At 36.0% G+C, this 61,640-nt stretch overlaps 5 protein-coding genes, 1 long non-coding RNA gene and 1 pseudogene across 6 annotated transcripts; 3 read left to right on the top strand and 4 right to left on the bottom strand.

The window, feature by feature from the left end:
• Positions 1-2,113: 2,113 nt before the first annotated feature.
• Positions 2,114-2,874, bottom strand: LOC130986051 (auxin-responsive protein SAUR76). The gene has a single exon (XM_057909322.1). The coding sequence runs from the start codon at positions 2,641-2,643 to the stop codon at positions 2,305-2,307; it is 339 nt and encodes a 112-aa protein (XP_057765305.1). The 5' UTR covers positions 2,644-2,874; the 3' UTR covers positions 2,114-2,304.
• Positions 2,875-13,520: 10,646 nt separating this feature from the next.
• Positions 13,521-14,879, bottom strand: LOC131025523 (uncharacterized). Its single transcript, XM_057955316.1, has one exon. It carries the CDS (start codon positions 14,877-14,879, stop codon positions 13,521-13,523), a length of 1,359 nt encoding a protein of 452 aa, XP_057811299.1.
• A 526-nt stretch (positions 14,880-15,405) lies between these two features.
• LOC131025522 (uncharacterized) lies at positions 15,406-16,840 on the bottom strand. The gene is made up of 2 exons (XM_057955315.1): positions 16,483-16,840; positions 15,406-15,605 (listed from the first exon to the last, which is right to left on the bottom strand). The coding sequence occupies exons 1-2, from the start codon at positions 16,838-16,840 to the stop codon at positions 15,406-15,408; spliced, it is 558 nt and encodes a 185-aa protein (XP_057811298.1).
• Positions 16,841-21,807: 4,967 nt separating this feature from the next.
• LOC130986049 (protein PAT1 homolog) lies at positions 21,808-29,928 on the top strand. Its single transcript, XM_057909321.1, has 5 exons — positions 21,808-22,497; positions 23,035-23,180; positions 24,792-24,848; positions 25,988-26,045; positions 27,339-29,928. Exons 1-5 carry the CDS (start codon positions 22,416-22,418, stop codon positions 29,456-29,458), a joined length of 2,463 nt encoding a protein of 820 aa, XP_057765304.1. The 5' UTR covers positions 21,808-22,415; the 3' UTR covers positions 29,459-29,928.
• A 476-nt stretch (positions 29,929-30,404) lies between these two features.
• LOC130986050 (uncharacterized) lies at positions 30,405-31,055 on the bottom strand. Its single transcript, XR_009089147.1, has 2 exons — positions 30,763-31,055; positions 30,405-30,626 (listed from the first exon to the last, which is right to left on the bottom strand). It is a non-coding gene; the product is annotated as an uncharacterized LOC130986050 (long non-coding RNA).
• Positions 31,056-38,947: 7,892 nt separating this feature from the next.
• On the top strand, positions 38,948-43,797 carry LOC130986048 (pre-rRNA-processing protein esf1-like). The gene is made up of 8 exons (XM_057909320.1): positions 38,948-39,301; positions 39,960-40,489; positions 40,570-40,644; positions 41,132-41,355; positions 41,901-42,063; positions 42,155-42,283; positions 42,790-43,448; positions 43,534-43,797. The coding sequence occupies exons 2-8, from the start codon at positions 39,968-39,970 to the stop codon at positions 43,586-43,588; spliced, it is 1,827 nt and encodes a 608-aa protein (XP_057765303.1). The 5' UTR covers positions 38,948-39,301; positions 39,960-39,967; the 3' UTR covers positions 43,589-43,797.
• Positions 43,798-46,555: 2,758 nt separating this feature from the next.
• Positions 46,556-47,706, top strand: LOC131025521 (protein DOG1-like 1; annotated as a pseudogene).
• Positions 47,707-61,640: the final 13,934 nt, after the last annotated feature.

The following is a 61,640-nucleotide window of genomic DNA, read 5'->3' as shown; positions in this document are numbered from 1 at the left end:
TATTATTATTATTATTATAATCAAATCTTAATAATTTTTAGAGTTATGAATCACACTTTATTTTGTATATTATTATTAATTTAATATAATATATGAAAATTTGAAATTAATTTTAGAATATTGAATTATTTAATTAACCTTAATAATGTACATTGTTGTAACTAAAAAATTGATTGGATAATTTTTGTATGCATGCTTATTACAATTTAATTCTTACATGTATTAATTAGTTATATATTTATTTAATGATATAAATTCATGATTCTAACCGTTGTTTTAAGTATTTGCAAACACAAGACACAGAATCTATGGAGTACGATTCATTGTCCACATAATTATTTTTCTATGAATAACATTATCATCTAACATTACTTTTTCGTCGAACAAACGTGCCCTTAATTCAAAGCTTTATTTCACTTTGTGGAATCTTTTTCAATTCACTTGACTATGTATTAATTCAAAATCAAAAAATTATTGACACTTAAGTGGTGACCACTGACCATTCTAGTGCTCAGTATTTTTAGTCGAGCCATTTATGGGGGGATCGTTTGAAATGGTTAGACTTTAAGCCTTTTTTATTTCCTATCCCAAATTATTTTGTACTCACCTTTTTTATATCTATTTAATTTGTTGGGTAGTCATTTATGGGGTGGATTTTTGGAATGGGCTTTGAGAAGCTCTATGTGAATTTAATATTCTTCTAACCCTATTGTGTGGCGTTGTTTAAAGTCTGGCTTCTTAGACTATATCTGTGAATGACCTTAACAATTCAATTTTTTAATAAAAAAATATTTCTTTTTCTTCCACATTTACAATCTAGTACTATAATTTATTTAAATTCTACTACTCTTATACTTTATCAACTCTTATACTTTATCAATATAACTCACTACAACTTACATACTTTTTCTTTTTTTATTATCTATTATCATACTAATTTTTAATTATAAAATGCCAAATGACACTTTTTTATTTGATTGAAAAAGTTGTGTCATATAGATTGGTGACTTCCTGCACCAATCGGTCATTACAAAAGTTAATATTTTATCTTTTTTTTTTGTAGTTAATTTTTTTGTCTTATTCTACAAGTAGGGATGTAAACGAATCGAATCGAATCGAATATCATTGGATTCGATTCATATTCGTAAAAATAATTGCATATTCGAATTGGTATTCGAATATCTTTCGAATCATATTTTACTATTCGTATTCGATTCGTATACTGATTCGCGAATACTCAAATCGAATTGAATATTCGTTTCATTTTTGTACAAGTGTTATACAATTTAAATTGAATATTTTATTAAAAAATTCCTACTATTTAGTTTAATTCGAATATATCCCATTCGCGATTTTAATAAAGAAAAATTTTAAAATAATATTTTAAATAATATAGAGATCACGTACATTACATTAACTTAAAAATTCAATAGTATATGCTAAAAATATATTATTCTGTTTCAAAATCAAACACGCAAATTATAATACAAACCTAATATTCAAAAGTTTTGATAACATAAGTAAGCATTTGAATAAAGCAAGCATCAATAAGAACTTTTATATAATACTCCACTTCAATAAATAGAAGTAAGTCATATCACTTCAATTAACTAGAATTATTTGAATAAATAAAGCAAGCATGTGAATGCTATCAACCTTGCTATTATTGTAATTCACTTTTATTTTAATAAATATTAGTATTTTTTTTATTTATTTTACTTTAAATCTATTTTATTATTTATTTATCGAATATTTTCGAATGCCAAATCAAATATCGTGATTCTCGAATCGTATTCGATAACTAAACGAATCACAAAAAATATTTGTATTCGTATTCGAATCATAAAATTTTGTATTTGAATATCAAAAATTCGAATCGAATATTGAATCGAACCAAAACTATTTGATTCATTTACATGCCTATCTACAACCGACTGTATTAGATTGTAATTAAACATATATAGCCTTAGAACAACGTCTTTTTCTGTTGTTCTTGTCCACTTTCTTTGGGATTATATAATCTATTCAAATTTTTCGTTATGCGTAACGCAAGTACACCTTAATTAACGAGAAAACAAAAAGAGTTGCATAAAAAAAGAATAAAAATAAAATCTGAAAAGCAAAGAGCACATATTAATTCCAAGATCACAATATAACAGCCATCGAAATCCAACTTAACTTGTACATAATCTTATTCTATATGTTTAGAAGAAGAAAAAGAAAAAAAGAATCGCACGTAGCTAAGAATATGCAACAAGACGCGACTGTTTGGCCATATCTTGAGAGGAATCGACAAAATATTAATTAATAAATGTAGAGTTGGGCCAGCTCTTGGAGAGAATCGGAGCCGATATTCGGATCTGCATTTTCAAGCATCCACAAGAGGTGATCAAAGAGCACCACCTCACACTTGACGACGGCCCGACCCGGCCCCGACTCCCTCTCGATGAGCGCGCTCAGCACCGGATGGTTCAAGTGGTCGGAGCTGATGACGTACCGCCGCTGCGAGCTGCCCACGAAGATCTCCTCCCCGTAGTAATCCCGGGCGGATTTGGATCTCAGGCTGGTGTAGGAGGAGCTCCGGCTCAGCTGCCGCGACAGGGTCTTGCATTTCCGGAGCAAGCACTTGATTTGCTTCTTCATCCTTCAACTCACTTTATGCTTTTACTTTATCACCATTGTTGTATCTGCCAAAGCTTCATATATACTCTTCAATGCGGGTGGCGGGTCGTTGTTCGTGGGAAACGGGTACGGGTATTTGTGACCCACTCGCAACCGAAATATTTCCTCTGATTTAAACATGCCATCTTCTTTGCACGTGCGCAAGGAAACATGTGGATCCACGGATCTTGGTTCTACTGCCAAAATGTGTCCACACTCAACTAAAAAAAATGTTGTTTGACTGAAATTATAAGTTTTTAAAAATTATTTGTGAAAATAAATTTTAAAATTCAATGGTTTATAAACTTTCAAAAGTTAACTTATATACTTTCGTAATTTTATAAGGAATAATCACTTTACAAAAATAATCCTATTTGATTTGTTATTTTCTCTATATATTTTTTTAATTTGATCTCTCTTTAATTTTATGTCCTTAATTTCAGAATTGACTCTCTAACTTAAAAGCTTAATTTTTCAAATATTTTACAAATTATAAGCTATGGAGACATTAAATTTTATAAACTTTTAAAATATCTTATAAGTTATTATACATTTAGCTAAAACCCTCTTAATCTTTCATTTCACCACTTAAACAATTATTCTAATTTTATGGGTCCAATTTTAAACAATTGCCAAACACCCTCGTACTTATAAATGCTTAAAGATGAAGAAGAAAAACTCATAGTGGTACATAATTAATAATCAGTTCTATACTTATATATGTTGCATTTGTGTCTTGAAACATTCATTTATTCGATGCAAATTGATCCACCGAAAATTTGTTTTTTGTTTCATCGAGCTATTAACCATTTATTTTACAACATTTTAATCAAAGACGTATGTGTAAAAATCCATTGCTAGCATGGATGATTCATGAATTGATACAGTAATAAATGTGAATACAAAAAGACAAAGCTCATGAAAAGTGATAACACTGCGAAGTGCATGCACTAAACAGTTGCCCATTCAAGGGCTCCACTCCCACACGACGATGCAAATACAATCACGTCCTATATTTAGAGCTTTACTTTTTTGGTAAAAAAAATTAATGTACACAATTATTTTAAGGCGACGGTTTGACGGTGGGCGGGCTATTGCCTATTGCCCAAGTTATATGACCTATAAAAATAATTTGAAGGGTTAATGATTGAAATTATCTCGATTTTTAGTAATTTTAATATAATTTTAAAAATTAAATTAAAATTAATAAAATCACTAAATGTAGGAACATATTCGATCATTGCCCGTAATTTGAAAGGGAAAAAAATAGATAGAGATAATCTTAGCAGTTAAGTGACAAAAATTTGCACGTGTAAAGTTTTTTGTGGGTAACCCTACCCACATGCCACATTCCTTTTCAATTATATGTGTTGTGTATCTAGCAATGATCAGTATTTTTCAATTCTGATTCCACCACAAAATTGATTGCTTCTTCGGTGCTAAAACTTTATTGTTGTGGTCGGACTCTATTCAATTGAATTAAAATCGCAAAGAAAAAGTGAGATATATTAGTGTTTATGTTTATTTTTATTTTTATTTTGACAAGAAGAGAGATATCTTTATTAAGGACATGAACATGGTACATAGAGATGACCCTTCACAAAGGACGAGGTTCATTTCAAACCGTGGGACATTTTACGCGCTTGATCTTAAACCGTGGGAGAGTCGCCAACTCGTTTCGACAATAGAAGGCAAGGACGCCCATCTCTGTGATTTTTCTATCGCGGGATTTGATCGCTTCACACGCCCTCTTACTATCTGAGTTCACCCAGCCACTCGAAAAACCTCTTTCTTTGATCCACGAGAGAGCCTCCTTGATGCCAAACAATTCACCTACATCAACTCTCAACAAGCCAACAACTTTAATTGATTTTCCCACAATGAAACCACCTAGATTGTATCGAATAACCATCCCAAAACCTGTCGAGTTTTCACTATTACAATACATATATTTTCTCCAAGTATCTATATCTATATAAATATAAAATGGGAGTTTTTTACCTACGATTTTTCTCTTTCTTCTTCCATCAATTTTTTCATAAATCTTCATTTCTTTTAAACATCTTCAAATTCGATCTATAAAAAATATTCAATAGACATCTTAAATTTAAGTTCGTGACAATATCTTTGATATGGTATAAAAATCATCAAAAATGAATTTAAAAGAAATAAATCATGAAAAAGTTAAAATTTAAAATATTTTATTTTATTCTCTTAAAAAAATATATTTTATTTTCTCTCTTTGCAGTAAAATTTTATGATTTTTTATTTATATTCGTGTACGAAAATATTTATTTATTTATTCTGACGCGTAATACTCTATAATAATGTGTAATTTTCATCATCAAATAATTTAATTTTTTTAGTAACTATAATTATAATTACATTGGATACAAAGTTAAATATATACGTTTTCAAATTCTGAGTTTTATTGAGTATTGTTGATTATTTTATTTTATTCTTAAAACATATTTTGTATTTGTTTATATTTTGATTATGCTTAATATTTATATTTATTTGTTCAAATATGTCGTTTAGTTTTGATCTTCGTCGTGCATCGCATAAATGGACGTACTAGTAATTTTGGGTAACCAATATTGGAAAACTGATAAATTAAAAATAAAACGTTAGTTTTCACTTTTAAATCTTCACATATAGTAACACAACAATAATTAATTATTTATTTTATTGGGAAAATTGCACCTAAATACACAAACTTTGCCAAAAATCCATATTTGACGCGAAGTTATGATTTTACATTTTAATACATCAACTTTCGTTGTTGTCCAAATTTGACACGACGTAATTCTTAAAAATTCAAAAAACAACCCATTTTTGTAAATAATTATACAAAGACCCACTTATGTTATAATTTGGAAAATTTAAACCAAAACAAGATATTTCCTTATGATCGATGTTTTCTTTTAAACCATTTTAGGCGCGGATCAAAGATTAAAAGAAAACATCATAAGGAAATATCTTGTTTTGGTTTAAATGTCCCAAATAAGAATATAAGTGGGTCTTTGTATAATTATTTACAAAGAGGGGCTGTTTTTTGAATTTTTAAGAATTAAGTCGTGTCAAATTTGGACAACAACGAAAGTTGGTGTATTAAAATGTAAAATCCTAACTTTGCGTCAAATATGGATTTTTGGCAAAGTTTGTGTATTTTCACGCAATTATCCCTATTTTATTTGATAAAACATTTATAAAAAAAGACGGTTGCATCTTGAATTATTAACTAAAACTTATCGCTTACGTAACAAATCTTAGTTAGTATAAGTTTGGTGTCACAATCATATAACACGTCGCTCTCGATGACTGATAACTAATTATGAGAAGTAATTACAAGTAAACGGGACGTAATGAATAAGGCGAAACAATTCAAATTTTCCATTAAAGTTTTCTAATAAGAGTTAATGGGCTCAACTAGCTTTTCTTGTATAAGAAAAGGAAAAAATGTCCACTCAAATAAAAATATGGAAAAACTAGCATTTTTTAACGTAAATGTACAATTATACCCTTAATACTGTTACACACTTTTTCGCAAAAGTGTGTAATAACATAAAGTGTGTAACTGCGAAAAGTGTGTAACAATGTATTTTACACTGTTACACACTTTTTCACAAAAGTGTGTAATAATGTAAAAGTGTGTGGTTGCGAAAAAGTGTGTAACAGTGTAAAATACACTATTACACACTTTTTTTCATTTCTAAAAAGCGTGTAATAGTATATTTTATACTGTTACACACTAAAAGGGTATTTTAGTCAGAAATGCTATTATTTCCATATTTTTATTTGTATGGCTAGAATTTCCTATGACTAAAAGGTTTTGGCTAGACTAGGGTGTTGCCTCTTCTAATAATGTTATTAATGTGCATTTGCGCTGTTAGATTCCGTTACGTTCCAGCAGTGTTTGGTGTTGCCATAAAAGTATGGGTTAATTATAGTTTATAGAATTTTAATAAATTTTAATTTATAATTTCAACTTTAATTTTTTTTTTTTTGTATAATCTGATCTTTGAAAAATTATTTGATTATAACAACAATTACACTAAAATTATGTTGAATATTGAATATCCTATTTTCTTGCGGATATCTACACACAATCAGGACTCACCTCTCCAACATCATCCATTTAAGGTAGACTCAACTTCTTTTATTCTTTTATTCATATGCATAAACAACCACAGCAAGAACTAGAGGACTTCCAGAACTTAGTACTCACAGTGGACAATTCTCATAAAACTGTAAAATCTTAGCCTAAAATCTTCTTGGCATAATCTGACCCTTCTTAATTCGATAGACATAAACAAACCATGAGAACAGATATACACCCAAAGACTCACGTTTAAATAAATCAGAAAAACAACTCAAAGATCCAATTTTTATTTCAAATCTGTAAAACTCTTTTACTTATCTTGGTTTGGGGTTTGGGGAGGCTTTTCTTTCCTTTCCTGGGGCTGCATGTGCGCCGCCATGACTGGGAAAAGCGGCGCGACTGGGCGACGGCGGAGGCGAGGCAATCCGAGCACCGATGCTGGCGCGAGACGACTCCAACGCCGGAGGAGCGAAGGCAACGACCTCTCCTTGGCCGCTGCTACCGAAACCGTGAGGAAGAGGGGAGGGCGAGCGAGACACTGTTCGGCCGCGCCGCCGGTCACAGCCAACGGCAAAACGGCGGCGATGGCGGTCCTCCATGGCCGTCTGTTGTCTGGTGTGCACCAGAAAAGGGAACACAGGGCGGAGGGCGTCCGGGTCGACGGCCAGAGATGGTTCCCGGCGATACCTTCGCCGGAAAGAGGGGCGGCGGTTGCTGCATGTGAGAGATTGAGAGGTGGGCGGTGATTGAGTAAGAGAGAGCGAGAGGAGGCATCGTATGTGTTGTGGAATTGCTTGAATGATCAACGCAGCAAGAACAGAAAAGAAATGAACACAAACAAGATTTACGTGGTTCGGATTTTTCAATCCTACATCCACTGAGAAGAAACGATCCACTCTATTTCACTATGAACACTCAAGAACTTTACAATTACAATTGAGAACTCTCAACACTAGAAGAAGTGTATAGCCTACAAATCTATCAAGATTGCTATGTATCCTCACTCTCAACTAGTTTACAGTAATGGAAAATCTTAAGCAACAACTCAACAACTAATCTAGGTATTTAAACAAGAGAAATAGCAGTTGAGAAGATTTGAGCTGCGCGCCAACTTCTGGAATGAAGGAACAGATCCGTTGGATCTGTTTTAACTAACCTAAAACTGAACTTCTTGCATATTTGCTAACTGATCCCTCAGCTATAGACTAACCACCCTTGCATATTCTACCAGTCAGAGAAATCGAATGCCATAGCAGAGAAATCAAGACGCCATAGGAATCAGAGTCAGAGCAGTGAAATGCATCACCAGAGAAATCAGGTCCAAAGAAATCAAGTCCAGAGCCGCGAAAAGCATCACCAGAGAAATCAGAGTCAGAGCAGCGAAATCACCATTCCGCTGGCGACCCATTTCTCTGGCGAGGTCAGAGAAAACGTATAGACTAATTGTATGTAGATATTTTACTCACAATTCTCCACCTTATCTAATACAATTAGAATACACTGAGCTACCTGCATGGATTAGACAAACAACTTGCTCTCCTCAAGAGAGCTCATACCAATCAAAGAACAACACTTTTGGAACTTAACAGTTGGTAAAGATTTGGTAAGCATATCTGAAGCATTATCATCAGTTGACACTTTCTCTATTATAACTTCACCTTTGTCAACTAAATCCCTAACAAAATGAAATCTAACACCTATATGTTTAGACCTCTCATGAAAAGATTGATGTTTAACAAGATGAATTGCACTTTGATTATCACAAAGAATAGAGACTACTTGTTGATTAATACCTAACTCAGATAGCATACCTCTTAGCCATATACCTTCTTTCACTGCTTCTGTGACAGCCATGAATTTGGCTTCTGTAGTGGAAAGAGCTATTACATATTGTAATGTAGATTTCCAGCTCACTGCTGTTCCATAAAGTGTAAATACATATCCAGATTGGGACTTCCTTGTATCTATACTTCCTGCATAATCAGAATCAGTAAAGCCAACTAGAGCTTGATTTATATCAGTGGCTCCACCTTGAAACATAATTCCTTTATTAACAGTTGTTTTCAAGTATCTTAATACTCCTTTTAATGCAAGCCAATGTGGTTTTCCTGGATTTTCCATAAATCTACTTACAAGACTAACAGCATGAGCCAAATCAGGCCGAGTACAAAGCATAGAATACATGATGCTTCCAACCACATTTGCATAAGGAATAATACTGATGTCTTTAAGCTCTTCACTAGTAACAGGACATTGACTACTAGACAGCTTAACATGTTGAGCTATAGGAACCTGAGCAACTTTTGCTTCATTCATATTGAATTTTAACAAAACTTTCTTCAAGTAATCAGATTGAACAAGCATAAGTTTCATATTTTTCCTATCTCTCTTGATATCCATACCAAGAATTCTTCTAGCAGTCCCTAGATCTTTCATATCAAATTCAGCACTCAATGATTGCTTTAATTTATCAATTTCAGTACTAGAACTACTAGCAATAAGCATATCATCAACATACAAGAGTAAGTAAACAACCACAGACTTAGCAACTTCTTTCAAGTATACACATCTATCATGCAATGTTCTCTTGAAACCTATACTTATCATGAATTCATCAAACCTTTTATTCCACTGTCTTGGACTTTGCTTCAGTCCATACAAAGACTTTTTCAAGAGACATACCTGACCTTCACAGCCAGCTACTTCAAATCCCTCTGGTTGATTCATGTATATAGTTTTCTCTAACTCACCATTTAGAAAAGCTGTTTTAACATCCATCTGTTGCAATTCTAAATCTAGGTGTGCAGTTAGAGCAAGTATAAGTCTAATAGAACAGTGTTTAACAACAGGAGAAAAGATTTTATTAAAATCTATACATTCTTGCTGAGAGAAACCTCTAGCAACTAACCTGGCTTTATACCTGATTACCTCAATGCCTTTGTGAACCTCCACCTTTTTCTTGTATAACCATCTACATGTTACACATTTCTGGTTCTTAGGTCTGTCCACCAGGATCCAAGTCTTATTTTTCAATAAAGACTCTATTTCCTCCTCCATAGCTTTGATCCATTGCTTGCTTTCAGAGCACTGAATTGCTTCTTTATAGGACTTAGGCTCTCTGTAATTTACCTCTTCAGCTACTGAGAAAGCAAAGCTAACTAGATCTGCTTCAGAGTATCTGGCTGGAGGTCTGGTAATTCTCCTAGCTCTGTCACGAGCTAGATGATAATCACTGAGATCCTCAGTGTTATCCTTTTGTTGATCATCTTCCTCCTGTTTTATACCTGTCACTTCTGATACTCTAGACATTTCATCATTAATAGGTGTGTTATCACTAGTTTTATCAGTGTTTACTTCAACTCCTTTACTAGTATACTCAGTAGTAGATTGCTCTTTTAGAGGCATTATGTTTTCTTTAAACACTACATCTCTACTGACTAGAAGTTTTCCCTTTCCAGATTCTATGCACCAGAGCCTATACCCCTGTTGGATATCCCACCATAACACATTTCAATGCTCGGGGTTCCAACTTATCCTGCCTAACATGCATATATGCTAAGCATCCAAATTTCCTCAAGTTTGAGTAATCAGCAGCCCTACCAGTCCACAGTTCTTCAGGAGTTTTAAACTCAATAGCACTAGAAGGGCATCTATTTATAAGATAAGCAGCAGTGGTGACTGCTTCTCCCCAAAATTTTGGTGGCAAACCTGAGCTAGAGAGCATACACCTAACTCTCTCAAGGAGAGTTCTATTCATTCTCTCTACAACCCCATTCTGTTGGGGATTTCCAGGTACTGATTTATGTCTTTTAATTCCCCTATCTTTACAATATTCTTGAAATTTTTCAGAGGTGAATTCTAAGCCATTGTCAGTCCTTAAGCATTTCAACTTACATCCCTTTTCATTCTCAGCAGCATTACACCACTCAACAAATTTATCAAAGGCATCAGACTTGTGTTTTAAAATGTAAACCTAGACTTTCCTAGAGAAATCATCTATTAGAGACATGAAATATACTCCTCCACCTATAGTGATGGTTTTGGATGGACCCCACAGATCACAATGAACATATTGAAGTGGTGCGGATGAGACATGTTTGCCAACATGATATGGAAGTTTCTTGCTTTTACTTAATTCACATGCATCACAAGTGTTCAGTTTTTCATCAGCAGATAAACTCAGTATACCCTGTTTCTTTAGTTCAATTAATCCTTTTTCACTAACATGCCCAAGTCTCTCATGCCACAATTCAATATCACAAGTAGAGGCAATTTCAGACTCACCAACAATAGTTTCAGCAACTAAATGATACAAAGTCTGTTTTCTGGTTCCTTTCAACACAACTTTATCTTCTTTTAAGACATATATATCATTAACACATGATTTAAACTCATAGCCTTTCATTTGTAGAGATCCAAGGGATATCAAATTCCTTTTTAGACTAGGAATATATCTAACTTCAGTTAGGAGCCTTACAGAATTATCATGTAGCTTTAACTTGATTGCACCAATGCCTTTGACAGGGCAGACTTGGTTGTTCCCCAAAACTACAGATCCCAGGTCCTTCATCTGCAAATCAACAAACCAATTCAAGTTAGGACACATATGGAAAGAACACCCTGAATCTAATATCCAATTATTCTGAGTTTTAGAAGATGTGATGTTTAAAGCTTCAGCTTCTTGGAAATTTTCAACAAGGTCTGCAGTGTCTGAGCCTTTTTGAGCTTGTTTTCTTTTCCAGCTATAGCAGTCTTTCTTGATATGCCCTGGCTTCTTGCAGTAGTGGCATTTCTTGTTTTCCTTCTCATCATCCTCCTTCTTTCCTGATCCTCCCTTCTTTTCTTTGAAAGGCTTCTTGAATTTTCCTTTGTTGGACTTTGCTTTGACATTGAGGCTTTCACTTGCGGTTTCTTGCCTGCCATCATATGCCTTTTGCAACTCCCTAGATTTTAAGGCATTCATGACTTCATCCAGGGAGATAGCAGTCTCCCTCCCATACAGCATGGCATCCCTCATGTTGTCATAGGATTTGGGCAGGGCACTAAGGAGCTGGATTGCCTTGTCTTCGTCTTCTAGCTTTACATCAATATCAGCCAAATCATCAACGGCTTTATTGAATTCATCCAGTTGATCAGATAGATTCTTCTCCTCTGAAACTCTAAAGGAATACAGCCTCTTCTTCAAGAAGAGCCGATTTGCCAGAGACTTAGTCATGTAGAGGCTCTCCAGTTTAGCCCATACTGCAGCTGCAGTGTCTTCTTTTGACACCTCTCTCAGCACTTTATCTCCCAGATGCAGGATGATAGTGCTATGAGCCTTCTTTTGCATTTCAGCGAACTTCACCTTCCCATCTCCTTCTTTAGGTGCCTTCTCTGTGGTAAGAACATCATAAAGGCCCTGTTGAATAAGAACGGCCCTCATCTTCATTCTCCACAGGGAGAAATCATTCTTCCCTGTGAATTTCTCGGTGTCGAATTTAGCAATCGACATTTGGTACATCTCCAGTCTTGAGATTCAGCACGTCGTAGTAGTGAAAAGAATGGCGATTCCTCCACCGATCAAGAACTCCTCCGATTCAGATTTCCTCCGATTCAAATCTCAAACAGTTGGTATGCGTCGATCTTCCGTTTTCCACAGACGGCGCCACTTGTTGTGGAATTGCTTGAATGATCAACGCAGCAAGAACAGAAAAGAAATGAACACAAACAAGATTTACGTGGTTCGGATTTTTCAATCCTACATCCACTGAGAAGAAACGATCCACTCTATTTCACTATGAACACTCAAGAACTTTACAATTACAATTGAGAACTCTCAACACTAGAAGAAGTGTATAGCCTACAAATCTATCAAGATTGATATGTATCCTCACTCTCAACTAGTTTACAGTAATGGAAAATCTTAAGCAACAACTCAACAACTAATCTAGGTATTTAAACAAGAGAAATAGCAGTTGAGAAGATTTGAGCTGCGCGCCGACTTCTGGAATGAAGGAACAGATCCGTTGGATCTGTTTTAACTAACCTAAAACTGAACTTCTTGCATATTTGCTAACTGATCCCTCAGCTATAGACTAACCACCCTTGCATATTCTACTAGTCAGAGAAATCGAATGCCATAGCAGAGAAATCAAGACGCCATAGGAATCAGAGTCAGAGCAGTGAAATGCATCACCAGAGAAATCAGGTCCAGAGAAATCAAGTCCAGAGCCGCGAAAAGCATCACCAGAGAAATCAGAGTCAGAGCAGCGAAATCACCATTCCGCTGGCGACCCATTTCTCTGGCGAGGTCAGAGAAAACATATACACTAATTATGTAGATACTTTACTCACAGTATGAGACTACCCACAGTGGTGACACTCACCCAACCCAACCTTACTTCACTTTTTAATAAAATATTCATTTCTCTCTCATCCACCTACACAATTCACAACCTAACATAATTTTTACTCCCAATGGTGACACCAACCCAACCTACATATTTTTTCTTTTCACTTTATTTTTAAATTATCTTAATATCTAAAATAAAATATAAATTAAAATTAAATATTTATTTATTATATTTAATAAATAAAATAAATATTTGTTTAAAAAAATTGTAATTATATTATAATTAAACATTGTCATACATTATAATTGATATTTAACTCAATCACAAAGGAAGATTACAAGAATTAAACACATAACTGAAATTAAATATATCAAAGTACAATACGTGAAATTTAAAAATACAATTAGAAAATACAAATTACATATTTAATTGTCAGTGCCAAATTTTTCCCATATGTGCTCAATCAAATCACCTTGAAGAGTCCTATGAGCTTCTCTATTGCGAAGTTGATATCTATTAGTCATATAAGTAGACAAGCTCGCAATACATTCAGTAGAATAGCGAAAATGTTCGTCATCTTCTGTTCGTACTCTTGTAGGTGTATCCATAAATAATTCTGTTGGATCATAATAATTTTGGTAGGTATCTCGTTCATCATCGACTATCATATTATGCATGATGATACAAGCCATCATAATTTTTTCCATCAAAACTTTGTCCCAAACAAGACATGGGCGTCGTAGAAATGCAAATCGAGCTTGTAGAACTCCAAATGCTCGCTCAACATCTTTTCGGACAGACTCTTGGTATTGAGCGAACAACTTGTGTTTGCGGATCTGTGGGGAAGTAATTGACTTAACAAATACAGCCCATGAAGGGTATATACCATCAATTAAATAATATGCCATATCATAATGACGACCATTCACTACGTAATTAACCTTTGGTGCTCGACCTTCTAAGACATCATTAAAAATAGGAGATCGATGGAGTACATTAATATCATTACACGAACATGGTGTTCCAAAGACCGCATGCCATATCCACAAGTCGTATGAAGCAACAGCTTCCAAAATGATCGTTGGTTTTTCACTTCTCCCAGTATATTGGCCGGCCCATGTATTAGGACAATTTTTCCACTCCCAATGCATGCAATCAATACTACCAATCATACTTGGGAAACCACGTTGTTCTCCAACATAGAGCAGCCTTGCCAAATTTTGTTCATTAGGCCTTTTGAGATACATACCACCGAAGCAGGACATAACACCTTCCACAAAATGGACTAAAGCATCTCTTGTAGAAGATGAACTCATTCGTAGATACTCATCGACAACATCGGAAGATGTCCCATACGCCAACACCCTCATGGCTCCAGTACATTTCTGCAATGATGAAAGATCTACTCTGCCGGTGGCATCTCGTCTCTGTTGAAAAAACTCATCATTAGCAGTAACAGCTTCCATTATTCGAATGAATAGCGATTTCTGCATGCGAAATCTCCGCCGGAAGATTTCTGGAGTATACGTTGGGCTGTCGCTGAAGTAGTCGTTGATCAAACGCTCTGCACCAAACTCGCGTTCCCTATCACAATATCTCCTGCTGGCTGTTGGAATTTGATTTCCTACAATCAGATTATGATTGTTTATGATCATATTTTGGATGATGCTATCACGTTGACGATTTTGTTGATAAACTCGTTCTTCCCATTCATCAAATTCATTGGAATGGGAAACATCAGAACTTGAGTCTGAATCAACTGAAGAGTTTTCATTCATAGACATATTTGTATGAGAAATGGAAAAATAATAGGGTAAAGGTATACTTGAGCAAATAGTGAGATGTGTTTGTGTTTTATTGAGATGTGTTTCATCTGACATTTATAGAATAATATTGAAAAGTGGGATAAGATAGCTAGATTTGAATTGATACGGTTGCATTGATTTAAGCTGGCAAAAATGACATACGCATGTGTTTGGAAATAATGTTGTGTCAGAATGACAAATGCATGTGAATTGGAAAAAATGACAAGTGCATGGGAATTGGAAGAAATGACAAGTGCATGTGAATAGGAAAAAATGACAAGTGCATGTGACCGCACTTAAAGCTTTGTCAGAATTGGTCAAATGCTTTGGGAAGCTAAACGGATCCAATGCTATTCAATTTTACATGAAATATATTTTTTCATTAATTAAACATAAAACAAGTGCATAACACAATTTGCGAAAACTAAAATCAGACAAATAGAAAGCACATAAATAAAAAGTACATAAACTAAAATTACATAGAAAGCACATGATTAAAATACATTCACTCTCCAAACACAATTTTAGTTAGTTGACGTTTCATTTCTTCGTCTTCTTGAGATAAGTACTCTTTCGCCAACAATTCAAGCAACATTTTTTCTTTTATCTTCATTGCGTTTCTTTGCAACTTCTCGCGCTTCAGTTCGATTCGAGTCTTTATTAACTCAGCTTCGGCATCTCTAGTGAGTCTCATTGCACGAAGTTCTGCAGCAACAACAGATTCATGAGTAGATTCAGATTGTGAGACCTTACCTTTTCCTTACTTTTTTGCCTTATCTCTTCCAATGGGACGAGTCGCAGTTGACTGTTCAGATGTTGGAGTTTCTAGATTAGAAGGGATAGAAAATCCCCCATCTTCCGAAGTCTTTGATCTTTTCGAACTGTCACCACTTTCCTGGTCATCAACATCTTCACTTTGACGACGAAAAACATGGGTGGTATCATGAACATTCCACTTGGGATGTTTGCTCATAACTTCATTAAATACAACCAAGTCTAGAAACTTATTTCTAGGGGTGAGCAAACCCGAACCGGACCCGCCGAACCCGCTCGGACCGACAGGTTCGGTCCGGACCGGACCGACCCATTGTATATGTATGGTCCGGGTCGGGTCTAATTCTTAGGACCGATTTTTTTTTGGGTCGGTTCGGGTCGAGACCCGGTCGAACCCGCCGAACCCGGACCGACCCATATCATTAAAAATTAATTATTTATTTTATATATTAATATTTATAATAATATTAAATTTAAAAAATTTCTAAAACCTAAAGGATGATTGATTTTGATTTATGTTTTTTATTGTAATTGTAGATTGTGAATGGTGGAACTATGATATTGATATGTGTTTGTATCGTATTTATTATGTTTTATGTATGAAAATTAAGTGCGAAATAGGAAAAAAAAAAATTTGGCCTCGGCGGGTCGGACTCGGACCGAACCGGACCCGTTGCTCGGGTTCGGTCCGGGTCGGCCCGCACACATTTTTCGGTCCGGATCGGTCCTTTCTTTCAAAATTTTCGGTCCAACAGACCCGGCGGGTCGGTCCGGGTCCGACCCGCTGCACACCCCTACTTATTTCCACCTGCTTCGTAAATGGAATGAACTTCTTTCTCAACATCGTTGTTGCTCATGCCACTCCTTCTTCGAGCATTTGCTTCCCTGCAAGCAGCAACCCATTTGTTTCCATTTTCGTTAAGACGTTTCCAACGACCTTTCATCGATTCAATGTTTCGTTCGTTGAGCTCATTTGGATTTTCTGCTTGAGTGTTGTGATACAATTTATGAACACGTGTCCAAAGCGATTCCCCTCTTTGATTTTTTCCTCGAACGTTATCTTCGCTAGCATAGATCCAAGATGACATAAGGGCAACATCTTCCTTCACACACCAAGCTACATTTTTTGCCCCTTTCTGATTTTTGTTTGGGTGTTGAACACCCATAAACAAATTACAAGAGACATTTTCTGGTGTGGAAATTCTTTGAGAGGTAGGAATTTGACATAAATTTGGAGAAAATTGAGATTCATAAAATTGAGAATTTGGTTGATTTTCAAAATTCGGAAAAAAGGGAGGAGTCGGATAAGATGAAAAATTTGCATAATCTTGAGGTTTAGGATAATCTTGGGAGTTTTGGTGATTTTGAGAATTTGGATAATAATAATTGGGATAATTTGGATCCATAATAGAAATATAGTGAAATGAAGAAAGAGAGAGTTTTTGTTTGGGTGTGAAAATATAGTGAAATTAGGCTATATTTATAGAGCTAAAAATAAGAAAAATTTTAATATAATTTTAATATATTTTTTATAAAGATAAAACATTATAAAATTTTATTTATCCAAATATTTAATCCACAGTTAAAATATTTAATCCACAGTTAAAATTTGACATGTGGCATGGAAAGAGATAAAATGGAAATGCGTGACTTGGGGCGGCAGATCCCCCAGGTCGAGCAATTTTGGTGACCTTCCAATTTTTTTTTATCAACTTGTTTTGTCTTATTAGCATGACTCTCCCCAAATGTCACGATTGGGGATAGTCTGAGAGAGAGAGAGAGAGAGGGGCGATGAGTTTGAGGGAGAGAGAGAAAGTGCATTTCTTTCAAGGGTTAATATGCAAAAACACCCCTAATGTTATCACCCTAACTACACTTAAGCTCTTAACCTAACGTTGATAACAACTAACATCCCAAAGTTCATTAAGTACTACAATTAAACCCATAAACAAACAATTTCTTTCACAAAATTAAGAAATTCATTTTTTTTAATCTATATAATATATAAAAGATGAGTTTTCTCCCTCCATTTTTCCCATCATTTTTTCTCTCTCTTCTCCCATCAATTTTTTCATTATTTTTCATCTCTTTTTTCTTTTACAATTTTAATACTTTTCTAAATAATATCAAATTTAATTTATGAAGAAATATTTAATAAGCATCTTATGTTTAAGTTTGTAACAAAATACTAGTATTTAATATGGTATAAAAATTATTAAAAATAAATTTAAAACAAATGAGTTATTAAAATTTTAAAATATTCTGTTTTCTTTCTCTTTGTTAAAATTTTACAATTATTTTATTTATGTCTGTGTATGAAAATATTTATTTATATGAAAAAATTGATGGGAGAAGAGAGAGAAAAAATAGTGGGAAAAAATGGAGGGAGAAAACTCTCTTTTTATATACTATATAAATTAAAAAAAATGAATTTCTTAATTTTGTGAAATAAATTTTGTTTATGGGTTTAATTGTAGTACTTAATGAACTTTGGGGTGTTAGTTGCTATCAACGTTAGGTTAAGGGCTTAAGTGTAGTTGGGGTGGTAAGTTGGTAACGTCGGGGGTATTTTTGCATATTAACCCTTCTTTTAAATATCTTAACTTATGTTTAATTTGTTTTTAGGGTTTCTTTAAAATTCAATTGGGTTTGCATTAAATCTAATCAGTTGAGCTATTTTTTTTTATTTAAACTGATGGGCCAAAAATTTTTAATCCAACAGATGGGCTCCATTTATTTATACTATCTGGGCCCCTTTTAATTAACAAGTCTATTAATTATATTTTTCTTGGGCTCTATTATTATCAAGGGTGATTCAATTAGTGTAATAAATTCTTTGGATTAATCTAAATTTTAATTAAATTCATATTATATATAATTGCTAATTATTTTATATGTTTTGGATTTATTATTAAGTTATTAATTATTATATTTATTTCTTCAATACAGGCAAAGTGTATTAATAGTTAGAAATTCCATATTCTTTAGAGCTTAGAACAATACCTCGAGACCTATTTAAGAATAGATTTCTTGTAGGTTCGAGTAACCGAAGGCAGCGAAGCTTCAAGTGAGCCAAGTATCGAATCTCTGCTTTTGAGGTGGGCTTTATTTTACATAAAATGTATCTTGAGTTATATAAGCTCTGATATTTCATGAAAGTTACTTGTTTATCCAATATAAATATTTTTATGTGCGTTCTGTACTGTTTAATGCTCGCATAAGCATCGATCGAGATTCTCATTTTGCCTAACACGTTAGATGAGGATTGTGTACACAAGGTTAGTAGCTCGGTGGGTTGATCACCATCGTACACTAACAAAGCTAAGCAGACGTTATAAGGGTGCTCCTGGACACGTTCCAAAGCACAAATGATGATGTGTTCCGTCTAGGTAACATCCCTGGTTCACTTAAGCGGCTGTAAGCGATCCGACGGTGGTTAAAGGCCCGGGATCATAAGCAGCGAGTAACAATCGAACATTACATGGGGCCCTCAACGTGAAAAATATTTTGTCATGCTTAGAAGTGGATTTCTATTTTTAAAAACTTCTAAGTTATGATTGTGATATTGGATAAACTGCTCTATTTATTTCATAAAATATTTTGAGAACTCATGCCCACTGAGTACATTAGTACTCAGCCCAAATTCTTTTCAAATGTTTTCAGGGTAGGCGGTTGGAGTACACGAAGCTAAGCTGGGGAGTGATCCTTGTTCAATCTCTATCTACTTTTCAGATGATTATCCAATATTCTTGATTAATAATTTATCTAGCTATGATGAGCCTAGACTCACTCAACATTATTCCGCTGCATTTGTTTAATGTTATGTATTGGAGCCGCGAAACAAAACCTTATCGAATCCTTGGAGTTTTTCGAATGCAAACTCATTATTAAATCGTAAATCTCTTTATTCTAGAAGCCCTTTTATTAGTTATTACTATATTTTTAAATTTTCCCAAGTCGGGCTGTTACATCTACATTTTTCAATTTGGGATTCAATACAATATCAATTTATTGTAGCTTTCAAATTAGGGCTGCCACCGGTTTAGGAACCACCGGTTCGGGGCCCGAACCGGCGGTTCGGGTTCAAAATTTTCATGAACCTGAACCGGCCCGCCTAAAATTTGAAGGGCCGATTTTTGAACCCTGAACCGGCGGTTCCCGGACTTTTGTCCTTTTTTTTTTTAATTTTTTTTTGGTATTCTTTTTTATGAAATTAAATGATTTGTGATGAAATTTCAAAATTTTTATTCAACTTAAAATATAAAATATAAACATGTGTTGAAATTGAAAATATAAACATGTAATATTTTTTATGTCATATTTTTAAATTAAATTAAGTAATACTTGTGTCATCTTAATTAATATCATGTCATTTTTTTAAATTTATAACAAGTTATAAACTTATAAAGTTGACAATCAAAATATTTTTTTTAAATGAAATGACTTGTGTTGAAAATTGAAATACAATAAAAGAAAAATAATTCTAACACATTGACAATCAAAATAATGCATAAAAATTGATATTTTTATTGAATTTATTCTATGTACAAAAAAAATATTACAAGGATACAAATTACAATCTTCAAAATTGATTAAGTAAACTAACTAATACTAATAACTAATTCACTATAATAATTCCGAAAGAGAGTTGTCTAAAAGGGGGAAAAAATAATAATAATTAAGGGCTTGAACTCAATTTTAATACCGAACCGGTGGTTCAGGGTCGAACCACAGGTTCCGGTTGGCCCTTGGCAGCCCTATTTCAAATAGTTTTAATTCTAATTTTCCATTTGACTTTTAATTATTATTTTTAATCTATGAATACATTTAAAATAATGATAAAATAGAAATAAAAATTATTATAATAATTTTTAAATTATTTCATTTTTTAATTAAGATAATATTAAATTTTAATTTCAATGGAGTTTTAATTATTAAGTTAGATGTCAAATTTAATTGTAAACAACATTAGAATTAAATATAAAATAAATAACTAAATTCAAGTACCAAAGTGGAGGCTCTCCCACTATGGAGGGTGAGCTCTTAAATGGTGGGGACCACTTTTAAGAGCCAAACTTGGCTTTCTACTACAGACGCTCTAAGAGTGTAAAGTGAATAGAGACCACTTATTTGATATGTGTAGAGTGTATATGAACCACATACTATTTTTAGAAAGTATCATTATAAATGAAACAAACAAAAAAGAAAAGTGTGCAAATATAAGTGAGACGGAGAGAGTATACAATACTTCATCCGTCCCATTACAAATGTCCCTTTACTTTTGGGCACAAATTAAGAAATACTATGTAATTAGTATATAAAGTGAGTTCGTGAAAATTGTTTAAATATTAGGTATAGAGAGATAATATGTTGTAAAAAAAAGGAATGAAACATTTGTAATGAAACATCTCATTATGAGAAGTAGGACATTTGTAATGGGATGGAGGGAGTATGTATTTAAGGTTACAAACATATTATCTTATGAATCTACAACAAAATAAAAAGAAAACCAATTCCTAAAGAAAAACAAAGTATAATCCTCGAGTAGGGATTTAATGAATCGAATCGAATCGAATATCATTGGATTTGATTCATATTCTAATAGTTAGCGTCTTAGCAAGTTAAAAAATAATTAAACTCGGATTTATTCACATTTTAAAATAAATTTCTATAAGATCTAAAATATTACTGTCGCAATTTTTATTTTTTCAATGGGTGAAATTTAATTGGAGGTGGATATTGATTAAAGATTTAGAAAAGAAAATAAGAATGATAATTGAAAAAAATTAGAATAAAGTGATTATACGACGCTACGTAAGATAAGATACATTTTTTCGTATTATATGTATATATAGATAGATTATTCTTAAAATTTGTGAGTTAGTGGCGCAAACAATGTTTCCATTGGTGGTTTGCATGGTATTTATTGTATTGTAGACGGTTTATATTTTTTGTTTGTACAAATTTTTATTAATTTATTTTATATGGACAATTTTACTCCTCTAATCAAATTTAATTATACAATTTTATTGATATGTATAAAGACTATTAATACCTTAATTAGTAAATTATATAATTAACTTATTGTTTACTTGAACAAACGATTTTATTTTATTATTTATTTTGATTGAGAACTTAATTGATATTAGTCCATGAACCAACAACGAATTGTATCTGCTTGCATTATAGTTCACACATATAAATCTAGGGTTCCAAAATCTAATCGCCTCCATCGGCGACCCATACAGATTCCATTTCTAGCTCTATACACCTCACTATTGCACCGATTCAGCGTCGAGGTCCTCTCTCTGCCACATCAAGCACCTTCTCGAAACCAACTTCATTGAAATTCACCTTTTCTTTTTCACTATTTGATCTTGGTTCAACTCCGACACCAGAATTCCCACCGCCACCCACATCTCCGTCATACTCCCCCGACACATCACAAATCGCAAGGCAGTTGCTCAACTTCCACGGCTTCTAGTTTTCTTCCCCTTTTCCAGAAACCCTAGAATTATTTGCCGAGAATTTAGTTGCCCACTCCACCATCTCTTAGGTTTAGCTTTTGACAGTTTGACCTCCATAATTTTTGCTTTTAGGGTTTTGTAGTTTATTGCACCTATTTTTCCAGTTCGAGAAATTTGGAAGATATTTGGGGGGTTTTTTGCTAGTTGTTCGAATAGATTTTATTTTGTGCGTCATGACAATCTTTTTTAATTGATTGGAGTATATAATTTTTAAATGGATGGATACGAAGGCAGGGGCAGTGTTAGCGAGTCCTCCAAGCTTCACGATCTTAAACCTTTTGGCTCAGCCCCAACAGGTTAGTTAGCTTATCTTTGTTGGTGATTTTGTTATTTAAAGCTTGTATTTGTCTGTATATAGATCTACTTATTCTCTAAGCATTGGCAGATTGATTTCAATGTTTGGATATGTCTTATTACGTGTTCAGTCGATGTGAAAGTGTTGTGAGCCTCTGCTGGATTCACTAAGATGCATTGGGATAGTTTGGATTTTAATATTCCATTTATCACGCACATTTTTATCAGTCATGCCTTAAATTTTACTAAGCTTGGATTTACTGTTATACCTGACTTTGGGGTAGATTAGTTTGCTAGTGTTGTTTTTGATAGATTTACTGTGTTTTACTATTAGATTAGGGTTTGTTATTTGTGTTTGCTACTAAACTTATTTATGTGTTGACTTTTTTTGATAATTTCTTTCAAGTTTTGTCTGGCTGTTTGTACCCTGACTAATGCACTTGAAGAGTTTTTATTGTTAATGTTGAAGTACGAAGGTTCCTCAAATGTGGCTCTGGAGTTCACTCTTTTTAAATTTGTTCTTCTGTTTGGTATTGCAGGGGGCGCAGTATTTGATGCATCACAATATGCATTTTTTGGCAATGATGCTGTGGAGGAAGTTGAATTAGGGGGACTAGATGATGAAGAAGATGATGTTGCTCCAGTTGGGTTTGAGGAAGAGGAGTTTATATTTGAGGGGGAACAGGTTGCTTTTTAAGTGTTGAACCATGTGTATTATATTATATTTCTCTTGGCAGCCTCTCTGTTGTTTGGTGTGGATGGGGTGAATTTAGTGCATGTATCTTTTCCACTTTACATTATTAGAAGCCCCAGCATTAGGCTTCCAAAATTTTGACAATTTCATATGGAGCTTGCTTGGTTCTAAATTGGTTGGGTATACTTGTTATAAGAAATTTTACTATGCATGTTGCTTGAGTTGATACTTTCCATGTATGAGCAAAGAGCTTGAAATTTAGTTACACATTTGTCTGCATTCTCTGTTATTTTTTCATGTATTATTTTAGAAATATATTTCTGTGTCTGTAGTCCTTTGTTGTCTTTTACACTTCTTGATGGTTAAAGCATCCGTTAATATGTATGCACATGGCTTTGGCATCTAGCTTACATGATCTTTACCTAGTCAGCACCATTTTATTGTGATGTTTAGAGGCTTTTCATATGTAGGCTTTTTGCATATTCTGTTCTTATCATGTGCCACGCTACTGATTAGCACACTTGCTTAGTTGTTACTGCTAAGGCCTGTGGTTGCTACAATAGCTGCCTTTCTGCATGCTGTAAACACTTCTTTCCTTCTAGTGGGCTGAAGTTTATGTGCTTTGAGGTGGAGAGGTTGGTTTGCTTGTCTCAGAAATTCTACAAACCAATTTTCTTTTTGGATTGCAAAATGTTTGGGGTTGGATGCACAATCATGGGGTAGTCAAGAATCAAGTTCATGAAGAAACTCATTGATATGCTCATTTTGCTTGACAGCCTTGATTTAAAGAGATTCCATGTTTATAGGATGGCAGCAGCTTGCATCAAGTATTTAATTGTTTCTTGGCTTTTTTTTACACATCTGTGTGAAAGCTGATATGTTTTAGAAGCACATACCTGATGACAATTTTGCTACCATGGAAGGTTGTCTGATTTTGAAATTCTCTCCTTTTTTTAATTTTTTTTCTTCGGGTTTTGAAATTTACACATCATGGAGATTTCTAATTTCTCACTCTTGTATCTTTTAAGGTATTCTTAACAGACTTGAATTTTGAAATTCTCTCTCTCTCTCTTTCAAAACTTTTTTCTTGGATATCTTTTAAGGTATTCTTGACAGACCTGATTTTTGAAATTCTCTCTTTCTTTTCACTTTTTCTTGGGGGTGGTGGTTGGAAATTTTCAATTTATGACTCTTCTATATTTTAAGGTACTCTTTTGCTGCTCTCTTTCTTTTTAATGTATTGATGTCCGATATCATTGTGTTTGCTGGGATGGGCTTTTACTTGTGAGTTTTTATAAATACTATTCATCCCTCTAGTGATTTTTCCAGCCTGAAAACTTTGTTGAAAAAATTGCATTAGTCTCGCTGGCATATCAGATAATTGTTAACAATGTTAGAAGTTGGTTTTTTATATGCTATCTTGCTTGTTCTTCTCACATGCATACAGGGAAGTTCTAGATGCTAAGTTGTGCATGCCAAGTTTGGTGTTATCCTTTTGATGTTAAAGTAATGTAGTGACATTTCATCACCATTCAGTAACATGACTTACATTTTGGGATTGTACTTGATTCTCTCTCTCTCTCTCTGTTATGTTTTTTGCAGGGAGATGGATTGGGATCTCTGGCTGAAATTGATGATCTTTCAAAAACATTTTCTAAGGTGAGGTATCAAATTTGTGGAGAATTTTCCTCAAAATGCTTATCAAGTTCAGATCATTTTCAGTTGTTCTCGGATATGCTACTAGTATTCAATATCATACCCTTTCACACTCTCTCTCCACCTCCTCCCTTTCTCCCCACAAAAGCGTTGTCCTTAGAGGGCTAATGTCATGACTCTAATACTCACTTTGATAATAGCCAATAAAGGCGTATTTTTATTTATTTTTCTTAATTTTCTTTAGGTTTTGTAAATACGTATTAAAAATGTTTTGATTGCCTTTTGCCCTAATTTGTTGAAAAAAAACAAAATTACAGAAATTCTTCAAAACTTTCTCAATTTCTTCCACTACTTAGCCTTCTTCCTGTACATGTCGCATCCTAACTCCATGCTGCCGCCACTCGCTGGGTCTGCGCCTCTCGCTGCTGCCGCTAAGTGGCGTGAGTTTAGGGAGCTCCAAACTGATTAAATTGTGGGCTTATTGTGCCTTATTATGGGCTTACAGTTTTTTGTGGCCTTCATATATTTATTGTAGGCTTTATGTAATTATATATTTATAGGATTTAGTAATTAACTAGTTATTTGCTTTATTTATGTAATTTACATTAATATTATTAATAATAAAAATATTAAAATACTCTAAAAAAGATATATACGCATTTTCAACATATTCTGTCTTTATTTTTTGGAAATAGATGTATTTAGTTCCCATATCGTATCGGATTTGTATTTTGTTCCCGTCCCTGTGCTTCTTAGATAAGCACTATCAAGTTCGTTCAGTATTTTGAGGCCTGTCTTAATTTAACAAGAAGCATGCGAGAAGTTCAAACTAATTGTACCAGTTGTTTGTGCCCTGTTCCATTTTTGCTTATGATTGAGTTGCTGTATTAATCATGTCTTCTAATTTCCCTTTCCTTTACCAGCAATTTCTTCTGATAACTCTCTTGGATATTTTGGATAGTATTAATACTATCTATTTGTTTGATTGTCTTTACAAGTATATCCTTTTCATATTATTATTTGATGAATGCTCTGTGGTATTCTATTGGTCCTACATTTACATGTTTCATGCTTGTTTTGACCTACAATTGCCTCTTGTACCTTATGCACTTATTATGTACTACTACTGTTTCTATGTATAGTTGAACAATGTTGGGCCATCAAGTGCAGGAGTTCGTCCAGACTGGGATTCCCGAGAAAGTAAGTGCATCTAACTAGCTTAAGGTCGCTGTTTGTGATCTCACTGTATCCATAGCATTTTATTCTGCCTAACATGAGTTTTTGAAAATTGGTTGAGTTTAATAGTATGATAGCATTTTTTTTCTGCCTAACATCAGTTCCTGAACATTGTGTTTCTATGGTTCAATTTTGAAATTGTCTTGGAAACATTCACGCTAAAGCATAATTGAATTTAATGCATATTCTATATGTAGTTGGACAAGATTAGTAATTCTTAAAACACCAACTTTTACCACTAATTTCAAGCAATAAGTTGGAATACATGAACTTACATGTTTTCAACATAAAGAGTTTTGAGACATGTAGTTATGATGAATAATGAACTGAAAAATTAATGTTTCAGCTATCTAAAATACTAGCCAAACTGCATTCATGTAAAAATATGACTCAATCAAACATATTTCAATGTGTATGTTTTACTTTTCATTTGTTAAGGAGGCGTTTGGTTTGGTGGATGGGATAGATAAGATTGATAGGATCGGAGGGGTGACTAAATAATCCAACTTTGGGTGATTAGATGCGGACCGAATTATCAATCACGGGCCCAATCATGCAAACGAACACTTGATTAAGGTGGATTCTTTTATCAATCATGCCTTATCACTCAAAACAAACGCCTTCTAATCGTACAAAACCATTAAGATGATCATTAAAAAAATTAATGTAAATCCCAACAACTTTTTACTTATTTCATGAATATATTGATAAATTTTACCCTTAAATTAATGAAAGTATATACAAGGGAGAATAGGCAAAGTCAATTTTGTAAGAAGTAAATCTCTTTCGTGGTAGTAGTAGATTGGTTAAAACCAAGGAGGGTTCCACTTTAACTTAAGGTGTCAACTGGCACATGTAAAGTCTTAATTTTTTGGATGGACGTCGGATCATGCTAAGGTTCGTGAGCTGTGTTGAGCTCTTGGAAACATATCATTTATGAAAACAATTTAGTTTCTTCTACATTGAAGTATTATTTTTGATGAGGGCATACAAATGGCTTGTTTAGTATAATGAGGTATGTAGTACCAATTGTAACTTTAATTGGTGTTATGGCCACTTATTATGTTGTAGATGTGGTACATTATAGTCATGTGTTCATATTTACACTGTCTTGAGAATGTTCACCTGAGGTTCCTGATAATTGTATATTCCTATAGGAATTTCTGCCTAGGCTAAAACAACAGCATACAGCATTAGTATGGATTATTTTTCAGAAGCAGTTACTCAATATTGTCCTTTCTCATGTGTTGTCTACAGGTGCGTCTGGTGTTGAGTGGGTACAAGGGGCAGATAACACTAACTGGCTCGATCGACGGAATTTTAATGTTGAAACCACTCATGAAACGGATCAATTGTCCTCACAACCATATTCCGCTTTCCGGATCATGGATTCCAAGTCATTGCACAGAACATCATCATACCCTGAACAGCAGCAACAACAACAGCAGCAGCACCCGTATGAACCACAAAATCTACATCATAACTATTCCAGCGAACCAATTCTTATTCCAAAAACACCATTTACTTCATATCCACCCCCTGGTGGCAGATCTGAACAAGCCTCACCTAATAGCCAGTCCAACCATCCTAATCTTACACACCTCCCTGGTGGTCACCAATTCTCAATTTCTTCATCCAATCTCTCACCATACAATAATACTCAGCTTCAATTGTCTGCCTTGCCTCATGGGCCCCAATTTGGTGGGAATTTGTCCCAGTTACCTCATGGTTTGCCAGTCAATGGTCGACTTCAGAACCAATGGGCGAATCAGAATAGTTATCCTGGTGATCGTTCTGGCCTCCCGGGCAATGTAGCTCCTCAACAGTTATCCCATCCGAATGGCTTAATGCGTCCACAATTGATGCCTCCCCAGCATGCTCAGCAAACCAGAACTCAGCATCCATTTCCGCCATCATATGGTCATCCATCAGGGTTGCAGTCTCAGCTATTCAATCCCCGCCTGTCTCCTTCGCCACCTATGTTGAACAACTTCGACGTACTTGGGCTCCCTGATTTGAGAGATCAAAGAGCTATGCCGATGCCAAGAGGTAGACAAGGAATGCGCTATCCTCATCACGGCCCTGATTTTGGTAACCAGAAGGGTGATACGGGTTGGCCGAGGTTTAAATCAAAGTACATGAGCGCAGATGAAATTGAGAATATTCTCAGAGTGCAGCTTGCTGCTACCCATAGCAATGATCCTTATGTTGATGATTACTATTATCAAGCTTGTCTAGCTAGAAAATCTGCCGGTGCTAAATTGAGACACCACTTTTGCCCAGCTAATTTGGTGGATGGGTCTTCGAGGACCCGTGCAAGCGATGAGCCACATGCTTTTCTCCAGGTTGATGCTCTTGGAAGGGTTTCTTTCTCCTCAGTACGGAGGCCTCGACCACTTCTAGAAGTTGACACCCAATTATCAAGTGGGGCTGGTGGTGAAACAAAAATTGGTGAGAAGCCTTTGGAACAGGAGCCTATGCTTGCAGCCAGGGTGACTATTGAGGATGGCATTTGCCTTCTACTCGATATTGATGATATTGACAGGTTTTTGCAGTTTAATCAATTACCAGATGGTGGGGTGCAGCTGAAACAGAGGAAACAAATGCTACTTGAAGAAATAGCATCATCCTTTCATCTAGTTGACCCACTAGGGAATAATGGCGATGCAGTGGATTTATCATCCAAAGATGACCTTGTTTTCTTGAGATTAGTTTCACTTCCAAAGGGTAGGAAGCTTCTTTTAAAGTATCTTCAACTTCTTTTTCCTGGTGAACTTGCTCGAGTTGTCTGTATGGCCATCTTCCGAAATTTGAGGTTCTTCTTTGGAAATCTTTCCCCTGATCATAGCACATCCATGACAACTGCAAATCTTGCTAAGACTATATCTTCTTGTATCCATGGTATGGAACTCAAAGCTCTTGCAGCCTGTCTTGCATCAGTGGTCTGTTCAGCTGAGCATCCTCCTTTGCGTCCAGTTGGGAGTCCTGCTGGAGATGGAGCTTCCGTTGTTCTTAAATCGGTTCTTGAGAGGGCAACTGTGCTTCTGACAGACCCCCATGCTGCTGATAGTTGCAGCATTTCTAACAGGGCTTTCTGGCAGGCCTCGTTTGATGCGTTCTTCAGCCTTCTTACAAAGTACTGTTTCAGTAAATATGACTCTACTGTGCAATCGTTCCTCAGCCAGGGTTCACCAGACACAGTCGCCATTGGGGCTGATGTAGCCAAAGCAATTAGTAGAGAAATGCCTGTTGAACTCTTACGTGCGAGCCTTCCTCACACAAGCGATCAGCAAAGAAAACTGCTGCTGGAATTTGTGAAGCGGTCTATGCCTGTAGCTGGTCTTAGTGGTCCGAGTGGAGGAAGTGGGAGCTCATGATTACCTGTGCGCCTTTTGGCAGATATCTATTAAATGACCCATAAGCGTCACAAACCACTTGCTGCACCCTTGAAATGATTTTCTTGGCATCTTTGAATGTGTTGGGAAAGCAAGTCACCTTCAGCTTTCAGCTGGACAGATGCTTGTCACCCAAGTTGGTTCATTTTGCAATGAGTTTCACCATCTCTCATTGTACCGGTGCATGGTGGGATAAAATTTTAAGTTGGCTCTCTGTGGACTGTATTTGTCGTCCCCTTTTTTCCTTTTTACGTGAGAGCTTACATTTGTTGCTCTGTTGTGCAATCGTGAATGGCTTTTAGAGTTAGATTTGTAAAGTTCCAAAGAAATATGCTGTTCCTTACTCCTGAGCTTTTGCATCTTAATCTAGGGGTGGGAAAGTATTTGCTGTACTTCACCTATGTTTCTGCATCTCCTCATTGAATATGACCAGGCTATTAATTCTTCTTCTAGACTTTTTGAGATCCCATCCTCTGTATTTCACATAATTGCATGGCCTGTTTTCACCATTGAGGCTAATGTGAAGCCAGAAACATTGTTAAAAGGTGCTCTGAAATAGTGTTTTGGTCATTTTTTATTTTGGGTTCTTCTGCTTGATGTTTTTGTCGTAGCAAGTATTTGTCTTTCCCCTTGCTGCATATACTATCGAATTGCTCTCTTATCATTACCTGAGAGCCTTTGTTTCTTTTGCTTTGCTCCCATTATTTTCACCTAAGCTCAATGTTTCTGTTTCTTGCGTGATGGCCCATGAAAATTGTTATGTTTTAAGCTCGCCGTGGTTTGATCATATATCGTTGAGTCATACAGACTTGACAACTGTTTTCTATGTTTGTATGGATCTCATTTTTGATAGAGTGGCTTGGGAGAAATTGTTAAATGTTTGTTTTAATTTGTGCTTCTTCCAACATGATTAATTTGTATGTATAAGTTTCGTCCGAGAATTGATCAACAGGGAATAATTAGGATATTGGTAAATACAATACATTTAAAATCTGTGTTGCACAAAGCAGCAGTAGCATAGGTTGCATATCAATCAAATAATCCAATAAACATAAACTCTAAAATAAAAATAAAAAATGAATGAATAAGTATGTATGTGATTGATCAGAAACAGCAATCGAGGCACCAGCAACAACAGAGTCCGGCCATACTGCAAAACATCAAGTATCCATGTTAGTCTATCAATCCTCAATTTGTACATAACATTCTAGTTAAGTGGAGATGTTTACCATCCTGCAAAACATCAAGTATCCATGTTAGTCTATCAATCCTCAATTTGTACATACCATTCTAGTTAAGTGGAGATGATTACCATCCTTTCAAGAAGCCGTCGCCTCTACTTGTTGTCTCGGCAGTGGCTGTGAAGGGGTCTTTGGGGTTGGTGTCCCTTGTCGGATAGCCCATTGGTGGAGGTACCATTACATATGCTGTCGAAGGAGCCACAACTCCTCCGGCAGGAAATGTATGTTGTTGATCATATTGGGCCATGGCTCATCAAAGCTCCTTCCGCGTTTGTGTGAGTAATGAGATTGATGAGTGGGATTTGTGAATGGCAATGCTATCGAGTGTAATTATATGCGGTATGTGAAGAACGGATATATATATATATATATAGGTGCGCGCGCGCACATGGACTACGTATGAATGAATTAATATGAAGATTCCAAAAGTCGTCATAACTGAAAAACACATAGAAGAAAATTTAGTTTGCTATTACTTAGCAAAGCGCGTCTATCTAGAATCATGCAGTTCGCCCTTTTCTGTTGAGTTTCCCTTATCCCTCGTACCGCATTCAACTTATAATGTTTCACACACTGACACACATATACAATAAAGATTTTTAAATATTTTAAAGTATTGAAATAGGCGTAGTTAAGTTAGTAGGGAAATCGTGTTATTTTTCTCAAAGTAAGTGCCTAATCCTTTTTCATAAGTGTTGCAATGTGAGTGGAAGTCAGAAAGGGTACATTTCTTGGAAATGGCTAGTCTTTTAACTTAGTTTCTTTCATTCTTTCTAGAGAGCGCTCGTGATATAGCCATTTTGAAGAACAAAACACAATATTTGACCACTAATTGAAAAAACACAAATTCTGGCCATTTTTTACGTGTAAAGACAATTTTACCCTTAATTAGGTCGAACCGAATTCAGGTTGAATTCGGGTTTACGCGCGGGTTAGGCATAGTGCCGTATGTGCCAACCAAAAAAAAAAACTTAGTATATGTCACTAATGGCACTAATATGGCCATAAGTATCATTCGTGCAACACTACATAACAGAGTATATGACACTAATGACACTAATATGGCCATAAGTACCATTCGTGCAACACTACTGACTCAACCTAAACACTATGCTAGATTGACTCGCAATAGGACGAGATCTATTATAACATGTAAGCTAACCCAAGTTGTCTCTCAAGGAAGATTCAACAGGGCTTCTAATTGTATCACAACGAAAGTAGTAAAGGTTGTCGTTTGAAAACTGTAAAATTAAACTGACACTTGTAAATTAAACTTAACGTGAAATTAAACTCGGAATAAACTAGGCGAAACACAAATACTTAATCATAAATAAATTACTAACCCTAGGCAGAATTAAACGGTAAAGTAAAGGCTACTCGAACTTAAACACTATTACGCTAAGAATTTAAACAACTGTAATTAAAAGCTTCTAATCTAAACTGACATAAACGAAATTGCATCATTGAAAGCAAAACATAATTCAAGTAGAAGCAAAGAATTAACGTAAATAATAAATACCAAAATCGTCGCGAGATGCGAATCACTGTCACTTGATTACAACTCGAAACAGTAAACTAAACCAAACTGAATTGAACGCTAACTTAGAACAAAAACTTGGAAATCTTAAGAACTATGAAAACGAGAAAACTGTAAAGTGTTTTGATGCCTAAGGTAGAAGATTATCTTGGTCCGAAGGCTCAAGAATAATTCTCATGATGAACATTAAGCCCTTTATATAGACTACCTTTCATCAACCCTAAAAATCATCAAGAACGGCCCAGCCAAACTAGGCCTAAGAGATAGAATCGTGACAACAAAGGAAAGTTCGGGTTGGAAAGAGTGCTCGGCAAGTTACAACAGCGCTGGCGAGTGTTTGCCAGCTCTGGAGCTGTGCTGGCAGCCTTGCACGTGATTGCCAGCGCTGGCGACTGTGCGCGCAGCTGTCAGCTCTGGAATATTCAGCTCTGTAGAATTGTAGTCTGCTCTGGAGATGTAGTATGCTCTGGAGCGTTGGGTCAGCTCTGGCATTGGAAATCTACTCTGGCTGAATGGTCAGCTCTGGCTATGATTAGCTCTGGATATGATCAGCTCTGGATGCGGTGAGCTCTGGATATGGATTGTCAGCTCTGGCTCTGGCACGAGATTTTCAGCACTGTGCACCACTTTGCGCCTAAACAAGCGTTTCTGATCCAAAAGCTCCAAACTACGATTCTTTCTCCTATTTTATCAAAATCTTCTGCAACACATCAAACAGATTCATAAACGCACCAAATTCCAGAATATTTAACTCAAATTTAGCACAATCAAACCCCCAAATTAAGAACAATTAGACATAAATCAACTACATAACAGAGTATATGCACTAATGACACTAATATGGCTATAAGTACCATTCATGCAACACATTAAATAGAGAATCTAAATCGAAATGGATAATCTAAACCCTACACGGAAGTGTTCAAAATGGCACTAATGTCACTAATATGGGCATAAGTGCCATTCGTATGGCACTAATGACACTAATATGACCATAAGTACCATTCGTGCAACACTGAATATATATGTGCCTAACTCGCGCGCAAACTCGAATTCGACCCGAATTCGATCCGCCCTATTTAAGGGCAAAACAGTTCGAAAAAGTAAAAATTGCCAGAATTTGTGTTTTTTCAATTAGTGGCCAAATATTGTGTTTGCCCTAAAAATATTTGGCCATTTGGGAAATGGGTTCTTTGAGAAGCGTACGTGCAGGGGCCGACCCAACATATTTTAGAGGGTCTAAGTCAAAAGGAAAAGAAGCCCCCCTTCCTCCTAAACAAAGTAATTTCAAAACATTTGTAGCAAATTTGAGATAACTGCACAATTGTAACATTAATTACAAATTGGAGCAATAAAATAATTTATCCTAAAAAACTCCTCAGCAGATATTGGAATCTCTTTCGGTGAATATTACGTTGTGGAGAAAAAATAGAATCAACTTTCATCTTAGGTGCAAGCTCCTTAGCTAATGTAAAGGCAGACTAAAAACCTTCATCCCTATACTTTTCAAAATATGAAATCAAATCTTTCAAGATAACTATTGCCACATCAACTAGCATATCTTTAAATTATACTCCCTCCGTCCCACTCCAAATGTCTCATTTTCTTTTTTGGCAATACACACTCTTTCTATACTTAATATTCATACAATTTCCACTAACCCACTTTAAAATGCTTTCGAAGATTTGATGTGAGTTCCACTGGTCCATAACTTAATCAATCTTCTTCCTCTCAAGCTCTTTTCACTCATGTTGATTCCTCATCTCTCACACACAACACTCAAAATCCTAACACCACTTCCAACTCACCATCTGCCTACACTATCTCCCCTGTCACTAATCATGCTGCAGGAACTGATTGGTACCTTGACTCAGGAGCATATGCTCATGTCACCTCTGAATTTGGAAATATGCAAATCTAAGCTCCATACTCCAGATCAGAAACTCTAACTGTAGGTAATGGCTCTCAACTCTCCATGACTCATATAGGTTCTGCTTTTCTACCATCTAATCAATCTTCAAAGCTTTTACATTTTAAAAACATTCAGCTGCTCCTAAGATCACTAAGAGCTTACGTAGCATCTCTAAGTTCAGAAATGACAATGATGTATATCTTGAATTTCATCCTAATTCCTGTTTTGTCAAGGACATCAACACCAACAGAATCCTACTGGAGGGCACTCTTAAAGAAGGCCTATATCATCTACCTACATCTCATCAAATAAAGCCTCAAGTCCCATCAAATAAAACTCCAGTAGCTGATTGTTTTTTTAGCTTAAAACAACACTGTAAATCTTTGGCATTCTATCAAGCTCAAAACAACCCTTGTAGTAATACTCTCTATCAAGCCTTAAAGGCTATGAATGTACCACACTCCAAACCTGTTTTCTGTGAAGCTTGTGCAATGGGAAAAATACATAGCATTTCATTTTCTTATGTTCCTGTTAAAACCACTGCTCCATTTCAATTGATTCACACTGACATTTGGGGACCAAGTTCCACTCCATCTATTCAAGGTTTCAAATACTACCTGCATTTTATAGATGACTACACTCGGTATACCTGGATCTTTCCTCTTCACTTAAAATCTGAAGTCATTACTCACTTCACTCAGTTTAATGCTTTTGTAGAAAGACACACCAAAATTCAAGCTATTAAGTCTGATTGGGGGGGGGGGGGAGGGGGGAATATAGGTCACTTAAACCGATATTAGCTCAATTGGGGATCACCTTTAGACACCCTTGCCTACACACTCACCAACAAAACGGTAGAGCTGAGCGCAAGCACGGGCATATCACAGAGCTAGGCCTCACATTACTAGCTACTGCATCCTTACCTCATAAGTTTTGGTGGGACTCTTTCACTACGACAGTTCATCTCATCAATAGGCTGCCCTCACCCTCTCTTCAAAACACTTCTCCCTACCAGAAACTGTACCAAAATACTCCAGACTACTCAATGCTCCGCACCTTTGGATATCAAAGTTGGAGTTTAGGTCATCAAAATGCTTGTTCCTTGGTTATAATCCAGACCACAAGAGATACAAATGCCTTCATTCCTCGGGTAGACTCTACATAGCTAGGACTGTCATCTTCAATGAGTTAGAATCTCCTTACTCAACTCTCTTTCCCACCCTAACACCATCTCCAGCAGATATCTCTTCTCCATCTTGCACTCCTCCAGTCCCCATTCCTCAGCCTGTACCTCTGACCCCACAACATACTCCATCACCCCATCATAATCCTTAACATACTCCTCAAAATACTCCTCCAATTCACACTCCTCAAAATACTTCATCTCCTTCTCATTCCACTGCCACCTCCTCTCAATCATCTCACTCTCCATCTCTTCCACCTCAAATACTCAATCAACATGACATGAGAACCAAAGCTAAGAGTGGCATCTACAAGCCTAAATTTTTTACAGCTTGCACTACTGACACAGGTAAAACAGTTGTTATTGCTATAATCCATGTCTCTACTTCTGATGATATTGCTCATCCAGGCTGGCTTGAGGCCATGAACAAAGAAATGGCTGCTATCGCTGAAAAGCTTACATGAGAACTAATTCCTTATTATTCTGATATGAATTTGATACAGTGCAAATGGGTATTTCGAGTTAAACAAAATGCAGATGGGACAGTGGATAGACTCAAAGCTAGACTAGAAGCCAAAGATTTTCAACAGAGAGCAGGTATTATTTCATGGAGACATTCAAATGGGATATACATCTGTTGGACATTAACAATGCCTTTCTAAATGGCACATTGGATAGACCAGTTTACATGCAGCAACCAGAAGGTTTTATTGATCCCACTAAACCTCATCATATCTGCAAACTTAATAAATCTCTTTATGGATTGAAACAGACTCCTAGGGCTTTGTATCATGAAAAACTAAAACTTCATTTACTCAGCTGTGGATTCAGGTGCTCAACCTCTTATCACTCTCTTTTTAACATGAGAAAGAATGGGAAGCTTATTGTCTTGCTAGTGTATGTGGATGATATACTTATCACTGGAGAATATTCTAATCTCATCTCTCAGTTTATTACAGCTCTCTCTAAAAAATTTACCCTCAAACCCTTGGTACAATCAATTTTTTTGTTGGTATACATGTCTTCAAAATCGCCTCTCATTCATATCTTCTAAATCAATCAAAATATATTCATGACCTACTATCCAAAACAAATTTAGCCGACTGCAAGCCTCAACCATCCCCATATGACATCAGTGCAAAACTTTCTCAAAATGACACCCCTTCTTTCTCCAATCCAACACTCTGCAGCACTATAGGTGCTCTTCAATACCTCACCTTAACTCAGCTGGATATATCCTTTATAGTCAACAAGCTAACCCAATTTTTTCAACAACCTACTGAAAACCATTGGAAAGCCTGCAAAAGATTGCTTCGATATCTCAAAGGAACTATAAATCAGACATTTGCCTTCACGCCATCCTCCTATCTTCCTCTTGCTATGTTTTCTGATGCTGACTGGGCAAGTTCTCTTGATGACAGGAAATCCACATGAGGGTATTGTGTTTTTCTTGGATCTAATCTCCTCTCATGGAGCTATAAAAAGTAGAAAATGGTGTCTCGCAGTTCAACTGAGTCAGAATATAGATCTATAGCAGATTCTGCAGCCGATGTTATGTGGATAAAATCTCTTCTTGTCGAGCTCGGGCTATCTATTCATCATGTTCCTATCATATGGTGTGATAACAAAAGCGTCGCCGCTATTGCCTCTAATCCCGTGCTACACGCCAGAACTAAGCACATTGAAATAAACACGCATTTCGTTTGTAATAAAGTCTTGAAACAGGAGCTAGACGTTCGCTATGTGCCTTCACAAGATCAGTTGACTGATATACTCACAAAACCTTTGTCTATCTCCAGATTACAATATCTTGTCACCAAATATCCATTAGAAAAAGGATAGTTCTGGTTAAGTCGGGGTTGTATTAGAATATAAAGCAGTTAGCTTAAATTCTGTTAGAGGTAGTTAGCAGTAAACAATATTAGATTAGTTAGTTAAGCTTTTGGTTAAGAGTAAGTTATACTCTGTATTTGCGGTGCATGAACACCAGTTGTAAACACTTCCTATAAGGGTGTGTTTACTTTGATAGAAAAGGTTAGAAAAAGTATATTTTCCATCATTTTCACATGTTTCCTATGATGGATAATTTTCTCCTGTCAGGCTGAAAAATTTATTCTGGCAGCCCCTTCTCACTCATTTTCTCACAAATGTTTGATAATATTATCCTATTGGAAGGGTGTGAAAATATTTTCCAACATTTCAATTTGTTTATCCATCTATTTCTAACAAAGTAAACACATGATAAAAAAAAATGAGAAAAAGATAATATTATCTCACCTTTTATTATCCATCATTTTCAAATGAAAATTTTACTACCAAAGTAAACACACCCTTAAAGGAGAAATGCAGATGAAATAAAGATGAGTTTCAGTTTATTTATTTTATCTTGCTATGAAGTTTTTATCTCATGTTTCAACTTAGGGGAACTTATTTTTGGGGAGCTTATAAGCTCTTAGATCTTATTTTGCCAAACACTTTGAAGGAACTTATAAGCTCCTAAACAACTTATAAGCTGTTTTGAGGAGCTTATAAGCTCAGCCAAACACCCTCTAAGATAGAGAATTGATAGTAGAATTTGATATTTGAGTTTGAGGTATGAGAGCGACGATGAGAACAATTACAGACAGTGAGGGAGAATGAGACGGAGAGAATGATAAGAAGTATGAGGGAGAGAGCTGTTAGATCAATTAGCACAAGAGTGCGTTATCTTCACTTGTAAATTTATTATGAGAAATGGAAGGATAAATAAAATTTCACCATTTAATATATTTTTTTTTACCTTATTTCATACAAAATAGTATTTGATACTTATTCATTCTTTTCACAACAAAGGAGGGATAATATTATTCCTCCATTTTGGTTGTAATAATATTATCCCTCATTTGTAGTGAAAAGGAGAAATGAGTAATGGTCAAATTTTATTTTGTAGGAAATGAGGGAAAATAATGGAGAAATATTGTTTATCCCTCATTTTCCATGATAAATTTATAACAAAAAAGAAGACACTTTAAGAGAAATGATTTTGTCGTAGGATTAATATTAATAAGAAGTCAAATTTAGTTGAAATTACAATAAAAATATAAATTCATGTAAATTTAGGTGAAAATTAAAAAATTATGGTAAATATCACTTTAAACCCCAAACTATTTTCGCACTATCAATTATATCCTGAACTATTGAAAATTATTTTTTAAACCTTGAACTATCAATTTTGTATCAATTGTACCCTTTATTCATTTTTCATCCTTTGAATTTTTAATGAGTAATACATATAATCACGTCATTTTATATAGTATAGGTAAAAAAAAGAATGATTCTAAATATATTGTAGTATCCGGTGAGCCACGTCAAATTTTTTAAGTTAAAAAAATGAACGAATGGTATAATTGATACAAAATTGATAGTTGAAGGTTTAAAAAATTATTTTCGATAGTTTAGGATATAATTGATAGTGCCAAAATAGTTTGGGGTTTAAAGTGACATTTACCTTTTTTTTTTTAAGTTCGTATATTGTTTTGGCCATAACTCCAAAAAATAAAGACAATAAAGAGATAAAAACTGTAATATTTAATTTACGAAAGAAAATACTAGTGGCCACAAAATTAAAAGCTTAAACCCATAATTCTTTTATCTTCTTAAGCCCTAATTCCCCTTCTCCGTCGTCTGCATCTTCAATTCCAGAGTTTGGCGACACATTCAAGAAAAGGTATTTACTTTCTCTATCTCCCTTCTCTCGGTCGTCCGGCGTTAAAACCGCCGTCACCGCCGCTTCCCGCCTTCTCCGGTCGCGCATGTCCACTCGCCGCCTCGGAGAGCCTCCCTCCTAGCGCTGCAAGCAGCAGTACGGGACTGCACCGCCCTCGCCTAGCCTTCTCCATCGCCCCGCCCTGCCTTCTTTGGCCTCGGCGCCTCCGTCCGGCCACTCCGCAGTAGCAGCAGTTTCCAACAGCAGGTAAGGCGGCAGGCTATTTGGGTGTTTTGAAAGTTTGATTTTTGAATATATATATTTTCTGTAAATTGGGGCAATGTTGTTACTCTTTTTGTAATTAAGTTGCCTTGGATGAATGATGATGAGTTATTTTTGAAGTCGGCTTGCCATTGGTTTGCAATCGGTTACTCTTTCTGTGAGTTGGGGATCAATGAATGACTTTGTTTTTACATGTCCAAATTTCAGTATTTATTAGTGTTAACCATCAAATTTGATGTTTAACCAATACATTATTAGATGTAAAGCTCCAAATATCAATATTATCCATCAAACTTTTATCATGTTTACTCAATACATACATGGGAGTCACATTCCACTTTTCGATGAAAGAATAACAATTTTTAATGTCATACGGGAATTGCCTCAAACATGCCACTATTCAGCTTTTTTTTTTTGTGTGGGGGGGGGGGGGGGGGGGGGGGGCAGAACCTATTCAGCTTTAGTATGTATATATAAATAGATTTTAAAAAAATGGACAGTTCTGTTTAATTTGTTTTGTAAGCACAATTTTTCTGTTTTGTGAGCTTGGAGTTATAGAGAAAGCCCAATGGCAGATGTAAAGGCTAGGTTTTTCTGGTCCATTACTGATTGTCTCCCCTTCTATGTCGCATACACACACCAGCCGTGAGAATGTCCTCCTCCACCCGGCGGATTTTGGGTTTGGAGCAGAGAAGGAAGCAACAGAAGATGAAGAAAAAGGAACCAAAAATGATTAAGGACGAGCGATTTGCTTCAGCGCAGTCAGACCCTCGCTTCATGGAAGCTCCGAAGAGGCATTCCAAAGTCACAATTGACTCTCGCTTCCAACGCATATTCACCGACCGCAGCTTCGTCTCCTCTCGTGCTCCCGTAGACAAGCGAGGCAGACCAAAAACTAACAACGCCTCCTCTTCATCTCTCGCTCATTACTACCGTCTCCAAGAAGAAAATGACCCAGAAATAGATGCTGCCCAAGTCGACCAAATTGGTAATCCAGCTGAAAGTAAAAGTGGATTTGAAAATTTGAGGACCCTTGAGAAGGATGACAACGATGATGATGATGATGATGATGATGGGCAGAGTGTGGACGAGTCTTCATCCACCACCAGTACTACTGACTCAGATGATGATAATTATATGGATTCAGGGGAAGAAGATACCCTTATGCTGCAGGTTGAGACTGCTTCCTTCTATGCCCTGAACTAAATAAGATGATTTAGTGTTGTAATTGTTTCCGTTTTATTTGTTTGCAGGAGAATAATGTACCCGAAATCGACAGTGAAACACGAAGGCTAGCTGTTGTCAATCTCGACTGGAGTCAAGTCAGGGTGCGATGTCTCATATGTTTTGCCTGTTCATCTTCTTTTCAAGTAACTTTGAAAGCACATCGCATGACACAAGTTATAATTATCACACAAGAATAGTTAGAGAAGATGTCTTCAAGGGGTGAAAATAACACTTAATTTCATTTTGTCGACATTGGAATTAGAATAATCCTTAATATGAAGAGGTTTGGACTTGTGGGTACATGCTGGATACATAGTATACATTTCTATATAGAACTGGAAATTATTTAGATTCAAAGGTACACCTTTTTATGCATTTAGGCAGGTGCAGCTTTGATGTTAGTCATACCCAACCACAACATCTTGGCAGGTGCTGCTTTGATGTTAGTCACACCCAATCACAACACTAAATATCTCATTAGTTTTTCTTTCAGAGTAGTTACATATTTTGGTAAATCAAATGCACTCTCCATTTCTCTATTTTGGACACTTATAATGTGAATCTCACGGCCAGAATCCTTCATTGCAGGCTGTTGATTTGTATGTCTTGTTAACTTCATTTCTTCCTAAAGGGGGTCAAATTTTGTCTGTATCTGTATATCCATCCGAGTTTGGACTCAAGCGCATGGAAGAGGAGGCAGTCCGCGGACCTGTTGGATTATTTGATGATGAGGATAAGCATGATGATGTTGATGATGATGATGATGAGATTGACCAAAGTAAGCTACGTGCTTATGAGTTAAGTAGGCTAAGGTATATTTTTTACATTTCCTGACATTATATGCTTGTACTGTTTAGTTTTCACTCATTTGAAAGTGGACTCTCGATAAATGGCTGAAATATCTGTTCCAATGGAAAAATCATTGAATGAAATAATTTCTTTTGAGTTTTAAAGCTTGTCCATAGGGGTCCCCCATTTACTGAAAAAAGAAAGAAAAAAGAAGCGTGTGAATTTACTACTGATGAAGCCTTGGGAAATAAAGCCGGTGCAGTTGCTATATGCAGCTACAAGTAGTTAGAGTCTTAGAGACAAAAGGCAAAACCAAAAGCAGTTATATTTTAGCTGCAACATCATGCTTATCTGTTTACCTGGATTTCTACTTTCAATTGCTCCAACTTAATATTCAATATTCAATATACAAGATGGTATTCATATTTGTGAGCAAGCATATTATGTGAAAAAGTAGTGCAAGTTTTAATTCCATTCTTTATGCCTGACTAGCTATCTTTTAAAGTCCTTGTTTTAAAAATATGTGTCATCAACTTCTGTTGTGTTTGACCATACCTTTTCCTGTTAGGTATTATTATGCTGTTGTAGAATGTGATTCAGTTGCAACGGCAGATTATCTTTATAAAACTTGTGATGGAGTAGAGTTTGAAAGATCAGCTAATAAGTTGGACTTGAGATTTGTCCCAGATTCAATGGATTTTAAGCATCAGCCACGTGATGTTGCAACTGAGGTAATTCTTCTTCTTCTTCTATCTTGAGAGCTCCACTATATTAATATTACTAATTGACTGTTTTTAATGATTCTGATTCTTTTTTGTTTAGGTACCGGCAGATTATGAAGGTTTAGATTTTCAAACTCGAGCGCTGCAACATAGCAACATTCATCTCACATGGGATGAAGATGAACCACAACGAGCAAAGACCTTGAAGAGAAAACTTAATGATGGACAGGTTGGTGTTTTGTTGTAATTTTTAGTTGTAAACCATATTTGGTTTACTCATGTCTGATTCAAAAATTCAGGTGTTACAAAAAAAAATTCAAATGTGTAAACATGAGTCGAGTTTGTTGCCTATGCAAAAAGTTCATTACTCTAGATTCATTTTTCTGCTCATTCAGTATGCCAACTACATTTGAAGAACTTCACAGTTGCTGCAATGGGTTATTGCAAAAATGATGAATGACTAAGTTGTTTTTATCCTATTTCTGGTTGATAATTTTTTTTAAATATGTATTAATGGTTAAGTTCCTGCAAAGCTTCAGGCAAAGTGGTGTTGGAATGGTTTGATGGGGGCAGTTGCATCTTTTTTTAACTGTATTGCTCTATGGAGTTAGGTGATGGTCTATTAAATCATAGCGTTTGAAATGTTTTTGGTTGGATTTTAGACATTTATATAAGTTGTCATATCCCAACTTTGCATGTCATTTACAACTGTTGTAATCTTTTCTTCCCTTGCAGATAGCTGAGTTGGAACTAAAAGAGTATTTAGCATCTGATGAGAGTGAATCAGATGAGGATAACAATGAAGATGACGTTGAAGACAAGTCTGAAAAGAAGCGAGATAAGTACCGTGCCCTAATCCAGACAAGGGATGGCTTTGATGAGGATGAAGAAGATGATAATGGGCATGACATGGAGGTTACTTTTAGTTCTGGATTAGAAGAAATAAGCAAACGCATTTCAGAAAAGAAGAATAAGAAATCAGAAACTGTTTGGGAGGCGTACCTCAGAAAGAGAAAAGAGAAAAAGAATGCTTCGAAGAAAGGGCCAAAATATGCTTCAGATGATGAGAGTAGTGACACTGATGAAGAAGCTGCAGAAGAAGCAGCAGATGACTTTTTTGTTGAAGATACTACTCCAGCTGAGGAAAATAAGGGCAGTGGTGTGACAAGGAAGAGGGTGAATAAAAGCGAAGAAGCGAGCATAGCAGAACTGGAGTTGTTAACTGCTGATGATACCAATTTAAAGGGCTACAACATCAAACCTAAGAAGCGCAAAGGGAATAAAGGGAATGATGAGGGAAAGATACCAACAGTCGATTATCAAGATCCGCGCTTTTCAGCTTTGTTTACCTCCCCACTCTATGCTCCGGACCCAACTGATCCTCAATATAAAAGGTGCTGTTTTATTTTGCAATAGTGTCATCAAGAATCAATCATCTTTCTATGCTATGCTTATGAAGGTGTTATTTTGCTGGTACAGGAGTGCAGCTTATCATCGACAGAAGCAGAACAAGTCTACTCGGACAAGGGACTAATAATCCCAAAGAGGAAAACAAATTCAAAACATACTACCACAAAAGCATGGTTGTGTTTTGCTTTTGCTACTTTATTGTATTATTATGAAGACGCATGCTTTTAATTAATTAAGAGCATTTGTTAGATATATTCTTTCTTCTATGTACAAGTTCAACGCATACTTGAATGTCTGACCTTCAATGTTTTATTTTCATTTATTTGTTTGCAATTGCTTCTATGATGATTATACTATAATTATTAAGTAATAATGCATACCATTATTTCGAGTAATTGACCAAGGAAGCATCAGTATTGATGGTCTCTTAGCAGTTAGTTGAGTTTTTCTCGTATTGGCCATTGTGTATGTAGTTGATGGGGTTGAGTATGCATTTGGTGGTCATGAACATCCAACAACTGGGATATTTGAGTAGAACCGAAGCATTGTCCTGGTTTCACATTTAGCAAAACAATCTTGATTTGGGTAACAAGAATGTCCATGCCTATTACTTCTTCAGTTCTATTGATAATGACTCATTACTGTTCGGCATGGTTATTAAGAAGAAGAGTTTTTAAAGGTTAAAAGTGATAGAAAATGATAGAGCCTATAACTTTTTGTAAGAGAAAGTGACTTTCTTTTGAAACAAGCCATTATCAATGACAAGGACGAAAAAAGAAAGTGAGCTGAGTATCTCATTTCTAAGAAGTGCAATCATTTAATGATGTGTCTTGGCTCGATTGGTAAACAAATTTGTAGATTGTTGTGATATAATATAATAGCAACATAAATGATACTTTTATTAATAATAAATGATATTTCATAAATGATACTCCCTTCGTCCTGCTATTCATGACACGTATTCCATTTTGGGTTGTCCCATCAATAATGGCTCATTTTTTAGGAAATAATAAGGGATAATTAATCTTAATTAAAACACTAATTAAATGCCTAATAAAACCTATAATTAAAAACAAAACACTATCTCTCTCCATAACTCGTCGTCAATCACTCCTAACACTCTCTCTCTCCTGATTGCTCTCTCTTAGCAGCTACACCCTTGCCTCCTCCACTGGTTGCTCGCCGGACTCGTTGCAACGGCGACGGAGAGCGTCCTCCGCCTCTCGCCTATTTTCCTTCCCTATTCTCCACCGCCTTTCCTCTGCTGTGTCGCGGAGATCTATTGTGTCGCTTGAGTTGGCGATTTGAAATCGGTGCTGATGAAAAAGAGACGAAGGCGAGGGCGCGGCGACCCGATGTGGCGACGCCGCTTCCATCCACCGCCTCCGCCCTCCTCTTTCGTCCTCCAATTCACTCGCCTCCAACCTCCCCTTTAATTTTCAGAAATTAGGGCTCCGAATCTGCGCTGCCTCCGGATCTACGCCACCGCCTCCTCCGAATCTGTGAAAAATCGAAGAACAGAGGCTCTACCGCCTCCACCCTCCACCCTCTTCTGTTGATTTTTTTGATTTTTCTTGCTTGAATAAACTAGGCAATGGGCTATGGCTATATAATGGGAATTTGGGGGGGGGGGGGTTCTAGTTAAATTGAGTGTGAGTTCATTGTTCTCACCTGAGTTTATCGAATTTCCAGAGAGATTGGGCTAGGGCTATAAAATGGCATGTTCACCCTCAAATTTTTTTGAATTAATTTCTTGGATTTCTTGAATGTAATGAATTTCTTGATTTTCTTTGTTGGTTGTTCAAAAGATGGTGTGTAGGGATGGAAGGAGAAGACAAGCACAGATAAGGCGAAGGGACAACGGCGGCCTCGCCGGTGGCGGTGGCAGCAGATTTCTGGACGACCAAAGGCGTATTTTATTAACCATATTTAAGATTCATTAAACATGTGGGACCATATAACTTTTCTTCTAATATACCCTTGCCGAAAAGAAACGAGTCATGGATAGCGGGACGGAGGGAGTACTTTTAATAAAGGCAAATAATACATTAAAAACAACACTTTTAATAATAGAAAATAATACTTTTAGTGTATGCAAATGATATCTTTATAAATCAAATGATACTTTATATAAAAATAAATGATACTCCATCAGTCCCTCCGTCCTAGCCTAATAGTCCTGTTTCTTTTCGGCATGGAAATTAAAAAAATTTCTTTTTGGTAGAAAAATGGTGTGGTCCACTTTATTTTAGCCATTTAATTGCACTCTTAAAATAAAAACAAGACTATTTTAGTGGGACGTCCCAAAAAGGAAAACAAGACTATTAGAGTGGGACAGAGGGAGTAGTATATTATAAAAAACACTTTAATGCATATAAATGATACTTTCGAATAGGCTGAGAATGACCAAACTATATAAAAAAAAAACCTGACTGGACCGAGCTAAACAGGTCCGCACCGTATATACGAATGTATAAGAGAATTTGAGTAATAATTATTGTGAGAACAACTGACATATATAATCTATGTCATAATTTTCCTTTCCTTTTTGTTTAATAATGTAAAATTCTAACGTAGGCTAATCGATTCTCTAATACTTAATTTGTCTCACAAAAACATGAATATTTATAAGTGGCATGAGTTTTAAGAAATGTTAAATAAAGGTGTATTGCGAGTGAAAAAAAGGAGTCTCACTTTATGAAAAATAGAGATAAAAAGTAAATGAATTGTGGTAAATCAAAAGTAGAAATATTTATATTTTTGTGAAACGACCCAAAATAATAAAAAAAATTATATTTTTGTGACACGAAGGGACTATATGATTCTACATACTGCAATTCTACTCCCAAAAATTGAGGCTCAAGCTGCGTTAGAGAATTTTGCTGCGTAACTCTTTTATAATGATGGGTTCATTAGCTAATAATTAGGGGCCAATATTGATTGAATTAATTCCAATTGCATCAAACATGTTGATCTTGACGAGTTATAAATATGAAATGGAAATTAGTAATAAAATTCGTTGTGCATGTTATAGAAAAGGAGAACAAAAAGAGTAATTCCATTCATGGCCGTCATTTTATTTTGGGAAAAGATGCAGATAAGCCCTCCTAGGTGTAGCCCTTATAGCGTATACCTCCCCATTCTCACTGTGCGTGCAACTAAACCCCCCAACTCAAGAAAAATGGTGCAAATACCCCCCTCGCCCTAACCTTCGTTTTCTCACCGTTAGTCAGCATTATTTTTTTTATTTTTTATTTTCTATGGGGCCCACCATCTGAAATCACTTGCTGGCGACGCCTTCGACGACACTACTCCCTCTTCTTCTTCTCCTGCTTCTTCTCGGCGCCCTGGACCTCCACTCTCGAGCGCTCCCTCCACTGGATCGGCGGGTGGCACCCCACCACCACTTTCCACCTCGTCTACACCGAGTCCAGCATCCTCTTCGAGTCCCACGTCATTGACATCCTTCGCGGTTACCACACCGGCGACCTCGGCGACCTCTCCCCCGCCCAGTTCCGCCGCGTCAGTGAGCTCCAGATCTAGACCGTCCAACACGAGAACGACATCATAGATCAACTCTGCGACTGGCAGGCACGCCGTTTACTTAATTTTTACTAATTACCAATGCATCTTAATCTTAATCTTAATTTAATTCCATTAAGTTTATTTGTTTATCAATTATAATTAAGATTAACGCGCGTGTACTGTTTTCTTAAGGGGATGAATTAGGGTTTAATAATCTCTCTTTAATTAAAGTTAATATATACGTATTTGAGTTGGAGGCAACTGATATTGTTGGGATAAAGTTTTGGGGTTTTCTAAGATGAATATATAATTTGTTTTGCAGGATGAGGCGACTGAGATTGTTGGGATCAGATACGCCGGTGTCGACGTGAAGATGGAGAAACTGGCGGCGATTCTGGAGAAGGCGGACGAGCTGCGGATGAAGACTATCAAAAGCTTGGTGGAGCTGCTGACGCTGCAGCAGGCGGCGAAGTTCTTGGTGGCCGCCGCAGACCTCCAGTTCGGGATTCGTGCTTGGGGTATTTAGCAAGATGGTGGGCCCCACAGAAAATAAAAAATAAAAAAAATAATGCTGACTAACGGTGAGAAAACGGAGGTTAGGGCGAGGGGGGTATTTGCACCATTTTTCTTGAGTTGGGGGGTTTAGTTGCACGCACAGTGAGAATGAGGAGGTATACGCTATAAGGGCTACACCTAGGAGGGCTTATCTGCACCTTTTCCCTTTTATTTTTTATAGCCCTCATATTTAAATATAAGATAAAATAGAGTAAATTTCTGATTATTGAAGTATTTAAGATAGTGGCTATAAAGATTAAAATGGGAGCTATTCACAAAAATAACATGCAGACTCAGGGGTCTAGTAGTCAAATCATAGTTTGAGCTCATTACTCACCGCCTCAGCCCAGAGTAACCTTGTTTGGGTAAAAAATTTGGGGAAGAACAAATTTTTATATTGTTTGTTGATAATTGATGACTTATTTTTCTATTGTCTAGAAAAGTTTTCTAGTGAAAGGCTTATAAGAGTAATTTTCTATTACTCTTAAGGGAAAAGATGCAAATTGGCCCCCGAAGTAGTAGCCCCTATAGCGTATAACCCCTCTTACTCACTGTGTGTGCAACTAAACCCCTGAACTCCGAGAAAAGGGTGCAAATTTCCCCCTCTGACTAACGGCTGTTAACGACGTTAGGTCAGAGAGGGGAATTTGCACCCTTTTCTCGGTGTTCAGGGGTATAGTTGCACACACAGTGACTACAGGGGTTTTACGCTATAGGGGCTACTACTTCAGGGGCTAATCTGCATCTTTTCCCTTTTTTAATTAACTCTCATCTCTCTTACTCAGCCCTCTTTCTCTCTCGGCCACTGCACCGCCGCTAACGGTGGTTGAATCACCAAGTTGTAGGATCATCTTTTATCAGCAACACAAACAATTAATCCATCAAATCAACATTATATAAAAATAGCGAAAATGAGGAGGTTATGATCGTTACATTGTGAGAGGTGTCAAATCTGGCGATGGCGCCGACGCCTTGCCAAACATCACAAACTCGCGAAGCTTCGAGGCGGCAAGCTTGCTTCTGCGGCGTGATTTGGGGGCGACCTTCGCGCTGTCTTTTGTTGAAGCAAAGCACAGAGGACGACCACAAGTTTGCTAGAGAGCAGCCAGTGGTGATGGAGAGCGTGCGCGGCGCTCTTCGTTCGAAATTCGAGCGGTGGAGGCAGGCCGGTGCTAAGGTTTAATCCTTCGTCCTCTTCAGAGGAGAATCGAGCAGGAGACGGCTCTCCGGCTGGGTGCGGCTGCACTGGAGCGGTAGGGTTTGAACACTGAATCTCATTATTTGTAGACATGAGTTCGCACCGCTTGGTGTCCCATTGGAAACATAAAATGATGATTTTTGGAATCATGAAAACATTCTACAAATTAATAAATTATTAATTTATCGATATATTAATCTATATATATACTAATAGAAAAGGAGCATAATGCAGTCTAAGGCACAACTTGTGGATTGTCTATTTACCCCTGTTATATATTTATTATTATATTTATAAAATATAAATCTATTTTGATATACATTTATTTGTCACTCAAATCTATAAAGATTACTTTATATCTATAGCTATTGATAAGACTTATAAATAAATATATCCATCCAATAAATTATCTAATAAAAGTAATGAATTAATAGATTTTGTTAAATAATAAATTATCAATTAAAATAATATTAATTACACGTACAACATACGTTCTTTCTGCTAGTATATCTTAAAATAAATAAAATTGCTAAATCCCAAAACTAGGTTTTACTGCATGTATAATACATTGATACAATGAATAAAGAGTACTTAAAGTTAGATATTTTAAAAAGTTGAAATAACAAATTATCAAATTTAAAAAGTTCACACACCAAAAATGCAGTTACTCTCTCCACCAAAAAAAAAATAAAAAACTGTAGTTATTCTTAAAATAAAATGATTCTTGGCAATATTATGAATAGAGGGATATTATGCCAATATTAAAAGAAAAACAAAAAATTTCATGGGAATATACACTTATTAAAATTTCAATAATGCTATTTGAACAAAATTTGTCCGGACAAAATACAATTAAATACATTATAAAATAAATTTATTTAAAATTTTTGATTCAAAATAAAATTGAATTAAGCTATTTTTATTGTTTTCTCTATATTGTAATTTTTCTGTAATTTCTAATAACTTTTTAAATTTTATTATTTTTAAAATACAAAAACTACAAAAAAATAACAGAAAATAAAAAAATTGTTAAAAAAAATACAAAAAGACTATAATATGGAGAAAATAATAAAACTAACTAAATCTTTTTTAAACTTAAACTAAAATTTATAAATAAATTAATTTTTAAAATTTTTTAATCTTTTTTTGTCCAAACAAATTTTGTCCAAATAGCGACCTCCTCTTAGACAAAACAATAATGCCATTTGGACAAAATTTGTCCGGACAAAATATGATGAAATACTTTATAAAATAAATTTATTTAAATTTTTTGATCTAGAATAAAATAGAATTTAGCTAGTTTTATTGTTTTTTTTTATATTGTAATTTTTTTGTAATTTTTTAATAACCTTTTTAATTATTATTATTTTTAAAGTACACAAACTACAAATAAAATAACAAAAAATATAAAAAACTGTTAAAAAATTACAAAAAAACTACAATATGTAGAAAACAATAAAACAAACTATACCCTTTTAAACTTGAATCAAAATTTATAAATGAATTGATCTTTAAAAAAATTTAACCTTATTTTTGTCCGGACAAATTTTGTCCAAATAGCACTACTCTAGACAAAAATACTTCAGTAATCGATACGACTGACATAGTTTGTTAACAATCATAAATGAAGTCACTTATTTTTTTGTCTCTTGTATTTGTCGTTTCATATGTATATATGTACTACGCGACAATTTACGACTTGTATTTCGCAATTTTACTACTCTACTTTGAAAAATATACTGTACTATGTAAATCACTTCTCTCTCTAAAATTTATTTTACTGAGACGTAACCGACACTTGCAAACTAAAATTTTACCACAACGAATGCAACAGTCTTATTTTATTCAATCAAGTTATTGTAATAAATGCCTTTTATGATTTTGTTGCTAACATAATTTATTACTCCCTCCGTCCACGAAATGAGTACCCATATTTCCTTTTTCGTCTGTCCACAAAATGAGTACTCATTTCCCTTTTTGGCAAGTGTACCCCACACATTACTTTAATTAATACACTCAAAAAGTGGGACCCTTAAACTATTCACACTACACTTCATACATTTCTTAAAACCCGTGCCGTCCACAAATGAGTACTCATTTCGTGGACGGAGGGAGTACATAGGTAGGGAGGGAATTGATTATTTATTTGATCTGCACAAGTACTTGACAACTCAAAATTCAGATGATCGAGTTTGCATCCAATCCAAGAGATGATAAAACTGCTGTTGTTATTTGATTTAACAATAAATGCTAAACCTTCAAGTATTAGAACAGACTGCACACAACCTGTTGTTCATCCCAAATTCATAATGATTAATTAATGCATTTTGACTAATTTATTAATTAAAGTCCCTCTATTTTATAAGAGCCTGTCTTTATTTCTATTTTGAGACGTGCCACAAGAGTGTGTATTTATCATTTTTGGATACTATACGACCACCAACTCCTTATTTATTACTCTTATTTTATAAAATGAATCATTTTTTTAACTCTCAATACACTAATCTAGTATTTTATTAAAACTCGTGTTATCGAAAGTGATGCATATTCTTGTAGGAGGGATGAATAGTATATTGTACGTGTGTATCCATCTCAACTTTGCGTTCCTCTTTTGCTTTATGCAATTCATTAGGCATTTTAGAAAAATTGAATGGTAAACAATTAAAATAAAAGAAAACAATCTTTGCAGAATTGTCAGAATACATTAATGAATTGTGACATTTTGAAGGTAATTTTTTATTATTTGAACACACATGTTTGTGATTATAATGCAGATGGTGTTGATCTGGAATCTCTGCAATAATTCAGTGGTGGAATCTCTTACCTTTTTCCTGTCACTTGATTTGCCTTTCATCTTACTTCTTCCTTTTAAGTTGGGTTCATTGTTGCCATTGCCAACTCCCACATTTATATCTAACTATGCTTGTTAATTTAATCTGACTTTTACTTATCTCTCAGAATTAATAGACTTAGATATTTTTTTTACTGTCTGTGCCGAAGCTACCATAATTAAAGATGAATAAAGGAAAGTTTATTTTTCCAACAGGGTAAGTCTAGTCTTGCTGCCCTTCATCGATCAACAAAACAATTAAACATCTCTCTCTCTCTCTCGGGAAAAAAGTTGGTTGTCTTATAGTATCTTGGTGAAGTGAAATTAGGTTCTGGCTTGTCAGAAACTCATTAATCTGGTAGTTAAATTGGTCAATCACTCTCCATCCTAACCATCATCAATTTATTTACCTTTTGTCCCAAGAATCATACCACCTCTAAAAGTAATTTTTTTTTTCACGGTGGGGACAAGAATAAAGTAAACTAAAAAACATAATCACTAATACCTAAAATCATGATTCCTTTTCTTGTTTGTATTTATATGTAAGAGCATCAAACACGCTATTGATTCCACACACACAAAAAAAAAGAGGAAGAAAAGAATTGTTATTGTCTAACTGAATCTGGAACACCGACAGTCTTGAACGCATCAGCAAACTGTTTCTGCAGTGCAGTATTTTTTAAAATTTTCTTTTACATTAATTGGTGAAATGAATTAAAAGTAATAAGTGGCTGCTCAAAAAAAAGAGAGAGTAAATGTTGGGGTGAATGAATCATAGTAGTAATTGAGATGAGGAGAGAGAAGGGCGTGGGGTGTACGGGCTTGGGCCCGGGCCCAGCAGCGTGTGTCGATAATAAAGCCCAAAAATATCAATTTGGGTGAGTGAATTAATAGTTGCAGATGATGATTGGTGTGTGCAGTGCAGGTGGCCCAGTGATATTAACTAGTGATTTCCCCCTCGTGACTAGACTAGATCATCTCAATTATGGCATTGGGGCCCTTTCAACAACTAGACTGCATTATTCCGATTCATTTTAATTTCTTCATCTAAATTAAAGCAACATGATAATAGTGAAAACAAAAAATCTCAAAGTAGGGTGAAAGTGAATAAATAGTGTTAGTGTATGATGCAAGTTGGTATAGTGAATGAAATGCAAGAGCAAGAGTAGTTGACAACACTAACATAATGGCATTCCCCATATTGGTGAATGGGTAGCAAAAGTGGTGTACAAGATTTTACTTGGTTTTAAAAGTGATGGACACATTCTTGCTTCTGTCGCTTTCATCTCTCCAGTCCCTTGTCTGCTCCACTGTTGGAATGTGCGGTTTTCAAACAAAGATAGTAATATTTATTTGAAATTAAGTTTAAAGAAAGAAAACATAGGACATGCTATCATTCCCCACTTGTCATTCATAGGTGCTATTATTGCATTTAGGAATACTTTTCTTTGGGTATTTTTAACTTATGACCAACCAATCTCACTTCAGCCCCACAGCATATATTATCCATCCACATAGAAAATCCATTTGTGCTTTCCTTGGCACCATTAATCAAAGTGGGGTGCAAACACCATAGAGTTGAATAGTGTTAAGCATAAACACAATGATGCATCAAAATCTCCATCTAATGGGATGAGATCATATAGTGTCAAGTCTTAATAGTCTTGAGCACATGTGTTAGTGGGTGATGATGCTCACAAATCTACCTCCAACACTTTTGATATATATTAATTTTAAAATAGCATGGAATAGATGCAAATGCAACACCTTTTCATATTTTACATGTACTTGCTTCTAATCATCACTCCACATTGGGAGGGTTTTTCTTTTTCCAATTCAAAACTTGAATGAAAACACCTTTCTTTATCTTTAGCCCTACTCCACCATAAAATCAAACAATTAAACCCATTCATGAAAAGTGAAATTGATGAGAGTAACATAGAAATTCTGGCATAAAGTTGAACTCATTCCGTGAGATATGATTTCAAGGTTTGTGAAATTATGCCCACCTTTTCTTTTGGCCCTTTTCACCATTTTGGATTCTTATCTTGACCTACCCACACCACTTTAACAAAAGATGGGCATTTGGATTTAGGCACCCTTTTACCATTTTCAATAAGAATTCTTTTTTAAGCTCTTGATTATTGCTTTAGTGGGAGGAAAAGGTGACAACTATATATCTATCTCTAGTAATTTCAGTGAACGTGAAATGTCTTTGTTCAATTTGATACGGCTTTCCCATTCTCGCATCAATCCTCACTACAAGTGCTTCAATATTTTCTTGTCTTTTTCCAATCAAAATGTCGTGACTCATCACAATGTGATGTTGGAGTAAAAACATGAACCTTAATTTGACAGGATGGGTGATGGAGGGGTCCTTCAATCTTCTGTAATGTGCAAGAATGATGTTTAGTGGGCCCATTCTTGAAAAGTTAAGATGTTAAATTGTTAATGAGAGGAGAGAGAGAGAGAAAAAAAAAAAAAAGCAAAATGAGATCCTACAATTAGTGAGATGGAGAAATCGTACTCATACTCATACATGATGACCCCCCCTTTCACAATTCTTGGATCTATAATTTATATGCTTAATTCCAATAATCTATTTAAATTTGTAGCCCCACAAGCCCCTATCTTAGCTGATTATTGGTGTGTGTGTGTGAGACTTATAACAAAAAGTGGGGAAATGGTGTCATCAACACATTTTCCATGGCATTACATGCCTTGTACAAAAAGATTATAAAAGCACAACCATCGCATGGCCCTAGATACTTGCATTTGCATGAGCCTTTCCTTTCTCCCCTTGCCCCCAAAAATATGCCATTTCCTCTCACTTTCCCATTCCTTAGCTTTTCTAAAACACTAATTACATACTACTCCACATCTTATTAATTTGCTATTCTTCTCATTTATGAACACAAATGATTTTTATTAGAGTTATAATTCACACACTTCCTGTTGGGAAAAGTGGTGAATAAATATTCACGAGTGTCCAAAATAAATGACACTTGCACAGCGGAACCAGGATAATTCTTTTCCCTCTTGCTGGATTACAAAATGGGATCCAAACCAAGAAAAATATTTGGTGCAAAATATAAGAAAATATGAGACAAGAATTTTTACGTGGAAAACCCAAATTGGGAAAAACCACGAGACCGTAGTCTAGAAATCTTCCACTATGTATATAGTAGGCTTACAAAAAATTCTCCCTACACAAAATAGGGGAAACACAAATCTCAAGTTTAATAACTTGGAAAACACAAGAGGACTGAGCTACTATTTTAAGAGAGATGAAAAATCCTATGATTTTTCCTCACAATTTTCTTCTCTCAAATGCACTCACCAAACTCTCTCTTGTTGCCTCACTTTTCTCTTCACTCTGCACTTCTTCATTTGCCGAATACATAGCTCTATTTATAGGAAAGTTGAGCTGTTGTTTGTTGAAGTTTGCTGCTTTGCTGCAGCAATTGTTGAAGAAGACTTTGGCTGCATATTTTCTCCTCATCCAGCCGCAATTGTTGATGGAAAAAAGTGCAACAATCTTGCAATGTTTCCACAGCCATTGTCAATTTTGATGGCTTGTGGACCATTCCACATAAAGTGGAAATAATTCAACAAATCTCCCCCTCCACATTATGTGGAGATTCAACTAGACCTGCTTCACGTTTGCAGATCTCAAACTTATCTCGAGGTAAGGACTTGGTAAACATATCTGCACCATTCTCATCGGTGTGGATTTTCTCGAGCTGCATTAGTTTTCTTTCAAGTACATCTCGAATCCAGTGATATCTCACATCAATATGTTTCGTTCTCGAGTGAAAACTCGAATTCTTACTCAAGTGAATTGCGCTTTGACTGTCGCAGTAAAGCACATACTTCTCTTGCTTCAAGCCCAACTCTTGTAGAAACTTCTTCAACCACAACACCTCTTTGCAAGCTTCCGTCACAGCAATGTACTCAGCTTCCGTTGTGGATAATGCCACGCATTTTTGAAGTTTCGATTGCCACGAGATAGCTCCCCCTGCAAGTCTCATCAGGTATCCAGATGTGGATTTCCTGGAATCTATGTCACCAGCCATGTCTGCATCCACATATCCTTCAAGTAGAATATGGTTATCACCAAACTTCAGACAAAGTTTAGAAGTACCTCTCAGGTACCGAAATATCCATTTCACTGCTGTCCAATGCTCTTTTCCTGGGTTTGAGAGAAATCGACTTACCACACCAACTGCATGAGCGACGTCAGGTCTAGTGCATATCATAGCATACATTAGACTCCCCACCGCAGAAGCATATGGAATCTTTTGCAGTTCTTTCTTTTCTGTCTCACTTGTCGGGCATTGTGCTGAGCTTAGCTTCATATGACCTGCAAGTGGAGTGGCGACTGGCTTCGACCTGCTCATTCTAAATCTTTCAAGAACTTTCTCAATATATTGTTCTTGAGATAACCAGAGCTTCTTGCTCTTCCTGTCCCTGAAGATCTTCATTCCAAGGATCTGCTTAGCCGCGCCTAAGTCTTTCATCGCAAAAGACTTGCTTAGCTCTTTCTTCAGCTTATCAATCTTGCTGGCATCATGGCCTACAATTAACATATCGTCAACGTAAACTGACAATATGATAAAATCACCTCCTGTGAACTTCTTGAAGAAAACACAGTGATCTGAGGTGGTCTTGTTGTAGCCATGGGTTGACATGAAGGACTCAAACTTCATGTACCATAGTCTGGGAGCTTGTTTCAGGCCGTACAAGCTCTTCTTCAACCTGCATACAAGGTTCTCTTTTCCTTTGACTTTGAAACCTTCAGGCTGGTCCATGTAGATTTCTTTGTCTAAATCTCCATGTAGAAATGCAGTCTTCACATCAAGTTGCTCGATCTCCAGGTCCAAACTGGCAGCAATCGCGAGCACCACTCTGATTGAAGACATCTTCACCACTGGTGAGAAAATCTCTTCAAAATCAACACCCTTTTTCTGACTGAAACCCTTCACAACCAGTCTCGCCTTGTACCTTGGTTGTGAGCTATTCTCCTCAGCCTTTAATCTGTAGACCCACTTGTTTTTCAGCGATCTCTTGCCGGCTGGCAACTTCACTAAGTCATAGGTGTGATTTTCAACTAAGGAGTTCATCTCCTCCTTCATGGCTTCTAACCACTTCTCATTTTGGTCATGCGCCATGGCTTCTACAAAACTCTGTGGCTCTCCTCCATCAGTGAGCATTACATACTCATGTGGGCTATATCTGGTAGAAGGTTGTCTTTCTCTGGTAGACCTTCTGACTGGAGGGACATCATCTTGTACATGTGGAGTCTGATCGTCACCTGCTTCATCATCAACCGGATCACCATGCTCCGATTGGGTATCTCCCCCGTAATTCTGGAGTGTCGGTGAAGGAACTGGATCTAAGTTGACAGGAACTTCTGAATTAGATTCAGGCTTTTCTTTCGCATCATCAGGAACTTGATCTTCAAGGAATACAACATCCCTGCTTCTGATGACTTTCCTGTTAACTGGGTCCCATAATCTATAACCAAACTCTTCATGAGCATATCCCAAGAAGATACATGGTTTGGTTTTATCATCAAGCTTGGATCTCTCATCTTTTGGAATGTGAACAAAAGCCTTGCAGCCAAACACTCTCAAGTGTTTGTAAGACACGTCTTTCCTGGACCAAACTCTATCTGGAATGTCACCACCCAGAGGAATTGATGGAGAAAGGTTGATCAAGTCAACTGCGGTCCTCATAGCTTCACCCCAAAAGGATTTTGGCAGTTTGGAGTGCGACAGCATGCATTTGATTCTTTCACAAATTGTTCTGTTCATCCTTTCTGCCACGCCATTGTGTTGAGGGGTCTTTGGGACGCTTTTCTCAAGCTTGATACCATGGTTCCTGCAGTGTTGCTCAAACGGGCCTTGGTACTCACCGCCGTTGTCTGCACGAACACACTTCAGTTTTCTTCCCGTTTGTCTCTCGACTTTTGCTTGAAAATTCTTAAAGACCTCCAACGTTTGGTCTTTGGTTTTCAAAGCAAAACACCAGACTTTTCTCGAAAAATCGTCAATGAAAGTGACGAAATATAGTGCGCCACCAAGAGTTCTGTCTTTCATGTAGCACAAATCTGTGTGCACCAAATCAAGAGGTTGAGCTCTTCTTGAGGGAGAGAAGCTCTTGAATGCAACTCTGTGTTGTTTTCCGGCCAAACAATCAACACAGGTTTCCAAGTGCATTCCTTTAACCTCAGGGATGAGGCTTCTTCTAGCCAAGATCTCCAGACCTTTCTGGCTCAGATGCCCAAGCCTCTTATGCCATATCTCAATGGAGGAATTTTTGACGACTGCATTCACCTCTCCATTGGACAACGTTGCATGCATCATGTAGAGAGAATTTTGCTTTCTACCCTTTGCTGCAATTAGAGAGCCTTTGATTAGCTTCCACTTTCCTCCGCCGAAATGGTTGATGTAACCATCATCGTCGAGCTTGCCAGTGGAAATAATATTGAGTCTGATATCAGGAACATGTCGGACATCTTTTAAGATAAGCTTACATCCAGTGTCAGTAAGCAGGACAATGTCTCCTATACCAGCAACTTCTGTCACACCATGATTGGCCATTCTGACTTTGCCAAAGCTGCCACCGGTGTAGGATGCAAACATATCACGATGTGGTGAAATGTGATATGATGCACCCGAATCAACGATCCAGTCTGTTTGTTGGCATGACGAACTCACAAGAGCATCATCGCAAACTACGACAACATCGCCATCAGTTGCAACTGCTGTTGTGTCATTCTCAGCTTTTTCATTATTTCCACGCGCTTGATCTCTTTTCTTCTTTCTGCAGTCTCTCTCATAGTGGTTTGGACCACCGCAATAATGGCATTTGAAGTCTTTTCTGGGTTTAGACTTCCCCCTGGATTTATCTCTCGAGTATTGAGAGCCTTTAATTTTACTTCTCCCTCGATCTCCGTTTTCAGCAATCATCGCCTTTGTCTCAGAAGAACGTTCTTGATCTTTTCTTCTGGATTCTTCATTAAGAAGACAATCTTTGACCATCTGCAAGGTCAGTGCTCCACCTGGAGCCGAGTTGCTGATGGACACTACAAGAGTGTCCCAACTGTCCGGCAACGAACTGAGTAGCAATAAAGCTACGACTTCATCATCAAGAGAAATCTTCATGTTGGTGGATTGGTTGATAAGACCCTGGTATGCATTGAGGTGCTCCGTCATGTTGGCACCCTCCGCATATCGCAAGCGAACGATTTTTCTGATGATGGAAGCTTTGTTTAAAGCATTTTTCCTTTCAAACATAGCTTCCATTTTCTTCCAAAGAACGTCAGCTTTTTCCTCATTAGCAAAATGATGAAAAATACTGTGTTCAATGAAGCGCCGGACGTAACCAACTGTTTTTCTGTGCATGATGACCCATTCATCATCACTCATATCCTTTGGTTTGGCATCATCTCCATGTAAGGGCAAATAGAGATCCTTACAATAGAGAAGATCCAACATGCTTGGCTTCCAAATTGAGTAATTTGATCCGTTCAATTTGAACATACCACCAAGCGACGACGATTCCTCCATTTTTAATCCGCCTCAGAACCAAGGTGGCTCTGATACCACTTGTTGGGAAAAGTGGTGAATAAATATTCACGAGTGTCCAAAATAAATGACACTTGCACAGCGGAACCAGGATAATTCTTTTCCCTCTTGCTGGATTACAAAATGGGATCCAAACCAAGAAAAATATTTGGTGCAAAATATAAGAAAATATGAGACAAGAATTTTTACGTGGAAAACCCAAATTGGGAAAAACCACGAGACCGTAGTCTAGAAATCTTCCACTATATATATAGTAGGCTTACAAAAAATTCTCCCTACACAAAATAGGGGAAACACAAATCTTAAGTTTAATAACTTGGAAAACACAAGAGGACTGAGCTACTATTTTAAGAGAGATGAAAAATCCTATGATTTTTCCTCACAATTTTCTTCTCTCAAATGCACTCACCAAACTCTCTCTTGTTGCCTCACTTTTCTCTTCACTCTGCACTTCTTCATTTGCCGAATATATAGCTCTATTTATAGGAAAGTTGAGCTGTTGTTTGTTGAAGTTTGCTGCTTTGCTGCAGCAATTGTTGAAGAAGACTTTGGCTGCATATTTTCTCCTCATCCAGCCGCAATTGTTGATGGAAAAAGTGCAACAATCTTGCAATGTTTCCACAGCCATTGTCAATTTTGATGGCTTGTGGACCATTCCACATAAAGTGGAAATAATTCAACACTTCCAGCTGACTCAAACTTCCTATTTATTAGTTGAAGGAGAAGCATCTTACCAAACTGATCAACGCTTCGTCGTCCAACATCTAAAGAAATAAGAAACTCAAGCGAAAACAGCCAATTTATTTCTCAGTGCTTGTTGTGGAAGTAACGTGAAACTCAAAAGTTTTAAATAGATGGAGGCTATTTATGTGAAGCATTGACTTAGCCTTTAGTTTATTTGCGTAAATAACATGTCCTCAATCCAATGCTGACTAACAGTGAAAGATAGCAAATTTTGGTTGGCATAAAATGTAGAAATGAAATAATGGTAGAAAATAATGGGGGCATAGTCGTTGTCGAATATATATTTATGTGATGGGAGGGCTGTTGAGAGTGGGCCTCACTGTCACGAGTGGTTTTGGCGATCATCTTCACAACCAATTTATTAGGTCATGTCATGCCCCCAATTAATGCCTTTTTTTTTCTTTTCCCCCAAAGTGGACGGTATTACAAAATTGCAATTTATATATATTAAGAGTCAAAGCCTAATTAATTTTTGGGAAGACGGTAAATTTTTAGTAGGGCCAACAAAATTATATAAGAGGATATAGTGTTTTTTTTTTTTTTTTTATGAGATTATATTCATACACCATGTGCATGTTATTGTGTTTGAGATGAATGATTTTAAGGTGGAATGCGCGATGATGTAACGTGCGTCACATCGGTAATTATAATTTGTGTTAAAAGGAAATGAGGATACATAATGTTTAACACGATCACATTAATAGATGATTACTATTACATTTTAATTTGGAAGTCTGCGAAAGAGTAAAGAGTGTATTACTAAAGAAATTAATGGTATTTGGCCTAGCTAGTTATTGCACATCGCACTGAATATATTATATATATATCCAAAGAATAAAATCAGAGATCAAATTTGAGGTAGCTAGGTTGATTATGGAATTTAGATTTAGATGTAGCAGGAGGGAAGGAGTGGCATCAGATTCTCAAACTAAAAAAGAAAGCATCTTTGATGAACATTCCAATAAATTTCTTTTGATTTCCCAACGTTGATGGGAGAAGTTGATGTAAATATAAATATATGTATATAGAGGGAAAAAAAGTATGCATTTACTTTGAGGCAAGAAAAATATAAATTATATCCACTATTATAAAAATATATAAATAATATTTATTTTTACTATTTTACCCATTAACATTTAGGAGGTCAATTTTGATTAATGTATATGCTTACACGTCCCTTATACAACGCATAATCTAGTGTGTAAGCATGCATTGTTCGCATTTCGTGTAAAGATAAATAAGAGCTTAAATAAGTATTTTAGTAACAATGGTTACAATGGCTGCAACAATACTAGCAACAGTTGTGCGATAAGGGAATTGAGTTGGAGACGATCGAAATGATCGACACAAAAGCGAACGACGCACAACAAGAGTGTGAATTACAACTTGTGTGAGGGGTGGGAAGTATGGTTGCAACGCGGATGCACATGGGATGAGAAGGTGGGTATGGTGGTACAATTTCAGGGGAGACATTCGAGATTTTTTTTTGTATGAGGGGGAGTGGTGAATGCGGAAGATCAGGAGAGAGAGAATTTGGTTTTTTATTTTCTTTTAATTTATTTTTAATATATGAAAATGGTACAAATGTATTGTTTCACATTCTCATTATAAATATATTTTTCACAATAATCAATTCCTATATATAAGAAATTGTTCAAATGAGAACCTTATTTGAAATGAGAATGAGGGGGGACCATTCTCAGCCCTTCGATCGTGAAGATCTACGATGAAT

This window comes from Salvia miltiorrhiza, chromosome 5, assembly GCF_028751815.1.
Source record: "Salvia miltiorrhiza cultivar Shanhuang (shh) chromosome 5, IMPLAD_Smil_shh, whole genome shotgun sequence".
In the NCBI taxonomy this organism is placed as follows: Eukaryota; Viridiplantae; Streptophyta; class Magnoliopsida; order Lamiales; family Lamiaceae; genus Salvia; species Salvia miltiorrhiza.
This window is presented reverse-complemented; position numbering and strand designations above follow the sequence as displayed.

Coding starts and splice junctions, on each gene's coding strand:
- LOC131025523 (XM_057955316.1), bottom strand. CDS start 14,879: ATGTCTATGAATGAAAACTCTTCAGTTGATTCAGACTCAAGTTCTGAT.
- LOC130986049 (XM_057909321.1), top strand. CDS start 22,416: ATGGATGGATACGAAGGCAGGGGCAGTGTTAGCGAGTCCTCCAAGCTT. Junction 23,181..24,791: donor TTATATTTGAGGGGGAACAG/GTTGCTTTTTAA, acceptor TGTTTTTTGCAG/GGAGATGGATTGGGATCTCT. Junction 26,046..27,338: donor AGACTGGGATTCCCGAGAAA/GTAAGTGCATCT, acceptor TGTTGTCTACAG/GTGCGTCTGGTGTTGAGTGG.
- LOC131025522 (XM_057955315.1), bottom strand. CDS start 16,840: ATGGGTGTTCAACACCCAAACAAAAATCAGAAAGGGGCAAAAAATGTA. Junction 15,606..16,482: donor TCATTCCATTTACGAAGCAG/GTGGAAATAAGT, acceptor TTGTTGCTGCAG/AACTTCGTGCAATGAGACTC.
- LOC130986051 (XM_057909322.1), bottom strand. CDS start 2,643: ATGAAGAAGCAAATCAAGTGCTTGCTCCGGAAATGCAAGACCCTGTCG.
- LOC130986048 (XM_057909320.1), top strand. CDS start 39,968: ATGTCCTCCTCCACCCGGCGGATTTTGGGTTTGGAGCAGAGAAGGAAG. Junction 40,490..40,569: donor AAGATACCCTTATGCTGCAG/GTTGAGACTGCT, acceptor ATTTGTTTGCAG/GAGAATAATGTACCCGAAAT. Junction 42,064..42,154: donor CACGTGATGTTGCAACTGAG/GTAATTCTTCTT, acceptor TTTTTTGTTTAG/GTACCGGCAGATTATGAAGG.